The following is a 72,089-nucleotide window of genomic DNA, read 5'->3' as shown; positions in this document are numbered from 1 at the left end:
CCTAGTCTAGTTTAAAGGTCATTCTGTTGTCTAAACAAGATACTTACAAAAAAAATAACTTGAAAAACTGATTCTATACCTTTCAAATGAATGGGATTTTCCTTTGTTGTAAATGTAACTGTGATCCATCCACCAAGATATGATATTGTCTAGTGATTTGTCATTGAGTATGTTGCACTAGAAGTTAAGACAATTCATGAATTTCATAATTTCTCATATCTATTTCTCTTTGTACATCAGTGATATTTGCTTTCCCAAATACAACAAGGATTTCTTTGCTTCTTATCACTTACAAATTTGTAGCCACACCATTACCTCCATATTTAGATATTACTGGTTCAGCTACTCTGCAGGATTTTTTGACAATCCAGGATGAAATAATGTAGTTGGCAGAGCTTGAGTTAGTGTTAAACTATTGACAAATTCATGTACCATAGGGTTTCTGTGCTTCAGGCTTACATTTAAGGGCACATTTCGGTGAATGTGTGAATTATAGTGTCTCCTGAAAGGTGAGATTTAACAAATTATGATTTGAACCACACCTCAAATGAAATGGTACCCATTGTGGAGCAATTATGTAGCAGACTAACTATTCCTACTCAATTTTAAAAGTACTAATAAGACAATAACCTTAAAGCTGCATCCACACAGTAGGGAAATATCGTCGATCATTTCTCAAGCACCATATTGAGCTCTGAATCATTATGGCAATGATGCTTTAAATACGAGTGTCTTTCTCTGGTTGGTGGTTTAATCCCTGGGCACTCTGTGGGTTCTGGTTGGTTGCTATTGTTGTTCTTCCTATGGGGTTGCAAACCCCTTCAGCCCTTTCTCTAACTCCTCCATTGGGGATCCCACACTCAGTCCAATGGTTGGCTTTGAGCATTTGCCTCTGTATTTGTCAGGCTCTGGCAGAGCCTCTCAGGAGACAGCTATATCAGGTTCCTGTCAGCAAACACTTCTTGGCATCCACCAAAGTGTCTGGGTTTGGTGACTGTATATTGGATAAACCCCCAGGTGGGGCAGTCTCTGGATGGCCTTTCCTTCAGTCTCTGCTCCACACTTTGTCTCCATATTTCCTCCCATGAGTATTTTGTTACCCATTCTGAGAAGGACTGAAGCATCCACACTTTGGTCTTTCTTCTTGAATTTCATGTGGTCTGTGGATTGTATCTTGGGTATTCTGAGCTTTTGGGCTAATATCCACTTATCACTGAATACATACCACATATGTTCTTTTGTGATTGGGTTACTTTACTCAGGATGATAATTTCTAGTTTCATTGATTTGCCTAAGAATTTCATGAAGTCATTGTCCTTAATGTAGAGTAGTACTCCATTGTATAAATGTACCACATTTTCTGTATCCATTCCTCTGTTGAAGGACATCTTGGTTCTTTCCAGCTTCTGACTATTATGAATAAGGCTGATATGAACATAGTGGAGCATGTGTCCTTGTTATATGTTGAAGCATCTTTTGAGTATATGCCCAGGAGTGGTATAGTTGAGTCCTCAGATAGAAAGTATTATGTCCAATTTTTCTGAGGACAATTGTACCAGCTTGCAATCTCACCAACAATTAAGGAGTGTTCCTCTTTCTTCACAACCTTGCCAGTATCTGTTGTCACCTGAGTTTTTGATCCCATGGCTCCAGCCTCATATATAGCAGAGGGGAATGTGTAGGGGAGTGTCTCAATGGGGAGATGGGAGTGGGTGGGTGGGCAAGGAACATGTTCATAGAAGCAGTGGGAGGGGTTGTGGCATAGGGCGTCTCCGGGGGGGAAACCAGCAAAGGGAATAACATTTGAAATGTAAATAAAGAAAATATCCAATATAAAAAGAAAAGTCATAATTAAAAGATAAGTACATACCAAATAAACAGAAACATAAAAAGAAGAAAGAATTGAATGATGACTCAACATATCTTAATATTAAACTTAGTGGAATTTAAGTATCCAATACATTAAATGATTTTTTAAATGACATTTTATAATGATAAAGTATATGTACTGTATGTGCTCTCAAACTTGTAATCTCAGCATTTGGCAGAAAGGCAGGAATATCAGTACAAATTTGAAATAGTCTGCTATATAGAAAATTCCAGGCTAAACAAGGAAATATAGTGAGATCATAGCTTATAAAGTAAAAAAGCAAAAGCATTCTCTGTAAATTAGTGTTTGAAAAATATTAATTTATATTATTCAGGATATGCCCTGGAAATGTAGCAATAAATGATTCTGTTATTATATAAAGAAAAAAGAAAAAATAAAGAAAGAAAAGAGTGTCTCCATCCCTTTCCTGGTGACAAACTGGAGAGAAGGAATATATAAATGAGTGCCACAGAGCACACGAAATTAAAGACTAAAATACCATGATAGACTTTGAGTCCACTAAGGACAGGAAATGTATCTTGTTTATCATCTCATTTTTCATCTGACAAAACATTTCAGGATTCACATGAAAATTTCAATAAATTGCATGAAATTCATCTAGAGCAGACCACCTTTTTTATTGTAGACAAAGCTTTGAGTTGTTTATAAGCAATGTGTAGCAAAATGCTTTAGGCTTCTGAATATGAAACAGGCACATTGCAGTTATACCAATCATGACACTGTGTATTGGCAGCATATTGTTTGTGGTGTTGCAGACTGACCCAGGACATGCAAGAGCTTTACTACTGAGCTATATCACCAGTGTTTAGCCTACTTTATACTAATTTCCTATGAACAACTACGTATCAAAAGGCTGAAGACTGACACTCCAACTTCCTGACTTACTGGGGCTGTATAAGTAAGCAGCTGTCTCTACAGTTTGTCTCAGGTCTGGAAGCTGTGTTAGGCTTCCTATATTTTCAGATAATGTTGGTCATTCTTGGATTTCTGACAGGGTTGAAAACTGGTAGTCTCGTAGCCAACCCAAGCTGTTTAGCATTGAGAAAGATGATATATATTTGAGAGGATGGTTTTCAGATGGCAAACAATCTAAAGCCAGAACATAGAGCAGGTGTACAATTATAAGTCTTTTAAGTTAGGATAGATTACAGAATGTTCTGTTTTATTGACAAAAATGATGAGCTGGGTGTTAAGTCTGTCTTGTACTTTATAAATTACAAAATGGTAATAGCTGTATTAAATTTATATTTGAGAGAAAAGTTGTTTTTCTTTTTTAAAATCTGGACAGAAAGGGTGAAATGTAGCCAAATTTCCACCAATATTGATACAACACAACAAGAAGCCTGTGATTGGAAAGGGAAAAGGGAGGTGAAGCTAAGAGTTTCAGAAGCAGAGACAGGGACAGGTAAGAAGGAAGGAAAATGGAGAAAGAGAAAGGCAATCCAGATTCCATGTGGCTTTAAATAGCCATAGGTAGCTATGAATATATTAAAAGGATAGAATAATTGAGATAACTTGTCTAATCTAGGTGGACAGCTTGTATCATTATCAATTGGCTTTGAAATTATTGTGTGGACATCTTGTGAACCGAGAATTTATTGATATACAAATCTGACTGATAATTATAAGCATCTAGAGTTTTGATTTACCTGGTTAAGGGGATTTTTGACAACTAGCTGCAGGGTATGGTAGATAGTTGAGAAGGTACAAGGGCCTCTGAGGCAGGCAAACCAGAGCTGGGAAGATCACTGCCTGGGGCTAGCCTAGAGTGAGCAAGACTGCCAGGGCAGAGAGTAGCTGGGTATGGTGTGGGATGGTACAATTTTTTAAATATTTCTCACAACACAATTACATACTACCTACCACAGTAAAAGTTCTATGAGGAATGGGAGGACCACCATTTGCCATGTTCCTTTTGTTTCCATAATACCTAGTTGGGTATTAATGTATCCCTTCATCTATACCTTTTGCCTATAACTTCATAACCCTCATTGTAAGTCACTGCCCCATGGTTTTCTTTTGCTGATGAAATGCTCTTATGTGACCACTAACAACCAGGTGACATAATTAATAATAAGCTATTTTGAAATGGCCCCTGTGAACATTAAGCCAAATATCTTCAGTGTACCCTCAGATATATATATATATATATATACATACTGGATAAGGGTCAAAAGCAGCCATATTCTTTGCCAAAATGTCACAAGAATGTTCTGTAGACTACTTAGGAATATTCTTCCACTCTGAAACATCTGGAAGTATGTTTCCATAGTCCCAGTTACATTCAGCATCACTGATTTCTATGCTCCTACAAGGATTGCCTTTGCCTTTAAGTCCCACTTAAAGCGTTCAACTACTTTTTTAGCACAAAGTCCCAAATTATTCCATATTCCTCCAAGCAATGTCACAGTCAGTCCTGTTACATCAACACACCACTCCTTGTCATATCTACTGACCAAAGCTTATAAATAAGAACATTTAATTGGGGACTTGTTTGCAGTATCAAAAGGTTAGTCCATGATTTATCATGGCAGGAAACAGACAGGCATGACACTGGAACAGTAGCTGAGAACTGTACACCCTGAACTGCTGGCAGTAGACTGGGAGACACTGGGTCTTGCATGGGGTATTGAAACCTCAAAGCCTACCCACCCCCAGGACACACCTACTCCAACAATGCCTTACCTATTCCAAAAAGGCCACACCTCCTAATCCTCCCTAAACAGTTCTCACTGGGTGTGGGACCATGAAAAGCAGCCTGTTTTCTGGTTGAGCTAGGTTAAAACCCCGGAGACACAGCAGATAACTCTGCAAGGCACCGAAGGAAGTTTGCCAATCTCCCAGACACTAGGCTCCTGACACAAGGCCTCAGCTCCATAATTCTGCAGCCATCAGTCATGTAGGGCAATGCCTCAAGCTCCTGGTATTCTGTCTGGACTCTACCCCCACAGTTACCTGGCAACAGCCAGGTAGGCCTAGCCCACTATAAAAGAGACTGTTTGCCCCCTCCTCCCTCTTTTACTCCCTCACTCTCTGACTCTCTTACACTTGCCTCTCTTACTCTCCCTCTCTCTCTGCATTCACCCCCCAACGTGGCCATGGCCAGCCTCTACTTCCCTATTCTCTCCCTCTCTCTGTCTTTGTACAATAAACGCCTCTTCTCATCAGGATCCAATCCACTGTGCTGGGGCAATGGAGCAGGTCTTCCTCTAAAGAGCTGCATGTCTAACCTCCCAGAGGGGACTCCCTGCACTCTCAGCCATGGCCACCAGCCAAACCAAGAGACCCACCAACCAAGCCTAGGACACTCTCCTCCCCATCTTTTCCCTTTGGCCCCAAGCTAGAGCCAGCCCTTGGACCCACACTCTGTTCTCAGCTCTTCTGTGGCATCCAGCAGTGTCTGTGGTGTCCAAGAGTTAGAACTTGAGGTCTCTGGCCTCCGTGCAGGCCTGGGGACCCCAGAGCCAGCTCTTCCGTGGCAGCCAGCAGTCTCTGTGGTGCCTGAGAGAATGAGCCAACTCCAGCAGTACGAGAGGACCTCAGACTGCGCCTCCCCACCCCCAGAGTGGGGTCCCTCAGCTCATAGCCCAACATCTGCCCAGTAGCAATGTGGGGTGCTAGCAGTCAAACTTCCTGTATCTGCCTCCATGAGCAGCGTTAGTCCTGTGGCAGGCCAGATGCGGGCCACCAATTTAACCCACAACTGGGGACCAAGCATTCAAACAAATGAGCCTGTGGGGGCCATTTTCATTCAAACTACCACAAAAATTATCTATAGTGTTTTTCTTAAAATTTTATTGATTCATTGTGAATTTCACATCATGCACTCCAATCCCACCCATCTCCTGGTCCTTCCATATCCATCCTCCACCCTTGCAACTTGCCCCTCAAAAGAAAGAAAGAAAGAAAGAAACAAACAAACAAAAAACATGTCTCCATGGAATCTGTAGTAGTGTGTCACACAGTTTCCCTTTTGCCCAGACAACTTTACTTGCAAATGTTCATTGCAATGACTCATTGGTCTGGCTTGAGGCCTTTGTCTTCTGCTACACTATCAATACTGGATCCTCCCAAGGACTCCTCTCCAATATCCTGCTTATTACCCTGTGTCATAGAGAGCCTGAAGGTTTGGTTCTGCAGGACCAGCCCCTTTTATGCACACCAGCAGTTCATAGATAAGGTAGATGTTGGGGTGGACCAACTCAAAGCTCTAGATCTGAGCCTTGGTGGTAGTCATGCCACTGGGGTCAGCCCTCCTGCTTTGCTCAGATAATGGGATGGGTGGGGCCAGTTCTCCTGCCTACAGCAGCTGGCAAGGAGCAGAAACTCCTGCACTCAAACCATCAGACCCAGTGGTCCAGCACTGACCCAGCAAGGGGTGGAGCCATCTCTCCCAAGGTCTTGCCCTAGGGGCCAGCTCACATGTACACATTCCTCGGGTTGAGGGGAGAGGTGCTCTCCAAAGTGCTGCAGGCTGGGAGGGGTACTCTGTGCAGCCCTTGGACATCAACATGGCCCCAGATGGCAGCCCAGACCAGGGATGCCCACATGTCCTTTGGTGATAACATGGGCCATGGACATTGACACAGACCACTGTTGTTGCAAGGCTATGGAACTAGATATGGTCCACAGAGGCACCACAGGCCAGGAAATTACCATGGGCCTTGGGTGGCAATGCAGGCTACTCACATCAGGGTGACCCTCACCACCTTTACATCTCTAGTTCCTCCTCTCTTCATAGTGTACAAACCACTCTTTTCTTTCTCTCCCATCTTTTTACCACATATTTACTCATTGTACTGGCACCTGCCCACCTGCCTTGATCATATGGAAGCTGGCCCCTGGGTGTCTTCTGTCTGCCCATGCTGTGTGGCAGTGGGTGGGCCTTTCTATAGTTTTTATATTTAATTATCTTGTTCTCTCATCTTCTATTAGAGAAGCCAAAATACTACCTAAGTGGTTAGAGCACTAAAGTGAAGAAAAACAGTAACAGTGAAATCTCTGAATTAACTAGTTAGGAACTTTGGTTTTCTAATTATTTGTCTCCTGTGAATACACAAATTTCTAAAACACTATTTCTTTAGCTGATATTACCTTAGCTTAAAAATGACATACATGGTGGACATGACCAAAACGTTGGCATTTAGTCTTTTTTCATGATTACTATCATGGATATACACCATTTATTAGGCACCCAATCCACAAGCCCCATTTCTTGAGGAATAGACCATTTTATTAGTAGATGAAAAGGTCTATTCCCTTTGATCCTTGTTAGCTGGAGCAAGAGCACAAACAGACATTGTCCTTTGGCATCACTTTAGTGTACCTCCTCTGTCTTATTTAACGTATCAATCCTTCCCATGAGTTCTATAAAGCATTTCATGCATTTTCTCTAATTTTTCTTTGGTTTTGTGGTACTGAGGATCAAATCTGAGTCCTTGCTTATTTTAGGCAAGTGATCTATCACCAAGCAATTCCCTAACATTGGTTTTTGATTGTTTACTCTGAGACAGGAGGTGACTAGTTTCCCACATGGATCTTGAATGTAATACCCTTCTGCTTTAGCCTTGTGAAGTATTTGGGATTACAGGTCGATACCACCAGGCCTGGCTATATATTATGTTGTGATAAAGTTAATCAGAGTCAGGTTCTGTTAATTGCAGAACCTGTCTGATGAAACAAGTAATGTGCAGTACAATAGAGCACGCATTAACCTGCCATCCATACTAGTGACTGTTTGCCAGGCTTCCACCAAGGGGATTAATTAAGCTGAAAGGTGTGCAGCTGCCTTTCCCCTGTAGTTATTTGTGGTATAAGAGCTCTTCATTTAGGCAACTCGAGTAGAAGCAAGCCATGCTATATTTTAGTGGGTATATAACTTAGAGAAGTTATTAAGACTGACACACATGAGGTAGATACTTTTCTAACTGGCTTTTATGAATTTTAACTACAGTTTGACCAAATGTTTCCCCATCTCTCTTACTGAGTAAATGGAAACTGCTTCCTTCCTTCCTTCCTTCCTTCCTTCCTTCCTTCCTTCCTCTTTCCTTCACTTCTTCCTTCTTTTTGAGAACTCCATACATGCTCACTGCATCTACCTCCCTCTCTCCCCTCCATCTCCCCTCAACTCCTGTCATGTCCCCCTCCCAAATGATCTCTTCTTTAATAACAAAGGCATACGACTCATCAAAATTAAAAACAAACGTTCAACCCCAAATGATACATCTTGCAACATAACCCATATACCTAAGCCTCAGAGGACATTGAATAAAAGATGTTGAAAAGATTTTAAAAGTCAACAGACCAGGAAATGTGCTGCTAAGATACTGCCCCCTACACATGACAGGGAAAATGCACCCATGAAAACTCAACAATATAGTTGAGAACAAGGATAGCATAATGGCAACCTCTGCTGGCATGCCAGTGTTGACGGGAAATTCCACATGATTTTGCCCCATAGATGAAGAGCTATAGCTAGTCAGTGATTGCTGAAAGAGGGGAATTCAGTCTTCTCTAAGAATGAGACTAATATTTCCTATCTGCTCCTCTGAATGGTTAAATTTGCTTCCTAAACTCTTAGGCAGCTTTATATAAAAAGAGCTACTGAAATTATCCTTTGATCCAGCAAGAAAGTATGAGATAATGATTATATTTTAATACCTGGGCTTCTAGTAGGAGACTGACCAGATTTGGTTCCCTTGGGGTGTTTAGCAGAAAATAGGCCTGTTGCTGGCCTTTGGTTACTTTGTAGGTTTTTATTTTCTTCCACCCTTCCCCTCCCCTTTTCCATCCCTAATGCCACATAGGGCAGAAAAAAGGAGAGAGGGGAAAGGGGGCGATGTTATGTTAGATGACTTCCTGATGATTAGGGGCATCGAGTTCCTTGTGGCAAGTTTGATCTTTGCTGTCAGGACAGCTAATTTCTTGTTGCTGTTGTTTTTTTCTTTGTGCATGACCAACAGAAATCAATCAAAACCCCACTAACCACCACAAGCCTTTATTGGGCCTCTAGCATTTATATACCCTCTGAAAAGTCCCCAGCATTCCAAATGTCACACACTCTCAGAAACTACCTGCATTTGCAAAATCACAGCCCTGCTATGCAAATCAAGGCAAATCATAGTCAGCTGCTGTGGAGAGTCTGATGCAGTCCTATGTCCTACACCTGGGATTAAAACAAAACCATATTCCTATAATACTTTTGTGCTCTTTAAAGGAACCAAAATTCCAAAATTGTTATCCCACAGGTCTGTTTTCTTTTCTTGTGACAAAAGCATAAGAGACCACATTTGATCTTTGAGAAAAACAAGTAAGGGAAATTCCACTCTACAGATCTATTCATTTCCCTTTAACTTTCAGAGATTGTCTTCCAACTCTAAATTTGCATTGTGTGGCAACTATATAAAAGACTTCATCTGTTCCAAGTCAAATCCATAAAACAGTAAATGAGTAGGAAAAAAATCAATATTTGATTGAAATCCTTTTCTTAGATAAATGTTAACACATTGAATATTTACATGTGCTTGTGCATGTATAAACGTATATATGTGCTTTTCCATTTAAGTCACAATTTTTAAAGTAATGAATAAAATAAAATTTATTAGCTGATTAAAAACAACTTTAAGAAATAAAAATATGGAGCAAAACCTACAAAAGTATCAATTTTATTGATACTTTCTGTTTCTTCCTTTCAAATTACACTTATCAACTTTTCTTATTTCTTTTTTTTTAATTCGATATTTTCTTTAATTATATTTCAAATGTTATCCCCTTTCCCGGTTTCCCCCAAGAAATCTCCTATCCCATCCCCTCCCCCTGCTTCTATGAGGGTGTTCCCCCACCCACCCACCCACTCCAGCCTTCCCCCCTCGAATTCCCCTACAGTGGGGCATCAAGCCTTCACAAGACCAAGGGCCTCTCCTCCCATTGATGCCCAACAAGGCCATCCTCTGCTACATATACAGCTGGAGTCATGGGTCCCTCCATGTGTAGTTTTTGATTGGTGGTTTAGTCTCTGAGAGCTCTGGGGGTACTGGTTAATTCATATTGTTTTTTTTTTTTATGGCGTTGCAGATTCCTTCAGCTCCTTCAGCCCTTTCTCTAACTCCTCCACTGGGGACCCCGTGATCAGTCCAATGGTTGGCTGCAAGCATCTGCCTCTGTATTTGTTAAGCTCTGGCAGAGCCTCTCAAGAGACAGCTATATCAGGCTCCTGTCACTTCTTGGCATCTACAATCGTGTCTGGGTTTGGTGACTGTATTTTGGTTGGATCCCCAGGCGGGCCAGTCTCTGGATGGTCTTTCCTTCTGTCTCTGCTCCACACTTATGCTCTGTAACTCCTCCCATTGGTATCTTGTTCCCTCTTCTAAGAAGGACTGAAGTATCCACACTTTGGTCTTCCTTCTTCTTGAGCTTCATGTGGTCTGTGAATTGTATCTTGGGTATTCTGAGCTTCTGGGCTAATATCCACTTATCAGTGAGTGCATTACATGTGAGGTCTTTTGTGATTGGGTTACCTCACTCAGGATGATATCCTCCAGATCCATCCATTTGCCTAAGAATTTCATAAATTTATTGTTTTTAATAGCTGAGTAGTACTCCATTATGTAAATGTACCACATTTTCTGTATCCATTCCTCTGTTGAAGGATATCTGGGTTGTTTCCAGCTTCTTGCTATTATGAATAAGGCTGATATGAACATAGTGGAGCATTTTTCCTTGTTATATGTTGGACCATCTTTTGGGTATATGGTATAGCTGGGTTCTCAGGTAATACTATGTCCATTTTTCTGAGGAACCATCAAACTGATTTCCAGAGTGGTTGTACCAACATGCAATTTCACCAACAATTGAGGAGTGTTCCTCTTTTTCCTCATCCTTGCCAGTATCTGCTGTTACCTGAGTTTTTGATCTTAGCCATTCTGACTGGTGTGAGGTGGAATCTCAGGGTTGTTTTGATTTGCATTTCCCTGATGACTAAGGATGTTGAACATTTCCTTAGGTGCTTCTCGAACATTCAATATTCCTCAGTTGAGAATTCTTTTTTTTTTTCCTTTTAGAATTCTTTATTTAGCTCTATACTCCATTTTAATAGGATTATTTGATTGTCTGGTTTCTAATTTCTTGAGTTTTTTGTATATATTAGAAATTAGAACTCTATCAAATGTAGGATTGGTAAAGATCTTTTCCCAATATGTTGGTTGTTGTTTCGTCCTATTGACAGTGTCCTTTGCTTTACAGAAGCTTTGCAGTTTTGTGAGGTCCCATTTGTCAATTCTTGATCTTAGAACATAAGCCATTGGTGTTCTGTTCAGGAAATTTCCCCCCGTGCCCATGTGTTGGAGGCTCTTCCCCAGTTTCTCTTCTATTAGATTCAGTGTATCTGGTTTTATGTGGAGGTCCTTGATCCATTTGGACTTGAGCTTTGTATAAGGAGATAAGAATGTAGCCATTATTATTAGGTAGGTCTACTAGGATTTCACTCCTTCAGTTTCCATTATCTTTTAATGATTTTATTTCTGTAGTTTAGATTTGGGGGTTTTGAAACATGGTTTTATGGAACCCAGGCTGGCCTCAAACTTGCTATGAACAGATTTTTTTCTTTTATCACCCTACTTGGGGACTGTTGAGGTAAACATCTTCGTGACTGTTGCCAAATTTGAAGAGTTCTTTTTACCACTATTTCATTTATAAAATTTTCTTCTGTATTAGTCACTTTCCTTTTTATAGTTTTGGACTTTATTTTATAGACATGAAAACTTTGCCTGCAAGTATATCTATGCATCACATGTGTGCCTCTTGCCCTTGGCAGCCAAAAGAGTGTATCAGATCCTTTGGAACTAGAGTGACAGATGGTTGTGAGCCACTGTGTAAATTCTGGGAACTGACTTTGAGCCCTGTTCAGGAGCAACAAGTGCTCTTAACTTCTGAGCAATTTCTCCAACCCCCCCCCCATCAGTTGCTTTCCTTGCTGTGATAAAAATATTTCAAAGGAGCAGCTTAAGGAAGAAACAGTTTAGGTTGACTTACAATTTGAGGCTAAAGCCAATCATATCAGGGAAGTCATGGCAGCAGGAGCTTGAAGCATCACAACTGCATCCAGGAATCAGAGAACAATGCATGTTGATATTCATCTCCATTTGCCTTTTCTAGTCAGTGTAAGACCCCACTCACAGAATGTAACTGATAGTTTTCATATAAATGTATATAGTAAATTAATTATGGAGGCTTTTTTTCTAGCTGGTTCCCAATAAATAATACAGACTAAGATTTAGTTCAAGCTTTATTTTACTACCTGGCCAATCTATCTTAACCCCCTACACTAATCTGGGTACTTTGGAGCCAAAGTTCCAATACTATTTACATTTAAGACTTTCCATGCTCATCTGGCCGGATCAGCACCGGGGTAGCTAGAGCGCAGGGTTGGCTGACACCCGCCAGCTACCCACGACCCCCGCCAAAGGATTTTGAGACTGCTGGTGAGTGGAACACAGCTTCTGCTCCAGTCCAATCACGCGGGAACTGAGACTGCTTTGGTTGGGGAGGGAGAAATCCGGCCTACATAGGGCCACAAGCCTATTCCGGTCAGAAAAGCACCAAGGTAGCTAGGGCACAGGGTCAGCTGACACTCGCCAGCTACCCACAACACCCACCACAGGATCTTAAGACTTCTGGTGAGTGGAACACAGCTTCTGCTCCAATCCAATTGCGTGCGGGACCTGAGACTGCATTAGTTAGGGAAGCAGAAACCGGCCTGAGTAGGGCCACAGGCCTCATCCAGCTGGATCAGCACCGGGGTAGCTAGAGCGCAAGGTCAGCTGACAACCGCCAGCTACCCACGACCCCCGCCACAGGATTTTGAGACTGCTGGTGAGTGGAACACAGCTTCTGCTCCAATCTTTAAACAGTGACAACGATAACAACTAACCCCAGAGATTACCAGATGGCGAAAGGTAAACGTAATAATCTTACTAACAGAAACCAAGACCACTCACCATCATCAGAACCCAGCACTCCCACTTTGCCCAGTCCAGGGCACCCCAACACACCGGAAAAGCTGGACACCGATCTAAAAGAATATCTCCTGATGATGGTAGAGGACTTCAAGAAGGACTTTAATAACACACTTAAAGAAATACAAAGGAACACTGGTAAACAGGTAGAAGACAGTAAAGAGGAAGCACAAAAATCCCTTAAAGAATTGCAGGAGAACACTGTTAAAGAGTTACAAATCCTTAAAGAAAAACAGGATAACATAATCAAACAGGTAGAAGTCCTTAATGAAAAACAGGAAAACACATCCAATCAGATGATGGAAATGAACAAAACCATACTAGACCTAAAAAGGGAAGTAGACACAATAAAGAAAACCCAAAATGAGGCAACACTGGAGATAGAAACCCTAGGAAAGAAATCTGGAACCATAGATACCAGCATCAGCAACAGAATACAAGAGATGGAAGAGAGAATCTCAGGTGCAGAAGATTCCATAGAGAACATCGGCACAACAATCAAGGAAAATGTAAAATGCAAAAAGATCCTAACTCAAAACATCCAAGAAATACAGGACACAATGAGAAGACCAAACCTACAGATAATAGGAGTGGATGAGAATGAAGATTTTCAACTCAAAGGACCAGCAAACATCTTCAACAAAATTATAGAAGAAAACTTCCCAAATCTAAAGAAAGAGATGCCCATGAACATACAAGAAGCCTACAGAACTCCAAATAGACTGGACCAGAAAAGAAATACCTCCCGACACATAATAATCAGAACAACAAATGCTCTAAATAAAGATAGAATACTAAAAGCAGTAAGAGAAAAAGGCCAAGTAACATATAAAGGCAAGCCTATCAGAATTACACCAGATTTTTCACCAGAGACTATGAAAGCCAGAAGATCCTGGACGGATGTTATACAGACACTAAAAGAACACAAATTCCAGCCCAGGCTACTATACCCAGCCAAACTCTCAATTAACATAGATGGAGAAACCAAAGTATTCCACGACAAAACCAAATTCACACATTATCTCTCCACGAATCCAGCCCTTCAAAGGATAATAACAGAAAAAAACCAATACAAGGACAGGAACCACGCCCTAGAAACAACAAGAAGGTAATCCCTCAACAAACCTAAAAGAAGACAGCCACAAGAACAGAATGCCAACTTTAACAACAAAAATAACAGGAAACAACAATTACTTTTCCTTAATATCTCTTAATATCAATGGACTCAACTCCCCGATAAAAAGACATAGACTAAAAAACTGGCTACACAAACAAGACCCAACATTTTGCTGTTTACAGGAAACTCATCTCAGAGAAAAAGATAGACACTACCTCAGAATGAAAGGCTGGAAAACAATTTTCCAAGCAAATGGTATGAAGAAACAAGCTGGAGTAGCCATTCTAATATCTGATAAGATTGACTTCCAACCCAAAGTCATTCAAAAAGACAGAGAGGGACACTTCATACTCATAAAAGGTAAAATCCTCCAAGAGGAACTATCAATCCTGAATATCTATGCTCCAAATACAAAGGCAGCCACATTCATTAAAGAAACTTTAGTAAATCTCAAAGCACACATTGCACCTCATACAATAATACTGGGAGACTTCAACACACCACTTTCACCAATGGACAGATCATGGAAACAGAAACTAAACAGGGACACAGAGAAACTAAGAGAAATTATGAATCAAATGGATCTGGCAGATATCTACAGAACATTCTATCCTAAAACAAAAGGATATACCTTCTTCTCAGCACCTCATGGTACCTTCTCCAAAATTGACCACATAATTGGTCACAAAACAGGCCTCAACAGATACAAAAATATTGAAATGGTCCCATGCATCCTATCAGATCACCATGGACTAAGGCTGATCTTCAATAACAAAATAAATAATAGAAAGCCAACCTTCACATGGAAACTGAACAACACTCTTCTCAATGATACCTTGGTCAAGGAAGGAATAAAGAAAGAAATTAAGGACTTTTTAGAGTTCAATGAAAATGAAGCCACAACATACCCAAACTTATGGGATGCAATGAAAGCATTTCTAAGAGGAAAACTCATAGCTCTGAGTGCCTCCAAAAGGAAACTAGAGAGAGCACACATTAGCAGCTTGACAACATACCTAAAAGCACTAGAACAAAAGGAAGCAAATTCACCCAAGAGGAGTAGACGGCAGGAAATAATCAAACTCATGGGCGAAATCAACCAAGTGGAAACAAGAAAAACTATTCAAAGGATCAACCAATCAAGGAGCTGGTTCTTTGAGAAAATCAACAAGATAGATAAACCCTTAGCCAGACTCACTAGAGGGCACAGGGAAAGCATCCTAATTAACAAAATCAGAAATGAAAAAGGAGACATAACAACAGATCCTGAAGACATCCAAAACACCATCAGATCCTTCTACCAAAGGCTATACTCAACAAAACTGGAGAACCTGGATGAAATGGAGAAGTTCCTAGACAGATACCAGGTACCAAAGTTGAATCAAGATCAGGTTAATGATCTAAACAGCCCTATATCCCCCAAAGAAATAGAAGCAGTCATTAATAGTCTCCCAACTAAAAAAAGCCCAGGACCAGATGGGTTTAGTGCAGAGTTCTATCAGACCTTCAAAGAAGATCTAATCCCAGTTCTTCACAAACTATTCCACAAAATAGAAACAGAAGGTACTCTACCCAACTCATTCTATGAAGCCACAATTACTCTGATACCTAAACCACAAAAAGACCCAACAAAGATAGAAAACTTCAGACCAATATCCCTTATGAATATTGATGCAAAAATCATCAATAAAGCTCTTGCTAACCGAATCCAAGAACACATCAAAACAATCATCCATCCTGACCAAGTAGGTTTCATCCCAGGGATGCAGGGATGGTTCAATATACGGAAATCCATCAACGTAATCCAGTATATAAACAAACTCAAAGACAAAAACCACATGGTCATCTCGTTAGATGCGGAAAAAGCATTTGACAAGATCCAACACCCATTCATGATAAAAGTCTTGGAAAGATCAGGAATTCAAGGCCCATACCTAAACATGATAAAAGCAATCTACAGCAAACCAGTAGCCAACATCAAAGTAAAGGGTCAGAAGCTTGAAGCAATCCCTCTAAAATCAGGGACTAGACAAGGCTGTCCACTTTCTCCATACCTATTCAACATTGTACTTGAAGTCCTAGCCAGAGCAATTCGACAACAAAAGGAGATCAAAGGGATACAAATTGGAAAAGATGAAGTCAAAATATCACTTTTGGCAGATGATATGATAGTATATATAAGTGACCCTAAAAATTCCACCAGAGAACTCCTAAGCCTGATAAACAGCTTCGGTGAAGTAGCTGGATATAAAATTAACTCAAACAAATCAATGGCCTTTCTCTACACAAAGAATAAACAGGCTGAGAAAGAAATTAGGGAAACAACACCCTTCTCAATAGTCACAAATAATATAAAATATCTTGGCGTGACTCTAACTAAGGAAGTGAAAGATCTGTATAATAAAAACTTCAAGTCTCTGAAGAAAGAAATTCTAGAAGATCTCAGAAGATGGAAAGATCTCCCATGCTCATGGATTGGCAGGATCAACATTGTAAAAATGGCTATCTTGCCAAAAGCAATCTACAGATGCAATGCAATCCCCATCAAAATTCCAAATCAATTCTTCAACGAATTAGAAAGTGCAATCTGAAAATTCATCTGGAATAACAAAAAACCTAGGATAGCAAAAACTCTTCTCAAGGATAAAAGAACCTCTGCTGGAATCACCATGCTGGACCTAAAGCTCTACTACAGAGCAATTGTGATAAAAACTGCATGGTACTGGTATAGTGACAGACAAATAGACAAATGGAATAGAATTGAAGACCCAGAAATGAACCCACATACCTACGGTCACTTGATCTTCGACAAGGGAGCTAAAAACATCCAGTGGAAGAAAGACAGCATTTTCAACAAATGGTGCTGGCACAACTGGTTGTTAACATGTAGAAGAATGCGAATTGATCCATTCCTATCTCCTTGTACTAAGGTCAAGTCTAAGTGGATCAAGGAACTTCACATAAAACCAGATACACTGAAACTTATAGAGGAGAAAGTGGGGAAAAGCCTTGAAGATATGGGCACAGGGGAAAAATTCCTGAATAGAACAGTAATGGCTTGTGCTGTAAGATCGAGAATTGACAAGTGGGACCTCATGAAACTACAAAGCTTCTGCAAGGCTAAAGACACCATCAATAAGACAAAAAAACCACCAACAGATTGGGAAAGGATCTTCACCTATCCTAAATCAGATAAGGGACTAATATCCAATATATATAAAGAACTCAAGAAGGTGGACCAGAAAGTCAAATAACCCCATTAAAAATGGGGCTCAGAACTGAACAAAGAATTCTCACCTGAGGAATACCGAATGGCAGAGAAGCACCTGAAAAAATGTTCAACATCCTTAATCATCAGGGAAATGCAAATCAAAACAACCCTGAGATTCCACCTCACACCAGTCAGAATGGCTAAGATCAAAAATTCAGGTGACAGCAGATGCTGGCGAGGATGTGGAGAAAGAGGAACACTCTTCCATCCAGAAGATGTCCCAACCGGTAAAAAGGACACATGCTCCACTATGTTCATAGCAGCCCTATTTATAATAGCCAGAAGCTGGAAAGAACCCAGATGTCCCTCAACAGAGGAATGGATACAGAAATTATGGTACATTTACACAATGGAGTACTACTCAGCTATTAAAAAGAATGAATTTATGAAATTCCTAGCCAAATGGATGGACCTGGAGGGCATCATCTTGAGTGAAGTAACACAATCACAAAAGAACTCACACAATATGTATTCACTGATAAGTGGATATTAGCCCAAAACTTAGGATACCCAAGATATAAGATACAATTTACTAAACGCATGAAACTCAAGAAGAATGAAGACCAAAGTGTGGACACTGTGCCCCTTCTTAGAATTGGGAACAAAACACCCAGGGAAGGAGTTACAGAGACAAAGTTCGTAGCTGTGATGAAAGGATGGACCATTTAGAGACTGCCGTATCCAGGGATCCATCCCATAATCAGCTTCTAAACGCTGACACCATTGCATACACTAGCAAGATTTTGCTGAAAGGACCCAAATATAGCTGTCTCTTGTGAGATGATGCCGGGGCTTAGCAAACACAGGAGTGGATGTTCACAGTCAGCTATTGGATGTATCACAGGGCTCCCAATGGAGAAGCTAGAGAAAGTTCCCAAGGAGCTAAAGGGATCTGCAACCCTATTGTTGGAACAACATGATGTACTAACCAGATCCCTGGAGCTCTTGTCTCTAGCTGCATATGTATCGAAAGATGGCCTAGTCGGCCATCACTGGAAAGAGAGGCCCATTGGACTTGCAAACTTTATATGCCCCAATATAGGGGAATGCCAGGGCCAAAAGAATGGGAATGGGTGGGTAGGGAAGTGGGGGGCGCTATGGGGGACTTTTGGGATAGCATTGGAAATGTAATTGAGGAAAATATGTAATAAAAATATTAAAAATTAAAAAAAAAGACCTTCCATGCTTTAACTGAACTGTTATGAATTCCTCTTGTCCCTCCTTCTGGCTCAATCTACCTCCTCTACTCTCTCTCTCCTTTCCCTGACTGTTGGAAATCCTGCCCTATTCTCCATTCTCCCTAGCCATTGGGTAATCAACTTTTGTTGACAAGGCAAAGAATTAATAGTGAGCATTGTTTACACAAACTTTAGACCAGAGACTCAATAACAATTCTGTGTTTGGATTGAAACAAGATACGAGGGCAAATAAACCAGCATTTGAATAACACAAGAATAACAATTATGAAGTGCACAGAAATAGTATGCCTACAATGGAATGGCACCACACACATGTAGACTTCAACACAATGTAGACACTCAGTCCCAGACATGTCTAGAGCTTTATCTCCTAGGCAACTCTTCCTCTGTAATTCCCACTTTGTGTGTGTTTATGTTGTACTACAGGCTCTTCATTTTTCTTCATTCTTTTTTTCTCATTATTCTTCAAAGTAAATAACTTAATGTTACATATATCTTAGTACACTGACTGCCTTTTCTGCTTTTCTGAGATCTTCTAGTACATCTTTATTTCAATTAATATATTCACCAGACCCTGAATTTCTATTTTCAATATTTTTTCTCATAATTGTAGAAACAATTTTCTGATGCACATAATTTCCTTTAATTTTTGTTCATGCTTTCCTTTAACTTCATGAGAATATTTTAATACTATTGACTTAGACCAATATCTGTGATGACTTGGGGGCAGGTTTTGTTAACTTTGTTCCCTATGAATCAGTGATAGTTTATTTTAATCTTTCTGTGTCTTTAAATTGTTTGTGAAAACTAGATATCTTTAATATTACCATGCAATTATTTAGTTTCTCTTCTATCTTCAAGAATTGTGTTGTTACTGTTCTTCTTTTTTTTTTTTAATACTAACTTTCAAAACTGTTTCTGTAAAGATGATATATCTCATGTCTGTTGATGCCATGTGTGCTCTAGTTTACTTTAGCTAAGAAGTTACCTGGTATTTGACAGAGATATCCTTAAATTTCTGTTGTCATTTTTTAAAAAAGAAAAAAAGTAAAAGAGAAAATATAAAGTAATAGACAGGACATGACAGGGAAGGACAGATGGAAAGGAAAGGAAAGGAAAGGAAAGGAAAGGAAAGGAAAGGAAAGGAAAGGAAAGGAAAGGAAAGGAAAGGAAAGGAAAGGAAAGGAAAGGAAAGGAAAAAGGAAGCATTGTGTAGGTCCTTGAAGACTGGTTTTGGGTCCAGGCAGAGTACTCTTTCAACCATCAGCCAGGCATTTCCCAATTTGAAGTTATCCTTTGTTATGTTAAAGGGGATCTCTCCAGATTCTTCCGGTCTTGACCTAGAAGCATCTTGGTTCTTGTGCTTCAGATGAGTCTTGATGGCACAGTAATCGGTCAGTGTTTAATTAGAGTAAGCAAAAAAAAAAAAAAAAAAAAAAAAAAAAGCAAGCATATACATCCTTTAGAAATGAGTGGGCTGAACCCAACAGAAAAGGCTTTGCCCCTGGCAGACAAGGAGCTTATATTTCTTTTCCTCTGTTAGTCCCTCCTTTTTTCCTTCCTCCATGGTGTCTACTTCCAGGAGAATGGAATACCTTTCTGAGAAGCCAATTTTTACCAAAAATTCATTCTAAGTGGATATATAAGATGCAGAAATATGCATAAATATTGAAGTTAAAAAAAAGATGACTATGGCAAAGGGCAACAGCATTATCTACATGTTTGTGTGTTTAAAAAGTTGCTGAAGCTAGTGTGAATGGTCCACCTGCAGTGAGAATGTACCATCACCACCTATTATTGGTCCTTATGTCCTGCTTGTGAGGGCCTGAGCTGGCCCACCTGGAATTACTAGCACTACCTATCCTGTTTTGGGGGTCTCATTGATCAGTCCATCCCAGAGATGCCTTTCTACCTACTACCACCTTCATTTTCTGCTTGATCTGGGCTTAGAAATCAGTCAGACATGAGCCCTTGTGATCTTCTTAGGTCTTTCCTGGACATGCACCCAGTCCCAGATTCCTGTGAGGCCTTCTAGGCCTGCTCCACCCAGTTGTTAGTTTTGGCTTTCATAATGTTACATATAAACCCAAGTTTATATGCTAAGAGGACTTGGAGCTCAAAGTTCTAGCTCGAAGAGCTGTCAGCATTGGTCTCTTCTTGGTTAGAGATAGATCCACTGTCAGCTGCAGCATGCTCACTCAAGTTCTTCGTTTCTCTTCCTCTATTTGTCAGGGAACTGGAGGTTGAACTAAGACTTTACACATGCTAATTAAACCCTAAAACACTTATCAGGAAGCATAAGTCTGCCAAGTAGGCAAAATGACTCCAGGGCAACAACTGCTCAGAACAACACTGGTGTGCTTAAGAAAGAATTCTGGCAATATCTTTGTATGTCACTCTCCCATCTTTGACCAGATTTTCAGTCTTCTGTCGCTGATCAAATTGTTCAAAGTGTTGTCAGGGTCTGAAAGAGATTAAAGGATGACAGTATGTATGTTAAATTCCTAAGTGTAAGGTGTATATAAGCTAGGAACCTCTTCTATTCAGGGTTGACTGTTATTTGAGCATTAGCCCCAGTATGCCAGGCACTTTAGTAAAGAGCTTTTCCTTCAGCTCCTAGTATGCAGAGTGATTTCTCACAGAGGAGGCATATTATTTCTACCACACTACCAACACCTATAGGGATTGTCTCAACGAAAACCATCTTTTCCAGGGGTGGTGTCCCCCATTGAGCATCTCACACTCAGAAGGCTGAAACAGTGGGGGGGGGGAGCATTGTGAATTTCAGGATTGTTTGGCTAGAGTTACAAGACCTTGTCTCATACCAAACCAAGGAGCTAAAATCCTGACTCATACTTCCCAAGACCAGTGTCAGATCTTTCCTCTTAATTGCTGAGCACTTGGTCTTGCTGTATGATAATTCATTTTCTTCTGTGGCCTACTCCTATTTTCTTAGCTTTTATTTCCTTCTATAGACATTTACCTCCAAGAACTCTCCCTAATAAAGCTGCATACCAATCTCTCCTTGAGAGTCTGCTTCCTAGGCAACCCAGAGTAACTAGGATGCCTAAATGTCTAGGTAGATAAGACCGAAGAATTCAAACACTGTCAGTGTATCTCTCTTCAAATCTCCTCATCCCTTCTTAGTTGCTAATTCAGATTTTATTTGTGTTGGTATACTTATTTTTAATGCATATGCCATGTTTTTTAATTTAAAATTTAAAATTCTGATTTATTCTCCAACTCACCCCATTCCCCTCTCTCTCAAATATACAAGCTCTTAGTCTATAATTCATATTGTTACATATATACATATATTATATAAAACCTACTGAGTCCACTTAATGATGTTCATCTGTACATGTGTTTAAGATTGACTATTTGGGATTGAATAACCTATATAGGTTCTTTTGGGGAGGGAGAGTGATTTTTTTTCCTCTTGCTCTGTAGCCATTGATGACTTATAACTCTTCATCCAGGGGCAGAGCCTTGTGAAATTTCCACCATCGATGATGGTGTGCTGAATGGTGTTATCCTTATATGAGTCTTATTTAGGCAACCACATTGTTGAGATTTTATGTGTAACCTCCCCCAGCCTGAAGCAGGCTAAGTCAGACCTTGATCTTGCTGCTACTAAGGAGATTACTAGGGTGGAGCCTTCCTGCCTAGATCACACTATTGTTCAGCCACTGCCACTGTTCCCCTTCAAGATACTGCTACTTGCTGGGAGGCTTCTGAGCTATTCCGGAGACTATACCCTATCCTGCACATCACCTCTACAGCTGGTTCCAGGCTCCAAGGATGAATTGGCGGGAATGGGCCTCCCCCCCCCCCTTTATAAGCGCATTTGCCATTAAACATTTGAGCTTTGATCAGGAAACTTGACTTAGCTCCATTTTTTCTCTCAACTGCCTAGTTCTCTCTCTTTCAGCTCCAGTCTGCCTCCCAGGTGTACCCCGTTTCTTGTGAGCCACAGGTCAACTTCCAACAGTCTGGCATCCAAACGTGGGGCCTGAGGAATGGCAGAAAAATGCTGGAGGAACGCTGCTTGGTATGGAGCTCCACGGGAAGAAAAAGAAAAGGATTGTACCGGGGCACAGTGAAGCAACAGGTAAAGTGTTGCTGGAGGTGTGGAAAGATACAGGCTAAGCTTGAATCAGTGCTAACCCAGCGCTGGATTCACTTCCCCTGCTTCAGGTGAGAGGAAAAGGGTTTAAAAAATAATGAAACAGGCGATTGTCTGCAGTTGAGAACTGTATCAGACTAGAGGAATAGGGCTTAAAATGATGGAACAAAATATATAGAGGAAAATGGATTTTGAAATTCTCCCAGAGGCAGAGAAAAATTCAGGGGAAAGTCTGCCTTTTTCTATCTGGCTCCTACAGCAGAAGTTCTCTGCCCTCTTTGTGTTGTCTAATGTCTAGTCTAATGTCTGGTGCAACAGTCCGTTCACGTGTCAATCCATGTGTGTTTGTGTCTAGTTGTCTGAATGACTGAATGTTCTGTGTTTCATGTTGGAAAATAAAGATGGCTAAGACTTTATCTGCTGGTTCAGCAAAGCTGAGAGTGGCCACATGCTTTAGCCAGGATCAGGCACAGCAGGAGGGCTCCTGATGGAAAAACAGTTTTTTTTTTTTTTTTAGAAAGGGAGTTTACAACCTCTTATTTTTAAGGCAAATAGGCTGGTAGTGTAAGACCCCCTTTCGGGGACCCCACTCTAGCCTCGGGAGTGAGAGAGCACCCAAAGAAACACGAGAATCCATCTTGCTGTAATCACATGAGGCAGTTTAATGACAGAGCTCTGGACTGACTTGCATCTCACACGGGAGATAACAGATGTTGGCCATGAGGCTCAGAAGCTAGGGGTTTTTATGGGGTAAGGGGCTTAGGGGTGTGGAATTCAGCATAGCGACACACTATTGGCTTATTCAAACATCAGCAGAAAAATTACATGTATGTGCAGGGTATCAGAGTTCTGTGAGTTGTTGACTCAGTTCAGATAGCCCTGTTATGTCCTCACATTCCCCTTTATCTTATGATCAAGCTGTTCCCAGGAATGGTTTAACTATGGGGCATACCCGGGTTTGTTTTTCTTTATTTTTCAGCCCTAGGCAGCCTCTAGGCTCACAAACAACCAGCAAATTCTGAGTACTTTATATGACTTATAGGTCTTGAAATTTCATCTTTCTTTCAGTAGTTGTTCCTTCTTAAGAAAATTCTCTGCAATCTTGATTATTGCATTTAGCTAATGACAAGGTGCTTTTTGTCTTATAATTATAGCTAGAAAATTTGTAATTCTTTGATTGGTCTAAATTCATAAGACTCATGTAGCCGCTTCATTTGTTTTTTACTGGTCTTAGAGGTGTAATATGCTCTGTGTGTATTCATCACAAGAGTATTAGCTTATAACTTATGGGGTATGATCAAAAAGGTGTAACACTGGTTACTATAAAGTTAGCTTTAAATTGGAAACTCAGGTTTGGAGTCTTTCCAACACATGGCATAAGGCAGGCCAAGAGGCTGGGCCTCTAAGGATACTTCTAGTTGAGATAATATTTAATGTGATTCTTATCCTAGAAAGTAGAATTAAAGATAAGATTTAAAGCAATGTCTCTTTAATGAAGCATTAACACTTGCACTGTCATGCATTCATAGGTATAAATTGGCAGCCAAATTTTGCAACGTGATAGTGAAATTTTGATGTTTATTCTAAGGTGATAAATTGTTTTGAAATTGGGTTTTGCTTTCCCAAAGTTGTAGTTATAGTCTAATATTGCAATACTTAAAAATACTTAAAAATTCTGAAATCTGTTCTCAGGGCAAGAGGAACAAGCTCAGAGCAGCGTCTGCAGGGCTTGTGTGACTTTCTTTTGTCTTGCAAACATTGCCTAAGGAAGCTCTCAAAACTTGCCTCTCCTTGCCTTCAGGGAAAATTCCTTTTAGCTAAAAGAGCACTGTTGCAGATCTATCCAGATGTTGTTCTAAATAAAGTTTAAATTCAAAGTTTATAAAAGGTCAATCAGGCTGTAGAATTTATCAGGACATTGCGATTTGACTTGCCTACTTCATGTAAAATTATCATAGATTTAAGATTTTGTTTTTTCCTTTGCATCTGGAAAATTGTAAAGAGTTTTCTTCTAGTGAGCTTGTAATCACTGGAAAATTTTGCTACTGAGTATGGCTAATATAGCCTTACCTCATGTAAGAAAAATTCTTAGTGTCTCTGCTTCAATACAAGAAGCTAAGAGTTTGAATCTTTCAGTGTATATTTTTTCCTAAGTGGGAAGTATTTTATTAGCTAATGCCTCTCAAGGGAAGTTTACTTTAAATCCCTGCTCTCACACAAGGAGCTTTTAAATTCTGGGGAGTAGCTGTTGCTCCAGAAAAGATTCAGAGGCAATATCTTTTGAATACTTAGAGTTTTAGTTATACTATAAAATTGTAGTATAGAAAATCTAAGAACGAAAAATTGATTTGCTTCAAATTTTATTTTCAAAAGCTTTCAGGAGATGTTAATTGGCTAAGACCTCACCTTAAACTCACCACAGGAGAACTTAAGCCTTTGTTAGGTGCTATTAAGTGAGACACAAATTAACTGGCAAAGAACAAAAGGCTTTGCAGAAATTAAAGAAAGCCATTGCCCCCATGAGCATTCGCCTGTCCCTGCAGGGGGTGGCTGTATTTTTCCTGCTAGGACTCAGGGTGCTCTGCCACCCTCGCTTGGGCTTCCTGGCCTACAACAGATTGGGCCGCTTCAGCCTCTTTGGCCTGGGAGGAAGGCTGGAGGCAGGCGAGGCCGAGGTGGCGTTCACCTCAAACCACAGTTTTAACATCCTATTAAGGCTGCTGTGGTGCTAATAAAGAATTGTAAGATAAATTTGTATATTTTAGAAAACCTATAACAAAAATCGTGTCTTAAGAACCTGACAAAAGCCGGGCGTGGTGGCGCATGCCTTTAATCCCAGCACTCGGGAGGCAGAGGCAGGCGGATTTCTGAGTTCGAGGCCAGCCTGGTCTACAAAGTGAGTTCCAGGACAGCCAAGGCTACACAGAGAAACCCTGTCTCGAAAAACCAAAAAACAAACAAAAAACAAACAAAAAAAGAACCTGACAAAGTGTCTGTTCCTTGTTCAAAACAGCAGTTAATTTGGTTATTACAGAATATTAATATTTGATCTATTACAAACCATCATTTTAAATAAAAATGACAATCATTATCCCAAAGATAAGCTAAAAATTGTTTTTATGCATGCTTCTGTATCTTCTATAAATTCATGCATGCATGGTTCCCAATTACTGTGTTTAAAAACAGCCCTTTTATGGGAGAAAAGTATGTGTGAATTGGATCACACACTTATTCTTTTGAGTTTTCTCCTGCTTCAGCACAGATAATTAAATTATGTGCTGTAGATGGTGTTTTAAAATGTTGAATAATAAAGCTTTAATTTGTATCTTTATATATATCAGAGCTTACATTTGCTTAAAATTGTTCATCCCTCAGATGCTATTAATTCTAAAGTTTGCAATTGCTTATGCAACTCATAGAAAAAAATACTGTTCCTTTAAGAAGACTGTTTTTGAACAGTTAAGAATTTGTCTTGGGTTGCCTGGAAATGACCCCCAGGATTCGCTTTTATGTTATAGAGATTTACATAAAGCTTTAGCTGATAAAGGATTACAGATAGCTCCTAAAAAGATACAAACTCAGGATCCCTATAATTATTTGGGTTTTAGACTTACTAATCAAGCTGTTTTTCCCCAGAAGATAGTTATTCGCAGAGACAACTTAAGGAATTTGAATGATTTTCAAAAATTGTTAGGTGATATTAATTGGCTTCGCCCATATTTAAAGCTTACTACAGGGGAGTTGAAACCTTTATTTGATATTCTTAAAGGGAGTTCTAATCCTACCTCCCCTAGATCTTTAACCTCAGAAGGATTGCTGGCCTTACAACAGGTATTGAAGAACAATTTGTCACTTATATAGATCACTCTTTGCCTTTACATCTGTTAATTTTTAATACGATTCATATGCCTACGGGATTTTTATGGCAAAAGTCTCCTCTAATGTGGATATATTCGAGGATTTCTCCTAAACATAATATCTTGCCATATTATGAAGCAGTAGCTTAGATGATTATCATTGGAAGGAAGCAGGCACTAAGTTATTTTGGCAAAGAGCCAGATATTATTGTTCAGCCTTACAGCATAGGTCAAGACACTTGGCTGAAACAGCACAGTACAGATTGGTTGCTTGCTCAAATAGGGTTTAAAGGAACTATAGATAGCCACTACCCTCAAGATAGGTTGATAAAATTTTTAAATGTATATGAGGTAATATTTTCTAATATGACCTCTTTACAACCCTTACACAATGCTGTTCTGGTGTTTACTAATGGCTCCTCTAAAAAGCGAGCTGGATATCAAATAAATAATCAACAGGTAATCATAAAGACTCCTGGCCTCTCAGCTCAATTAGCAGAATTAACAGCAGTACTGAATGTCTTTAAGTCTGTGAATGATGATTTTAATATTTTTACTGATAGTTTATATGTTGCGCAATCAGTACCCTTATTGGAGACCTGTGATATGTTTAACCCTAATACGCCAGCAGGATGCTTGTTTTCACAATTGCAAAACATCATTCTTGCCTGAAAACACCCGTTCTATATTGATCACATATGATCTCATTCTGGTCTTCCTGGACCTTTAGCTGAAGGCAATGATTGCATCTACAGAGCTCTAATAGGAGAGGCCTTAATTTCAGATCCCGTTGCTTTGGCCAAACGTGATCATGTAAAGTTTCATCTCTCTAGCCATACCTTAAGGCTCCGACATAAGATCACTAAGGAGCAGGCAAGAATGATTGTAAAACAATGTCTTAAATGTATTACATTATCTCCAGTGCCACATTTAGGAGTTAATCCATGAGGTCTTATACCTAGTCATATTTGGCAAATGGATGTAACTCATTATGCAGAATTTGGAAAATTAAAATATATACATGCTTGTATTGACATTTGTTCAGGATTTCTTTTTGCTTTTCTGCATACAGGAGAGGCCTCTAAACATGTAATTGATCATTGCCTACAAGCCTTTAATGCCATGGGATTGCCTAAACTTATTAAGACAGATAATGGGCCAAACTATTCTAGCAAAAATTTTACTTCATTTTTTAAAGAATTTGGCATCAGACTGAAATTCCTTATAACCCCATGGGACAAGGAATAGTTGACCATGCTCATCACACTTTAAAAAAATTGGCTTTTAAAAACAAAACAGGGGCAGTTATATCCCCCAAGGTCACCAAAGGCACATTTTGCTTTTGCTTTATTAGTTCTAAATTTTTTGCAAACTTATGTTAAAGGTCAGTCTGCAGCAGATCACTACTGGCATCCAGTTACTTCTAGTTCTTATGCCATGGTAAAGTGGTGGGACCCATTAACTAATGAATGAAAGGGTCCAGACCCGGTCCTAATCTAGGGAAGGGGCTCAGTCTGTGTTTTTTCACAAAATGAAGATGGAGCGAGATGGCTGCCTAAAAGATAAGTTCGTCAACTGAACATAGATCCTGAATCTTCCAGTAAGTATGGCTCTGACCTTGATTATAGCTAAAAATCCTCTTTAGCCGAAAAGTTAATTTGGAGCACAGCCTCCTCTCCTAGAAAGTTACAGCCTTTCTGTGATTCTCAAAGTCACCTCCCCCACACCAGGAGCTCTAAGTCTAAGCTTGATTGTTGCTAATTTTTTTTTTTAAGTTAATGGTCTTTTTATTGGAAAAAAAAATAAAAGACTAGCATTTACAACTTGGAATGGACGTAAATTATCATTTCCTGAACAGCAATGTTGACGGTGTGCTCAAGTCCACAGACACAGCCTACTCTGCTGGCTCCGAGTCATGGTTCACCAGGTTCTAAAACAGTCCAAAGGTGCTCCCTTAGGAGACATTTCTTAGTAAAATGTGTGGGATTTGGTGACAGCCTTGCTGTTCAGTCACTCCAATGCAATGCGCACAGCAATGAACCATCGCACTCGGGCTCGCCACCAGGGTGTCACTGTCACCATGGGACTGGGGCACTTGATGAGGACTGTCCTACTTCTGGGGCTGTGTCTCAGAGTTTAGCCTTCACCCATTCTCTGCACATCAATCATCCTGAGGTAAACCAATTTTAAATGTTTGCTTGCAGTAAACTGGCTGCTGACAATTTATCTGAACAGATTGAACTAGAAGCCATCTGAGATTTTGAATTTGTTTTTTCCATTTTTCAGTTTTAATACAAATGCCTGACTGTGCTCAATCATCAAGCTGCATGCATGAGAAACTGGCCAGCCCAAACAGTGTATTAATCATTAGCAAATGGAACTTTAAGGAGTCCACTAAGTGCTTCCTTATAAGGTAGTACGAGTATTTATACTGTAAAACTGATGTAGGGCTTGACTTTAGGGGCAGGACCACCGACCAATACATGCAGACTTTGTGTGTGGACAGAAGGTGCTTCTGACATTCAGCTTCGCTAGATACAAACAGAGTGAAGAAATGAACTTTTTCTTTTTTTTTTTTCTTTTTTTGTAAGAGGTAAGTAAAAGATTTCAATTTGATTCTTCTAGAGGGGGAAAGTAGTTGAAAGTAGGTCTTCATTTTGCAGTCATCATCTGTACGAATTCTTCATAGTTGACTTGTCCGTCTCCATCAATATCTGCTTCTCTGATCATTTCATCTACTTCTTCATCTGTTAGCTTCTCTCCTAAGTTTGTCATGACGTGGCGCAGTTCTGCTGCACTGATGTAACCGTTTCCATCCTTATCAAAGACTCGGAATGCCTCGCGGATCTCTTCTTCGCTATCTGTGTCTTTCATTTTTCTAGCCATCATAGTCAAGAACTCTGGGAAGTCAATGGTGCCATTCCCATCAGCATCCACTTCATTGATCATATCCTGCAGCTCGGCTTCTGTTGGGTTCTGACCCAGTGACCGCATGACAGTCCCCAGTTCCTTGGTTGTGATGGTGCCGTCACCATCTTTATCGAATAGGGAGAAAGCTTCCTTGAATTCAGCAATCTGCTCTTCAGTCAGCTGATCAGCCATGGTGCGAGCGAAGGAAGGAAGAACGGAGCAGGCGAGGGTGGCTGCACCAGCGCAGGGGCTGTGACCGCCGAGTTGCCTCCGCTGCTGCTGCTAACGCGCTACCTGCGTTGTGCGCTGAGCCTCAGCCGCCGCCCGACTTCGAGTAACGGCACCACGGACACGAGACTCCCAGCACCACTGCCGTGTGTTGCTAATTTTCGATTGAGTGGAGTACCTGGACTTCCCCAAAGAAGCTTTTGTACTGTTGCTTTTCACTGTCTTGACTTTTTTTTCAAGCAAGTCAGTCAACGCCCTTCAGCCTGAATGCAGCAGGTATGCAGCCTCACCTCCAACAGCGCAGGTGGCAGTTATTAATCTTCATGAGGAATCATTCTAAGTACATATTGTGGCTTTGGTCTGAATTGGGAAAAAGTTGTGCTAATGAGGGCCGGACAGTCAAAGACAGGCACCCAGATCTCAGAAGTATACCAATCTAAGACAGAGGTACATGCCAAAAGGCTGTGGCTGTTGATAACACACCACAGAGCCATGTTTTGTGTGAAATATAACACAAACAAGCTGCACGTAGCCTCCAAGACAGAATTGGATGGTTCGGGAAGATCTAAGATTTCCTAAGACAGACACAGCCAGCCACCATAACTCCAGGCAGGAAGAGCATAAATAAATTTTATGCCTCAGTCCAGCTTTTTTTTTTTAAATATTAATAACGGGGTAAATTGTAACCTCCCCTAGCCTGAAGCAGGCTAAGTCAGACCTTGACCTTGCTGCTACTAAGGAGATTACTAGGGTGGAGCCTTCCTGCCTAGATCGCTCTATTGTTCAGCCACTGCCACTGTTCCCCTTCAAGATACTGCTACCTGCTGGGAGGCCACTGAGCTATTCTGGAGACTATACCCTATCCTGCACATCACCTCTACAGTTGGTTCCAGGCTCCAAGGACGAATTGGCGTGAATGTGCCCCCCCCAACCCCCACTTTCTAAGTGCATTTGCCATTAAACATTTGAGCGTTGATCAGGAAACTTGACTTAGCTCAATTTTTCTCTTAACTGCCTAGTTCTCTCTCTTTCAGCTCCAGTCTGCCTCCTAGGTGTACCCTGTTTCTTGTGAGCTGCAGGTCAGCTTCCAACAATGCATATGGCATCCTTGTCAGGTCTAGAAGATGCTATATAGCATCAGTCATCCCAGTCTTACTCCTTACAATCTTTGTGCCCCATCTTCTTTCATGTTCTCCAAGCTTTAGGTGTAGGGGTTGCATGGTAGATATACAAGGTTAGGACATGTCACTTTTGATAATTGGGTTTTGTCAACTTGATAGAAACTAGAGTCATCTGAGAAGAAGGAACCCTACTTGAGGGACTGCCACTAACAGCCTGGCCTGTGGAAATGGCTCTGTGACAGTTTTTGATTAATGGTTGATGAATGAGGGCCCGAATCACTCTGGGTGATGATACTTGGTGGGTGGTCCTGAGTAAACAGTGGAGGAACAAGCCAGTAAGTAGCACTCCTCAATGGCCTCTGTTTCAGTTCCCGTCTCCAGGTTCCTGCCTTAAACTTCAGCACTAACTTCCTTCAGTGATAGATATGATCTGTGAGTTGTGAAATGCAATAAATCTATGTTGCTTTTAGTCATAGTGTTTATCACAGCAACAGAAATCAAACAAGAACAGCACACGGTCACTTGTTCTCTGAGCTTTGACTAGTTGTGGATCTCTGGAGTAGCTGATGTAGCAAAAATGAAGCTACTTTGGAGAGGGAAGAGAGCTGCACTTATCTGGGTATAAGGATAAGTGATTAGAATAGAGTTAGAAATGTATTGGGTTGGGAAAGTGGCAGTATTGGGTTGTCCTCTAGAGCCCGTGATTGCCCCAGTCACAATTAGTTGGCTAAGTTCATGTACCAGACACAAATTCCTTCCTAATAAAGGTTTCTTTAGTGTAATTAGACAGCTTTCAGTTACCTCAAAGATAAAAGTGCCACAATTGTACCATTCAGAATATTTTGCCTGGACAGTCATTGCTGTGGTCTGTAACCTTTACATCTGGGTAGGACTTCTGATTGCTTTTTAACCTCAGTAGTTTCATAGCATCTTCTGATACTGTAAGAGCTAGGCATTAGAGAGGAGGCTTCCTAGTCAGCTCTAGCTCAATTCCTCCACAACATGGTATAATTCTAATTCTGATTTTTAGCACATGATAGGAGAGACAGACTGTGGCCACACCAGGCATACATCACTGACAAAGAGGAAGAGAAAATGGTTTTATTTTTGTTCCTCTGAAGTAAAAAGTCTACCACAGGATGCAAAAACACTGATTGGTTTTGTTTCCATCAAGAGACCCCAAGTGAAGTCTAAAGGGACTTCTCAGTAGTAATCCTTAGGCAAGGAATGTGGGACCACATCACCTATAGATGCTGATTTTGTCAGAACATGACAATTCTGGAAAATCTACCATACACAAGCTAGCTACAGAAGAAGGAAAATGCACTTTGATCAGCACCAGTAAGAAAATTCATTGGGACTTTTGATGTAGTTACACATCTCCTATTCTGTAGCAATTTCCATTCTTGAAATTGTGGGAATTCTAATTTGCAAACTGAGCTATCAAGACAGAAAGACAGAATCATATTCAGGAAGTGAAATCAGAGACTATTCTGAAACTTGGGACTTCCTTTCTTCCTTGTTTCTAGGGCTTGTGAGTTCATGCTTAAGTTTTCCATAGTCTAACCGAATGTCAACAGTTTCAAGACACAATGGAAACTTAAGGGATTGACAAGATGATCCCTTAGCTAATACTGAGGTTTAATGTCTTCTCATTCTCCTTGTGTAGTCAGTGCTACACAGCTAATCCTATTGCTCCTTTCATGCCCTTGCCACCCGTGTTTCTAAGAGCAGCATACACTATAGCTTTCTTAAAGTCTCTTCGTAGGGCAATTAGTTTCTATGGGAGAAATATTTTACTTTTCATTGCAGGTGATCTTCTCATCTGTGAACCTGATTAAAAGGCTCTTAAGACTCTCAGAAAGGCTCCTCCTGAGTGCTGTGGCAACTTTCAGAAAGAGGAAAAACAATAGAAAGGAACAGCTGCTTATCCGTGGAAAAATACTTCCTTCACCTACTTTCCTTCTGAACTTTTTGAGGGAAGGAGAGGGAGGGAGGAATGTTCAAGAAACATGTTTATGAGAAGTAGAAAATACTGTTTCTTCATATGTGAACATTCATGGTACTCTCTTTTCTTCTACAGGTTTAGCTATAGCACAGGTTTCAGAAAGCTGATCAAAAATGGTGGGGGAAACGACTTAGCTAGAACAAGAGAAGGTGAACCATTAGGTAGAGAAAGAGAAAAGAGAGGAACCATTAGGTAGAGAAGAGAAGACCTTGTTGAATTTTGAAAAGCTTAAAGTCATTCTTAAGAAAGAGTCTGAGAGTGGAGAAGATAAATAGAATTTATCATGTTTATGGTGTTCTATTGTTCTTGAGGCACATAGGACTCTTTAGTTATATGAAATGATAAGAACTTGTTCAGGAGCCGTGTCCAGGGTATGCTAATAAACCTAGCAGTTGGCCTTCCTGGAGGTGTTTTTGCATGGTCTGAGATGAGTGAGCTCAATGGCAAGGTTCAAAGAGACTTTTTATCTCAGGACTGCTTCTTGCTACTGATATGCCCTTCCTGTCATTATAAAATTAATATAACAATCCCTGGGCATTAGGCCACCCATCAGATTTCCTGAAGATCAACATAAAGATGAAATTTTATGAATTAATGCTGTTTAGATGAATTAATCGTTCTATAGAATTCCTGATTTGTTCAATTAATTTTAGGAAGAAAAATTTAATAGATGGTTCTAGTTGGTTTGTTAGAAAGATGTAATAAAATTAGAATCAAGAATAGTACGTGCCCACTCCTCACAATAGTAAGTAAAGACTGCATAATAAGAAATACAATGAGCTTTTATAATTATACTAAAAAGAGATATAGGCTTGGAACAAATTTGTATTCAAATTAAAAACATTTAGGTCCAAGGATATAGCCATGTGTGTGTACTATGATAAAGTAAGGTCATGTAAAAACTTTTTTTTTAACGTATAATGAGCATATTAGAATGAAACACTGCTTTGAACTTAATATCCACCTCCTTCTGTAACTCCCATTTTATGTAACATTTTATTTCTTAGGTAATTTTCCAAAGAACTTTTTGTCTAAGAAGGTATAAAAAGGCCAGAAGAAAGAAATAAAGTTGTTGGTTGGTTGGTTTGACTTGGAGGACTCTGACCCATCCATCCATCCATCCATCCATCCATCCATCCATCCATCCATCTATCCATCCATCCATATTGTCCATATCATTCGTATGTTTATGTCTGTTTGTCTATATGTATGTGTGTAGGTATGTAAGTGTACATGAATACTTGTGGAGTGTATGAAATAGTTGGTTGGGCCCAACATAAATGTGAATGTGTTAATGTGTGAATGAAAATGTATGAATATCTGGCATATCTGCCAGTATAAAGCATGTTAATTCTTTCCTTTTCCTTCCTCTCTAGTTCATAGAGTCAACCAGCCTAGCCAGAGAGGCTCTGGCTGCTTTGCAAGAGAAGAAAGCAAAAGCAATAAATCCTTATTAATTAATTATTATTAATTATAATTACTTAATTATAATTATAAAATAATATATAATACAAATATTTATAAATAGAAACAATTATTTAATTATAATATATAATTATTATAATTGTTTATTATTATTAATTATTATTGACTACTGATATATTGACTACTGACCACTGATAGCAACAAGTGTCAATAGTCCAGAGACCTGCAGCTTCTGGCCTCAGGATAATTTAAAGTCAAGACATGCATATGTTGGTATAGAAAGCAACTTTTACATTTACAAGACCAAGCTCCTGCTGACACTCTTCCCCCTAGGCTGCTTCAGTGAGGACCCAATCCTGGGATAGGTCCCAGGCAAGTACTCATCTAAATTGGCTTGTTTCACAATCGAATTAAAACACAGAAACCACCATATTTCAACAGAGGGACTTTCACACATGGATGATGGAAACGCGGAGAATCCCAACAGGGGACAAAAGTCAACATATAAAAAGAATAACAGCAGGAAGTGGTTACCTCTCAGTCAGAGAGGAACTGGAAGGTGGCTGTCTAATTTGCCACCCCCACTCACCAGCAGGGGCCATCTGGCTGCCTCATGGAGCCCTGCAGTGCTATTGACTAGCAGGTGCTTCTAACACAGAAGGACTGGCTTAACTGAGGGAAGCTGGATGCCCAGCAGTCATGCAGCCACCTGATGAATGCCTCTTCAAGCAAAACTCTGCAGAGAGAAACATTGTAGCTTCTCTTTCAGTCCAGTTTATGGAAGCCAGCCAGAAGCTGTAGATCTAAGCTGGCAGACAAATGTAGTTCTCAATGAAATATGTGTGAAGAGGGCAGTGGACAAACAGATCAGGGAGCAAAAGAGCACAGAACCTTCTCACACTCTGGTTTTTGTAACCCCATTTCTTTGAATCTATTTTGGGGATGAATCGAGGAGGTCAGTTTGCCTTGATGTGGGTTTTATATGTTCTAATTGCAACGGAGAATGTCAGAATACCTTGCTTAACTATCATGCAGTGAAAAAACCTACTAGTTTACTCATTGTCGTCTCAAGCCCAGAGGCTGTCCATGTACTTTGTAGAGAGCAACTGAAAGAGTCTGTGCCTCTTGTTCTTTTGCCATTTTGCCATCTTCCAGTGATCCAATTTGTTTCTTGAACTTCTCTCTTAGATGTAATTACTGTAGAGCCATGCTTGTGCAGTCAGTCAACTTTCATCACACCATCAGGTTGCCTTCATAGCCTTCTGTTTCATGTCTTGAAGCCTGAGTACCTGCCAGGAGGTAGTTGTATTCCATCTGACTTTAGCATCTACCGTACACTGACCATATTTACAAACTTAGTATATAGAAAGTCTGCCTGGGACCATGATTGTTATCTAAACATTTTGGTATTTCCCTTGCAGTAGTCCCATGTGGAGTGATTTAGGGTGGAGGTGACAAATTTAAGCTTGTTTTTTTTTTTTTTTTTTTTTTTTTTTCTGGTATTGTACTTACACGTGATATCAGTTGTTTGGACTTCAAATAAGCAACTGTATTATTCCTTGGCACTGTAACTGGGTCCAAGTAAGTTCACTGTTCTGGGTCTTGGCTTCCTCATTTATAAATGTAATCATAAAATAGAACCTACTCTATAGGAATTGAGTTGTAAGAATCAAATGACTTGATGTATATGTGTGTATGGTTATGTTTCTGTATATGTGTATATATATATGTATATATATATATATATATATATATATATATATATATGCACTAACATGATACCATTTTAGGTACCTATATCCATTTTAGGATATAAAATTGGCATCTGATAATCATCCTTTAACTAACATCTATTACTCCTTCTTAACTTTACCCAATGAGAATCAATACTATTGCAAGAGCCTGTGAGAAGAACATGTGTTTTATCTAGCTAGTTGGATAACTTGAAAAGTCTAACTACATAACTAATTATTATAAAGAAAAAAGTCACTGTCTAAAATACATCCACAAACTACACAGATAATCTTACGAATAATAAAACAAATTTTAAAACCTGACAAATTGTCTCTGAGTTGTAGCAGTAGCTTTCATTTTCCAGTGTATTTACTTGGGACTGAATCACAAGATCTTTTTCTCTTTCTGTAGTTTTTGTGTGGTTTGAAGATTTAAATTTGTTATGGGAGCAGCCTTTCAGTTGGCCAATGATTAGCTAATTTCTGATAATAGAAAAGGAAACCTATTGCCCCAAAGCTGCTGTTTTCATTTCCTCATGAGAAGAAGAAGCACAGTAGAGAAGAGAGGCAGAGCCAGCGCTTAACCTTTGCTAACATGGGGAACTGGGCTGTGAATGAAGGACTCTCCATCTTTGTCATTGTAAGTACCAAACCAGGTAACATACATTTTTTGATATGTTGGAGTTCTCTTGGAATCTGAACTAGAGCAATGGCTTTTATTATTGTTGTTTGTGTAAGAAGTATACTTAGTCTGGGAACAAGCATCTACTTGCAGGTAGATTCAGTTAATTTTCCCATCCCAGGCTTCTTAATCCCAGCATGCCTTTAACCCCAGAACTTGGGAGGCAGAGGCAGGCAGATTTCTGAGTTCACGGCCAGCCTGGTCTACAGAGTGAGTTCCAGGACAGCTAGGGCTACACAGAGAAACCCTGTCTTGAAAAAACAAAACAAAACAAAAAAGTTAAAGATAAAAAATATGCATCAGCAGCTCTTATTTTCAGTTTATTTCTGAGTTCCTAAGACTATGAAGTTAGCCAGCATTTACCAGAGTGCATAAAAGATACTTCATACTAAAGATTCTAATTGTGAGAAGATTTTTCAATTACTCAAGGGTAAGTTTCTTCACTTTTTATGTTAACTGTTTTAAATGGTCAATTAAAACTCTACTGTTTTCTGAATAACATTTATTCTTATGGATTTTGTAGATAGGAAAGTTGGCTCTATTTCAGTCATAACACTAAAACAAAGTTCTCAAGTTTCTTTTTAAAACAAGCACATTTTTTTTTCTGTGCAGTCCAAACTGGAGTAACTTGTGAATTTTACAACAAATGGAGGTAAAAGAATTGAAATAAACTATCTCGCCTCATACCTATGAAGTATGTGTATTATATGTACTTTATACACATATAAAGTATATAATATGCAACCATATATAAGAAGCAATTTTAGAAGGTTCTAATAGCTATTTGATTTCTGTTCTGAACTCTTAGTGTTATCAGCAAAGCAATTATGGATGAGTTGAATAGGAAGAAATGTGTTATCTAAATAGTGTTGGCTAACAGCTCATGAAAAAACACCATGAAGCTGAAGTAGAACACCGAGCAGAATCATTCCTTGATAAGGTTGTTTTTGGGATCAATGTGAACTTAAAACCTAGAGCATTTATTTTATTTTTAAATTCCATGAACCTCACCCCCTTGCCCACACTCAATATTCCCTCCTTTAAAAATTAAGGAAAACTTATCCAACAGAATGGCAAGCTGTGTGTGCTGCAGGTGACTGTCATCTGTGAGCACAGAGTTCAATTTCCTACAGGTCAGGAGACAAGAACAATACCTTATTTTCATCTGCTCTTTACTCCCCAATCACTGTTACCTGTTTGAAGTTAAGATAAAAAGAAGAGGAAAGAGAAAAGAGACAAGACAGACTGAAATTAATTCAGTATGTTGACCAGGTAGTGAAGCAATCATACAAAACAATGAAGGAAGGTAAAGACAGTTCCCAAAAAGTGTAGAGGCGCTGTAATAGGAAAGAGCTGGCACTGAGCTAGGTGCACCCAGCCCTATGTCAGAGTCTGAACTTGGGGAAGTCCTGGCCTTCATTTGCCTCCAGTCTCATATGGAATCTCCCTCATACAACTTTTCCTGTTTGTGCAGCTCGTGTGGTTGGGGCTGAATGTCTTCCTCTTTATCAACTACTACAAGGTTTATGATGATGGGCCTAAGTATAATTATACTCGAAAACTCCTTGGGGTAAGTATAACTTCTGCCTCAGGCAATCTTGGCCAGCTCACGCTTGCAGTCAGTTGTATTCACACATATTCCTTGTTAAGTCTTTGAGTAAATCTCCTGACCAACTAACACAACACCACCAGCTTTATTCCCCCATTGGAAATTCTTTGGCAAGAGTCCCTTATGGCCTGCTGGTGTAACAAGCTGAAGTATGGCAGAGGATCCTCGCCACATCCCTACCCACCAATATGTGCTGAGCTTAACATTGGAATGTCTAGAATAGAAAGCTTACTGAGAGCCACAGGGGTGGCTCTAGTGTGACAATTGAAATGTTCTGGGTTTTTTGTTTTTTTGTTTTTTGTTTTTTTTTTTTTTGGTAAGTTTGGTGGCACATTTGGGCCACATCATTTGTTACATTAATAATATGTTATAATCATGTGTATAAGTCATACCAAACAATCATGACATTATTAAAATGGTCTCTAATGCATTAATGGTGATCTGTTTTCTCTGTATAATAAATAGGCAACATCTTTAGATATTGCGAAACCGATTTTGCCCAAGTGTTACACCATACCAACTTAAGTTACAGTTAAGGTCTAAATGCTAAAGGAACTTCATTTCAAATCAAAGATCTAGTTTTGGTACTGACCTCATGTTAATGGTATATGGTCTTAAAGCTTTAGGAGGAAGTAAGCCGATGCATGCAACTTACTTTAAAAATGTATCCAATATATAAGAGGTGGGGTGGGGGAGGCTCAAAGGGTAGGAGTTCTTGCCGCATAAGCATAAGGGCAAAACTTTCGATCCCCAGCTTCCATGTAAAAACTCGCATGCTCACATGCACCTATAACTCCACTACTGGGAGAGGAAGGGAGTAGCTGGGTCAGTAGGGTCCCGAGAGCTTGCTGAACACCAGACTAAACAAAAAACAGTGAGCTCCCAGTTCAAGGTGAGACATTGTCTCAAGGGGATAAGACAATGCAAATAAAGGAGACACCTGACATTCTCTGATGGAGAACGGGGTAGAAAGATAGATCTGAGATAAAGTGTACATAAACTGTGGTCTGGGAGGTGAATAAACAAGAAGTCAAAGGAAATGTATCCCACCCACTTCTCAGGTTTGAACTTGAAATGTTGACTTGGGGTAAAAAGGTAGTTTCAAGTTTAAAACAAAACATACAAGTAGCTCCTAAGAGAAACTCCTCCACTGTGAAGGAAATTTCTTTCCTGATCTCTTGGAGAAGCTTTTTAGGGTCCCATGATGAGACTCTGGGGAAGAGGAATACGGGTATTCTGCTCACCAACTTCTCTCTATTGCCTCTCCTCTCTCATATAGTCAGCACTGGCTCTGGCCCGGGCACCTGCAGCCTGCCTGAATTTCAACTGTATGCTGATCCTGCTGCCAGTGTGTCGAAATCTGCTCTCCTTTCTCAGGGGTTCCAGTGCGGTAAGAGCAAACACTCTATCTACTGCTTCCCATTGTTGACCATCACACCAAGTGCTCTTTCCAAGGAAGAGCCAAGCAATGCTCTGTAAAGCTCATCTTGTGTAGAATATTCATGAGCTATGTCACGTCACATGCTGTGATATACATCATGTACATCTGCATCAACATCTACTTATACATATATATATATATATATATATATATATATATATATATATACATACATACATATATTATACTATTTGAGGGCAAAGGTTCCTGGAACATCATTTAACTTGGAAACTTAAAAAAGCCGCTAAACAAACATATACCAACAATAGTAATCAAGTAAATATACATGTGTAGGGGTTTATGAGCCAGACATATGACATTTAGGAACTAAGAGTTCAAGAATGTTTTTAAAATCATGTCAGAGAAAATATATTTTTTTTGTATAACATCTCAAGCAAATTCAATCACTGCACAAAACAATATGCTATAATAAAATATAATTAGGAAGAGTTTTCTCCTATATTGGCACATGCCTATAATTCCAAAAATGAGGAGCCTGAGACAGTCATATCTTATGTTTGGGGCCATCCCAACCTACATAGTGAGTTGTAGGCCAGCTTCAACTACATAGTGAGATCCTGTTTATAAAACAAAAGCAAAAGCAAATCAAAACAAAAAGAAAGAAATGCTAGCTCCATGAGATTAGAGATATCAGAGCTTTCTACGTGCCCAGGGTCCCTTTTGCCTTTATATAAAGACTCTAATGGGCATTAAAGTAGTGCATTGATATACATGAAGTATTTTCAAGCCATAGGATTCTGTATAATTTTGTTTTACTGGTAGCATTATATGAAGATGAAAAATAAGTTAGTGATACTTATTTAGCACACATGTTCAAATAAATATGGCACAGAGCAAAATATGGTGTGTCCCATAAAATAAAGTATTGGAGAGAAGGTATCCTGACAATGGGCAGGTGAGGATTCATCAACACCTAGAATTTGCTGATAAAATAGAAAAGTATTATATATATGGAGAAGATAGCATGGGCGAAAGCATAGAATATGGTGAGAAAATCTGATTCTCAAAAAATGAGAAATAATATAAAACTTTCTCTATCAACCTTTATTGCGCTCTATTTAAATGTATTTATTGGGCAGGCAGTTCAATGGTATAGTGCCTGCCAACCATGCATGAAGCAATGGGTTGAATTGCCAACACCAAAAGAAAAGCAAAGGATATTTAGCCAATGTATGAGTTGATGGCTAGATTGTTTTCCTTTAGCTTCTATGAGCATTTCTGTACTTGGAAAATGAAAATGGACACTCAGCTTCTATCTGGCATGAGAGAAAGAGGGATGCGGCACTCTTTCAATAGGAAGTAATATAGAAAGAGTGCCCAAAAATGGACAGGTTGAACATGTCACTCAAGGCAAGGACATGCAGCATCCTGAGCTTGGTTAGGGTATATTTTTGTGTAACTAGTCTTTAAAACCTAATATCAGCAAGGCATTGCTTCACTTTGGATGCTTTGCTATTCCTGAGAAATATAAGGGTTTAATGCTCCCTGGGGCCTGGCCAGCTACTTCTGCAGAGTTGGTGAGCTCCAGATTCAGTGAGAGTTTTTGCTTCAAAAATAAGATGGAGAACACTAGAGAGACACTTGACATTGACCTCTAGTCACCACACAAACACGTCCACCCACCTCCTCTGTCTTTCTCTTTCCTAAAATTCTACAGTGTGTAAGTTAAAAAATCACATTTAAAGGAAAATGGAAAGCAAATTATTTCTGTGAATGTACAGTAATTTTGGTGGGCAAATGTCTAAGATAAGACTGGGGGAAGAAAGGAAGGATTTTGCTGGGAAAACCAGAAAGTTAAATAAATGTACTGCTAAAGAAGTAACATTGCATTTGACAATTACCAAATATCTGTACTAAATTGCCAGTCACAGGTACAACATAGCCTTTCACTTTGCCTTACTTTCCCTAGTCATAGAAACTTCCCATTAATGTTTCAAATGAGTTTTTATTTAAAAACAGACCACACTCAGCTTGCTTAAAAGGGATGAATGGATAACAATTGAACTTTGATATTACCCACCACTTTATAAAATACCATTTTGTCTTAAACATACTTCTTCAAATCCCTCTCAGGGGTCTCATTTTACATGAAGACTTGGGAAGAAGGGGAGTCTCTCAGTGGTACAGCATTATCCTAGCATGTGGGAGCCCCAGAACCCACCTTCAGCCCTGCAAATCCATCAATAGTAGAACAAAATGTTAGAGTCACTTTGTCCAGCAGCAAGACAACAGGTCAAACAAACTAAACCAAAAGAAGAATGGCGATGAATCCTTTAAGATTCTCTGGAAAAAGCCAGGTCCCTTATCTCTGGAAAATACTGTGATAAAGCTACTTTATTAAGTCATTAATTTAATGTGTCACTCTTGTGCCTTGCAAACCAGGGCAACAGCCAATAATAGTGCTCAATGTTAGCTGTTCATCCTAAGGTTTTCCAAATAATCTACTGAATAGAAGAATCCACAGAGATTAAATCTCACTGGATTGAAAGCCTGACTACCAAGCTACCCATCTTTGAAATAATATAAGAGCCAGATGAAGGCTTGCTAAATGACACCATTGTGCAATATCTTTCTGTTTTTATAGAGACATGATTTGGGTACTTTAAAAAAATCTCCCTATCCCTATGCAAATCCTATTTTTATTTAGAGGAAGTAAAGTGTGAAAAACAGGCAGTGTTTTCACTGAGGTGGTCAGTTAAGAAATCCGTGTTACCCCATAACTCAGAGTTGCATTGCCTTGAATGGTCATGCTCCATGAGCAGCACATATAAAATGTCAGCTTTGGGGCATCTTGTCGCCCACGGGTGAAGACCCTCATGAGGAACTTTAATAGCAGTAGTAAACTGGGGGAAAGCCAAGCTCTGTACCCAGATACATCTTCACACAGAAAAACAATTTCCTCTTTCTTTCTTTCTTTCTTTCTTTCTTTCTTTCTTTCTTTCTTTCTTTCTTTCTTTCTTTCTTTCTTTCTTTCTCTCTTTCTCTCTCTCTCTCTCTCTCTCTCTCTCTCTCTCTCTCTTTCTTTCTTTAAATTAGCACACAAAATAATTTCTCCTTAGGGCATTTTTGTACCTACTTAATTCTGGTTGATGAGTCTCCCTGTGACCTCTTCTCCCTGTATCTCTGCCACCCATCTTCATTTATACTCTCCCTCCCGTCAAATTGCTCCTGGTACCTTCATACCACCACTTCTGTTACCTTTCCCATTTCCCCTCCCTCAAAAGGAACGCTCTGGGCATGACATGCCCTTCTGAGGTTGGCAATCTGAAAGGTGGACTTTGCAAACAAAGTTACTTTTTCTGATTGGGATATAAATGAGTATGTTGTGACTAGAGTTGGAAATTGTAACAGCCACAGCTAACCGAGGCTTCATGGAGCTCATGTCAAGGATGTGAGGTGGGAACACAAGCAGGAGTATTGGGATTCAAAGCCAGCAGGCCATTTTGCTCCCCGAAACTATTTGCTTTTGCATGTGTCAACTAAACATCTTGAACTGTCCCCGTGGCACTGTTTAATATGCATATTTGAACCTGCTAAGTAACCCAGTCTAGAAATGATTGGGCTATAATAACTTAAGAACTTGTTCATGGAACACTGTGCTAACTAAACAGCCATAGAATTCAGTTCAGGTTTAGAGATGGAAAACATGCAGACCCTGGCTTTGAAACTTTCTGCTTATCTGGAGGGAAAAAAAGCTCTCTGGCTGTGTAACCTTACCCTCTTCCAAAACCAAAACAAACCAACTAAACAAACAAACAAACAAACAAACAACAAAACAAAACAAAACCCCCAAAACCCAACCAACCACAAAACCAAACCAACCAAACAAACAAAAAAAACACTGTGAGAAAAGGCTAGGCCTGAGTATGTAGAACCACCTGCTGACCTTTTAATAACCTCAGTTTGATGTGTAGAAACAACTTGTGAACTTGTGACACTTCTATCTTCAGATCAGAATCAAACAGGAAGGTGAAAAGGCCTTTCGTCTTCTACAGTGTTAGGATCAGATGGCCTCTTCATGGCTCTGCCTCTAACCATGTGGCCTCATAGGGAGCCTTGTGCTTTTTTTTGTTTGTTTTTTGTTTTTTTTTTTTTTGTTTTTTTTTGTTTTTGTTTTTGTTTTTGTTTTTTGTCTCTGGGACATTTAACAGGGAAGGAGGCCAAATACTGCACCTTTAAACATAAGTATACTGTCCTGGGTAGGGCTGTCGCTCAACAGTGAAGAGCACGCCAAGAGTCAAAGGCCTTAAGTTCCATCCACAGTGTTGGGGGAAAAAGAGAATGAATAGGCATATCTTTAGTAAAAGATATAGTAATGAATTAAAATTGTTCATCATTGACTAGTGCCCCTTTCGAGGTCTCTCTGTGTCCTGATTACTGGAGGAAGGACGATGGCCACAAGCTTAAGGAGCTTAGAGTCTTGTGGAAGAGATAAAGACTAACTATGGGCTTTCAAAATTATAAGGAGCGGGGCTGGTGAGATGGCTCAGTGGGTAAGAGCACCCGACTGCTCTTCTGAAGGTCCAGAGTTCAAATCCCAGCAACCACATGGTGGCTCACAACCATCCGCAACGAGATCTGGCGCCCTCTTCTGGAGTGTCTGAAGACAGCTACAGTGTACTTACATATAATAAATAAATCTTTAAAAAAAAAAATTATAAGGAGCACTAGACAAAATGGCATTCTTCATATTTATCACATTTTTACTGCCACCGTCTGCAGATATTTCTCATGATCCTTTGCCTGAGTTTTGTAGGCAGAGGTAAGCCTAGCTCTTGGCATTTCACCTAAAATGTTTATAAATACGCAACGCAAGCCCAGTAAGACCAAGCAGACATATGATGGAGTTACAAAAGCCCACAGTATACCCTACTAACTATGTAATTCATTTTACTTCCACTTTTCATTATTTTGAAATTCAGTTTCAATACAGTATAGAAATTTGCAAAGATGTCCCAACAATTGCCCTTGCACTATAATGATAGTTGATTGAAGTTGGGCAAGCCTCTTTGTGACAGTAAGAGAGAAACTTCCTTTTAGGAGTCAGTGGACAATAGCAAATTGATAGATCCCCGAGGAAGCTCTAAGGCCTAATGACAGCTTGGCTATTTGGGAGGTGGATGGCGATAACTCAGAGGTGAGTCAAAGCACACACATGCTATCTGTAGGCTAAGGAGGAACAGAAAGGGCCCTGGCAATCTAAGAGAGAGTAAAGGCCTTCCTTCAGACCCTGCCAGCAGATCACCCTGCTCAATTTTCAGGAAGTGGTGAGGAGATCATTTTCTTGAAAGTTTAGTATCGGCATGCCTTGTTTACCATTCATGACCACATGGGAAAAAAGCACTTAGGGAAAATGAAGGATTGCTGCTCTGGTGGGACCTGTGGCTCAGGCTTATTAATTTTTTTTATTAAAAAATGTGCTTTGTGTATACTAGATCTTAAGTCATAATGGTTATCTCTGAATGGGCACTGTATTACCCAATCAGATCACTCCACTGTTCTGACACTGCATTGATTTTTTTTTTAAGTGTATCTGTCAAAGGCTTGTAAGGGGCATCAACATCTATTATTTCTCAAATTTTATTGATGCTAATGATAGTGATAAAGATAGGACTGAGGTGACGCCATAGGAAGCCTAACAAAACCATACTGATTCTCTTCAAATTTGTTATGATGCTGGAGCTAGTGAATTTCCTCCTCCACCCCTCCTGTAAGAAAATAGAAAAAAGGCAGCAGCGAATGAGGACAGGCTCAGTTATCTGGTTTCCAAGGCAGTGAAAGTGTGGTCTCTTTGTATGACTAAGTAACCATTAAAGAAAACTTTAAAAAATATGTCCCATGTTGCTTTTTGTTCAGGATGCTTGCCCTCTCTAGCTGGAGAGACAGCTAACAGGTAGTTGAGAACTTAGATACACAATGATGCAAAATAGCATATGATTCTAATAAAAAAAAAACTCTCTCAATGAGTACATGCCTCCTAGAAAGAGCTTTGATGATTAAATAGATGAGATAAGGTCCTACAGTTATGTGGTATGCCTGTGAGTCGCCATAGACAGATACATGTAAAGGCAAAATTTACTTTCATATCACTGTTTTTAGCTAACTATACTAATTTTCATCCTGTGATTATTTTTGTTTTGTTTTGAGACAGGGTTACTCTGTATAGCCCTGGCTGTCCTGGAACTCACTCTGTAGACCAGGCTGGCCTCGAACTCAGAGATCTGCCTGCCTCTGCCTCCCAAGTGTTTGGATTAAAGGCGTGCGCCACCACTGCTCACTACCTGGACAGGTCTCATCCTATGATTCTTAAGAGTCCAATACAGTTTACCACTCCAGGAGGGATGCTAATAATTGTAACTTCTGTGCCACAAATTGCCACAAATGCATTAGGTTTAGAACAAGAATCATTTGCAAGCTGAAAGTTGTGTAAAGCAGAGGTCCAGCTTTCTGTGAGACAGAGAAAAATGCAAGCCTTCCGAAAGTCTAGGCTCAGAGTTAAGAGTATCTTTCTAGCATGCACAAGGCCCTGGGTTCCATCAGTTCTGTACAACAAAATGAAACAAACAAACAAAACAACACACCAAAAACACAAAACCTCTTCTAGGCTCCTTAGCAAAAATCTATTCATTATAGTTGCAGGTCTGTGGTCTCTGTTTCCTAGCTAGCAGTCACTCCAAGGCCATTTTCTGATCCCATACTCCTCTTCCCATGTACCTGCCCCCATCTTCCAGACATCAGCAGTAGCTTACATTCTTTTTGTATTTAAAGTCTCTGAATTCCTCTTCTTTGGAACTTCTAGAGTCTATGTGATAGTGTCAGATCATTTGGAGGGGGGGAAACTTCCTCTTTAAGTCAAGTTTGGACTTTACATCTGCAGATTCCACTTTACCACATAGTATAACAAACTACATGTCATCCACACAGGTCCCATCCACACTCAAGGGGAGAAGATTGCAAAGGGTCATTACAACTCCTTCCAGAATTCTGCCTAACAGAAGGACTTTTAAAAACTGGAGGAACGTGGCAGTTAAGAAACAGGAGGCTATTTCCTTAAAACTATAAAAGAGTTTGCTGGTTTGAATGAGCCCACTCTTTTTTTTTTTCCATCTTTCCAGGCCCATAACCATTTTTTTATGACACAACATTTGCTTATCTGATTTTTTATTATTAAAATGTTATTATATATTAAAAACAATACAACCTCTTGGGTATCATTTTCTGCATGTATAAAAGTATTCTCAAGAATCTTTTTTTTTATTACGTATTTTTCTCAATTACATTTCCAATGCTATCCCAAAAGTCCCCCATACCCTCCCCCCCCCAATTCCCTACCCACCCATTCCCATTTTTTTTGGCCCCGGTGTTCCCCTGTACTGGGGCATATAAAGTTTGTGTGTCCAATGGTCCTCTGTTTCCAGTGATGGCCGACTAGGCCATCTTTTGATACATATGCAGCTAGAGTAAAGAGCTCTGGGATACTGGTTAGTTCATAATGTTGTTCCACCTATAGGGTTGCAGATCCCTTTAGCTCCTTGGGTACTTTCTCTAGCTCCTCCACTGGGGGCCCTGTGATCCATCCAATAGCTGACTGTGAGCATCCACTTCTGTGTTTGCTAGGCCCAGGCATTGTCTCACAAGAGACAGCTATATCTGGGTCCTTTCAGCAAAATCTTGCTAGTGTATGCAATGGTGTCAGCGTTTGGAAGCTGATTATGGGGTGGATCCCTGGATACGGCAGTCTCTAGATGGTCCATCCTTTCATCACAGCTCCAAACTTTGTCTCTGTAACTCCTTCCACGGGTGTGTTGTTCCCAATTCTAAGGAAGGGGCACAGTGTCCACACTTTGGTCTTCATTCTTCTTGAGTTTCATGCATTTAGCAAATTGTATCTTATATCTTGGGTATCCTAGGTTTTGGGCTAATATCCACGTATCAGTGAGTACATATTGTGTGAGTTCCTTTTTGATTGTGTTACCTCACTCAGGATGATGCCCTCCAGGTCCATCCATTTGCCTAGGAATTTCATAAATTCATTCTTTTTAATAGCTGAGTAGTACTCCGTTGTGTAAATGTATCACATTTTCTGTATCCATTCCTCTGTTGAGGGGCATCTGGGTTCTTTCCAGCTTCTGGCTATTATAAATAAGGCTGCTATGAACAAAAGGCAATGACTGATATAACAATGACAGCTGAATGATAATGGATCCTTCATTGAGTAATTGCCCCTCTAGTCCCTGTTCTTCTACATTTTCTGACCACTGTCCACTAAGGATCCCAATACTTCAATTATTGAGTCTGATTCTGAGACATTTAGAATACTAATGACGGTGTTCTTGTGTCTGATTTCATGGAAAGGGGCATAGACTTTTGATAGACAAATAATAAACTGGAATCCCAGCCAAAGTGAAGTTTTAATTTTTTTTTTACCTATAACAGAGACAAGAATACATGCATTATTGCATTAAGTGATAGATAAATTATCTGGATCACACAGGCCACTCAATAAAGCTTTTCTCCTTTATCTGGAATCCTTATGGTTTTCCTTTCTAGTACTTTCACTATTCCAAGTGTCATCTTTTATGTAGCCTTCCTGCCTTTCAGGTGTGGTGCACTGAGAAACAATGGAGCAGATACAATTTTCCATACAATCATATTTTTGTACAAAATCAAAATATTTTATTAATAATAAGTAACCTCCTTATTTAAATTGAATGCAATACATAGACCAATGTATTGACAATACTTAAGACTGTTTTAGAAGTTCACCGACATCTTTAAAGAATTTTTATTTTTATTTTTTTTATTTTTTTTGGTGTCAGTACATTTAATTTGGAGCAAAGCAGCTAAAATAAACACATGGCCAGTTGCTCTGAGGTTTTCGTCTTTCTCTGCTTTGAGCATTGACCTTGACTCCAGCTTCAAACCCATGCACACTAACATGTGCAGGCAGGCCAAGTGCATTAGGGTATGGATTCTCTTTCTAGTTTGAATGTCAAGGTATCATATAAATTATAAAATACTGCAGTATTGGTACAAACTATTCTCAGACAGTCTGGATTTAAATCCCATCTGTGACACTCACTGGCTAAGTCACTATGAGGCAAGATAATCAACCATGTTTGTTTCATTAGCTGTTAGATAGCAATCATAATGGCCCCTCCTTAAAAAAAGTAGCATAAGAATTAAGTGATCCAACACATGTAAAAGGCTTAAAGCAGTTCTTTTCACAAGCTCTCATTAACTTTCAGTTATTATTATCATTGATATTAATTATTAATATATGACAATGATCTTCCTTGTAATGTTGCTGACCTAAATGAACATGTGAGCCCATTTCCGCCCCTCCTATAGTGTATATGAGCAACTGTGCAAGGATGTATTCACTTATTCTAGACTTGTTCACTCATCTTTGTCCCAGAATCCAAAGAATGTGACAACAGACTAAGCCTTCATGAAGTTTTAGATACCTTGTTTATTAAATAAATTAATTAAAACTAGAAATATATTTTGTCAAAATTCAAAACTGTAGAGAACAGTGAAAAATGTATTTGCAACAAGGCCTCATGTCACGAGTATGAGAAAAGGAAACAAATGACTTAAGCTGGCTGTTTGAACTGGGAGGGATGACTATCATCCCTTGTCATCAACCAAATGGATGGCAATCTACTCTACTCTTTGTAGAGTGCTTATGAGAATTACATATCAAGTGTCTGGAACAAGGAAAGCGTTCACATGAACAATTTCTACCATTCCTTTTCCTCTCCATCCAAAGTGTTGCTCGACAAGGATTCGAAGACAACTGGACAGGAACCTCACTTTCCATAAGATGGTAGCTTGGATGATAGCACTTCACACCGGTAAGTCTTAGAAGACATTTGAAATACAGAGAGCGATCTTGGTTGCATGTATGCAGGTCCATTAAGTTGTGATCAGATGAGTTAAGGTTAAAGCATTCAAACTCTATTTCCTGATGTTAGGATTCATACCTTGGGTGGAATATTTTTTTAACCATAGGGGCTTCCTATATAAATAAAATATGCCATACAGTCTATCCTCATGTCCTCATTGTTTCCTATTTTAGTAAAAAAAAAAAAGTCTGCTAGTGAACACACAAACATTTTTATTCATTTTACAAATGTTTTGCTACAGATGTGGACTTCATGGATTTTACAATGAACCTGCAGAACTATGAGCCATAATTTGAAAGTATCTTAAGAAAACTCTTATTACATGCATACCTTAGTGATTATTACTATGATAATCATACCATGCTTGCATACAATGTGTATTTATATATAGTGCATTCTATATTATTATCATGATTGTGGTGGGAATGTTGTTGCAGCAAAGAATGTTCCTAGAACTGTTATACAATCTCCATGAATTAACTTATATCATTTATTTGCCAGAAGATAGGCAAGCATAGCAGTGAACAAAAACGCCTTTTACTCTGCCTGTGGGGAGTGTATCTCTTACAGAGGAAAGTGAGCTTAATGTAGAGGCGTTTTACTGACTCCCGATTCTTCTATCAGATTTTGCAGGACTTTGAGTTGTGGTAAATGAAAGCTTTAAAAGAAATGAGTGACAAAATCCTGTTAGAAATTAGCATGCTATACCAGTAAGAAGGCAGACATGTGTGCCACACAGCTTGGAGTTGATCCCTAATTCAGTTTCTACTTGACTTAGGTGACCTTGGGCAAGGTTTTAAAACAAACAATGTCCTAGTTCCCTCATATTTTAGATGAGTTGGCATTAAACATACTTATTTCATTGGTTTAATGGAAGGACTGAATGACTGCAAAGCACAACAGGGCCAGGCCCCTAGGAAGCTCTAGGCCAGTGATAGTGAAATAATGAATGCAATTTCTTTTTTAAAATTAATTAATGTATCCACTTTACATCCCATTATTACCCACCCCTCTCCTCCCAGTCCTCCCTCTCACAGCTCCTCTCCCACTTCCCCTCCCCTTTTCCTTTGAGAAGCAGGAGGCCCCTGCTAGGTATCCCCTCACCCTGGCAAGACTACATACATCCTCTCTCACTGAGGCTAGGGAAGGCAGCCTAGTTAGGCAAGCAATTTCTTTTGAACTTAAGAGCTTCATGCTGATGACCATGAGCTTGTATTATTTCAGTTATACCCACCACTACTCTCTGGAGATGATAAAGCAGACATCATCACATGGGTGCGTTCTCATTTGAGTGCAAACACATTAGGCAAAAAGAGAAGCTGGGAATCTATCACATGTATACTCTTTAAAAAATTGATTGGCTGGCTCTCCTGAAATGTTAGATTAACCCCTTCATTTCACAAATGATGGAACTAATACCAGAAATTCTGTATGGTTTTTCCACAGTAGCACAAGCAGGAAGAAGCTGACCTATTAGACCTGCCATGCTTCTCTGGTTATTGGGCACTGTTTGTTTACTAAATCCCAAGCCCCATCCCTTTGGTTCTCTTTAGAGTCAGAGGCTGTGGCCAGAACCTTCCATTCAACTGATGTGCTTCATCCTTCTCCCCTCTTTGTGTCCCTTCCCTGCCCTCTTCAGCCATCCACACAATTGCACATCTCTTCAACGTTGAGTGGTGTGTGAATGCTAGAGTCGGGATTTCTGACAGGTATTCAGTAGCTCTCTCTGACATCGGTGACAACGCGAATGAAGAGTATCTCAATTTTGCTAGAGAAAAAATCAAGGTAAGCCTCCCTTTTCTGATCAGATGTTTGCTGGGCTATTAAAACAGAGGACTTTGTTTTCCTGAGTGAAAAAATAAATAAACTTATAATTTGTCCATAAAAACCAGCAATGAAAGTTTGAGTTTAGAATATAAGTGTAAAAAAAAAAAAAAGGTCTCCTACCTACCTGGTCTTATCCTCAGAAAGGCGCTCATGCCATTTTTATGAACCCAGTGGCTTAGGGAGACAGTTAAGTTCCCCAGTTGAATTTCAGACACGTTTTCCATGTTTACAAAACAGCTATAAGACAAAGAACATTAATTTTGCCCCAAATTTTACATTCAAACTGACATGAAAAAAGCTGGCATGACTCCTGCTTTTTTTCTGTCATACCATGGATAATTTTTCTTTCCATTCTTCATTGTTTTCCCAATGATGTCTATCGAACATATTAGTTTAACTGACATTGTCATGATCTGTCCGGATTTCCTTGGGTCACGTGTACTGGCCCTGTGCTTCCTCCAGAATGTTTTCCTTTTTATTCACTAATCCCTCTCCTCTTCTAAGGACTGCCTTGAGGCTCCCAGAATCTCTTTGTACAAGGATGAGATCTGAAAGCATCTGGATAATTACTGCTCCCTGAGAAGCCTTTGGCAAATAACCGATGAGTGCGGGCTTTGGCATGCAGCTCCTTTTCCTTTAGTTAGTACCAACTGTGATGTGTAACTTAACTCTCAGATTGATTCCTCTATGTCTGGAGTGGATGACATTTTCTCATCTTTATTCAATAGAATCCTTTGAGATTGGAGACAAAAAAGATGGGGGCAATCTCACGGGGCTTGGGACAGGGCTATCTTCGCCCTGACCCTGTGCATCTCTGTACATCCCAGCCTGCTCTAGAGCACCTGTTCTCTGGGCCTACATTTTTTTTTACCATGTTTATTTTCAGTTTCCTGAAAATAGAAACAATGAGAGACCATCTATAAGGTCAAGTTCAAGCTGTCCCTGTGAGATATTGTGTGTGTTTCCTCTTCTCTGACATGTTCCTCTTCACTGACAAGTTTCTTTTAGAACACCCTCTCTAAGTCATTTGTCCCCAAACTCTCATCTAAGGGTCTACTCATAATGAACCCAGCCTCAGGTGGCAGCTGTAATCAGAATTCATTGGCCAGCTATGTTCTGTAACCTTTCCAAATCAAAGAGATAGAGCAGGAGACACTTTGAAGATATCTTTTACTAAGTCAGTTTCCTGTAGTTCAACTCCACTACAATCATTTGAGTCTTCTTCTTTATCTATTTATCTGTGATTCTCCAATAATGTGAGACAGTTTAAATTTGGAAATCTCAACACCAGATCTGAGAGATGTGACTACAGTCACCAAAGGCACAGAAAATGCCTTATATAAACAGCTTTAAACTGGATGCTCCCACAGTTCTGAGCCTGTGTGTTTCTATTTTCCAGAACCCTGAAGGGGGCCTGTATGTGGCTGTGACTCGGTTGGCTGGGATCACAGGAATTGTCATCACACTGTGTCTCATATTGATTATCACATCTTCTACCAAAACCATTCGGAGGTCTTATTTTGAAGTATTCTGGTACACACACCATCTCTTTGTGATCTTCTTCATTGGCCTTGCCATCCATGGAGCTGAGTGAGTTTTCTAACTCCAATGCCAAATACTTTGTGTTCACTTTCTAGATGTATTGACCAAGGAAAGGCATAGCAGAGAACAGCTGAGGTCAGAAAAAAAATCCCCACAAAAACAGCAATGGTATTTGCTTTCTTGCTGTACCCATCAAATTCATTATGAGCTATTTAAAATAAGCTTGAAATACATACCTCCTGTATAAAATACACTGGCTATGGTTCTTCTCAAGGCCACCATTTGTGTGGATTGTCCACTATATTTCTGCCTGAAGAGAAGAAAGGTAGTCTACTTTCTGCATGGCCATACCTTATTGAAAGCATTGGTTTGGTCTTGCATGCCCACCACATCGCTTACTATGGATAAATCGTGTGTAGGTTAGGCAAAAATCCCAAAGTAGAGGAGTTAGTGATTAATCAGCTGAATCAGTTTCCTGATGTCCAAGTGATTTTTATTTAAGCCAATAATCATTACAAGTTTCCTACTGGGTAAGAGAATCTACCTCAGGAATTAGGGAGGAACGCTAGCTAGAAAAATACAGGGGCATTGCCTTCAAAATTTCAAATATGATAAAAAGTAATTAACTTCTACCAAGCATTATGTCAGGTGCTAAGAACTTGACATTCAATGTTTCTTTTAACCCTCTCATGTGTAGATGTGGAACCAAAAGGTAAAAATGGTAAAATGTGGGCCAAACCACTCCAGGCTGGTGAGTAGCCTAGAGAACAGGTGGTTTCGAGTGGGCTATGGTGAAAACTCTCATAAGGACAAACAGTTCTTGACTTTATGCTCAAAAAAAATCTGCTTTAATATCGTTTCATTTTTCTACTCTTTCCCACCACCTGCCCATACAAGCCAAGGTCAGGAACATTCCATGATGGGTATAGAGTTCCAGGAAGGCAAAGGGAGGAAAGAGAATATGCAAAGCTCAAGCCAGGTAACCTATGGGTGACCAAGTCTGGAGAGTGAAAAGAGGAAGGATGAGGAAAAACAACTGTGGCCAACTTCTCTGTGTGTTCTTCACCTACTTCCTGATTTGCATCTCTGTGAAACTCTTTCTAAGCACTGAGAAGTCTGTAAGAATGGAGGATCTCCCGAGTCTCCTAAAGCAACCGAGTGTCTTTCCCTGTAAGATGCTCACAATCCAGTTCTCTCAGAGAATCCTTCAAAGGAGAAAGAATGTCTTCCCCTGCCCCCTTCACTAGTCCCACTGCTTCCAGTTTAGTCTCCACATGAATCAGGAAATCAAGACCCTTTGTAGTTACTATTTCTCAGACTCCTGCTTTACTGTACTTGATGTGTTTCCAAAGCCATGTCCACTGAGCACTGAATTCACCATTTAATGAAGAAATATACCTGTATTGCAGATGGAATAACTGAAGCAAAACATTTTTAAAAAGTTAATTTTTTACCAAGACTACCAAAGTATGAATGCATAGAATTGAGATTTGAGGTCAAGGCTATCTGGGCCAAAAACACGCTGCTTTGGTACCCTGATGTAAAATTGCAAAAGAATACTTGCTTCTCAAGCTTATTCCAGAGGTTAACTGAGATAATTGGTGGACAGTAGTTTTTCTCATGCCAACTCAAAATAAGTGCTCATATAAGGACAGTCTCTTCAAAGAGACCTAGGAATGGTAAGGAATTAGTTTACACAGTGAGTTCCTAGCCAGCCAGGGCTACTTAATGAGACCCTGTTTTATATAAGGATGGGGGATGGGTCATGGCCTTGAATTAAACCATTCTCAGAACATACTAAATGATGTATTAAATTATAGGTATTCCAATTGAAGTCTAAAAATGGATGTCCATGTCTCATCTATCAATATATTCTGATGACCATGTCATTTGCAGTCTTTAAAATAACTTACTCCATTTTGTACTAACCCAGAATTGCCTAATATTCTAACATCAGCTTACTTGATAATTATTGAGTTAAACTAAATAGGCTCTATGCACTTTGAGTAATATAGTACTGGTGCTCGCTCATATCTGTGAGAATGGTCAAATTTTCCTGGAAAGATATCATTTTGAAAACATTTTTCAGATGTAATCTCATTATGGAGATGAGGCTGCCTTGAAATCCTCCAATTCACATTCTGCCTTAGCGTGTAGGGGTTACAGGTATGCATCATGTCTGGCCTACAGAAGTCAGGGATCTACAAATAAAGCACTCTGCTACCTCAGAACCACTCTGTATGGTTGTTTGTGTTGTTCAGTATCTACTAATGTCTGTCTAAAAGATGAAAGGTAGTCTACTTTCTGCTGGCCACATGACTGGCTTGTAGGAGTATCTTTACAGACAGAGAAACCTTTTCCAATTTTTACAATGTTGCCCCCTGGGTTAACAATCAGACTGTTAGAGATATCATTTTTCTAGGTCCTGTTTTTTTATACACAAAAATGATAATAGAAAAAAAGCACATTCTCTCTTTAACAAGGTACATGTTGGTAACCAAAGACACACTCTATAATGTTACGTGCCAAAGGTCTTTGTACCATCTGCACAGTTTTCTATTTTTCAAGATTACACATTCTCATTTCCTTCCCTGACTTACTTATAAGGGGTGTTACTGGTTAAAAAGCACAGGGCTCCCAAGAAGATATTTGCCATATGTGCACAATCAGTGTTGAGGATATAGGCCATTGTTGGAGTGCTTGCCTAGCATACATGAAGCTGTAGATCCCAAAAGTCTAAAATACTCAAGCAGCTGATTGTCTTGTTACTAAGTGATGTAGATTATTTTTTTAATTTACCAGACGAATTGTACGTGGACAGACTGCGGAGAGTTTGGAAGAGCATAATTTAGATATCTGTGCAGACAAAATCGAAGAATGGGGAAAAATAAAGGAGTGCCCAGTACCAAAGTTCGCTGGAAACCCTCCTATGGTATGTATTTGTATTGCTTCTATTATAATGCTATTACTATTAGTCTCAAGAAACAGGTACAAGTGTTGTCCATTAGGATGTTCTATATACTTTTGTCTACTGGGTGAATTGGCTAGAAGCATTTTTTTCAGTTGAAGTTCTTCTTCTAAGATAACTCTAGCATGTGTCAAGTTGAGAAGAAACAACCAAGCACCACCAAAAGCAAACCAAACCAGGACATGTGGGAAACATGCTCTATTCTCTACCTCAGAGTCCATTGAGATGATGTTATCTTTTACATTTTTGGTACTTGAGATATTAGGTTAGGAATCCAACTGGTCAAACTGGATAGATCTGTTGGGCCTAAATGTTTATAGAGAGCCTACAACTTTATGAAACAATTTCCATATTCTGTCCCAAGACTCAGAGAGAAGTCTTAGAGTTTTCATGTGTGTTTCCTGCAGCAAAAGCATTGCATAGTTCCTAGAATTTACCAGCATATTGAAGACATATGGAGGTCTTGCACAACATTTGTTATCTTGCAAAAGATTAATCTCAGACTCAATGACAGAAAGGAAAATTGCATTGTTTCATTAAAGATATCATGTTGCTGAAATGACACATTCTGAAGCCTTCCTTACTTTGTTGTAGGTTCAGTCCAAGTTCATGTGTTGACACCGAGAGGAACTCTCGTTCTTGCAGGGGGTTCCTCTTAGGAAAGTTTTACACTCCAGATGCAGATTATATATATATAACCCCAATGTGGCTGTTTTATTGGATTAACAGTTCATCTTAACTTTTGATATTTTCATATAGACTCTCTTATAAAAAATTCTTATCAGTAGTAAATGCTTCAGCAAGCTTATAAAGGTTAACCTGGCTTGTAAAATGTTTGCTCCTTCTGAGTCTCTCACGAGCTGTCACCACCCCCTTAACACTTCTCCTTTTTCTATTTGATGTGATTACAGACTTGGAAATGGATAGTGGGTCCCATGTTCCTGTACCTTTGTGAGAGGTTGGTCCGGTTTTGGCGATCTCAGCAAAAGGTGGTCATCACCAAGGTATTCACTGATGTGGAATTCACTTACCACATGGGCAACTCTCCCCGAATTCTCTATACTGTTTCTTTGAAAGGTCACTTAGCCACATTCTTTTTATTAAACTGAAAACAGAGAGAAGTCCTAAATTTAATCAGTTGATTTTAATGCACTTAATGATGAATTAATTAATAAATGAATTAATCTTTAAGAGGGACACTAAAGGTATCACTTTCTAGGATTCTCTCTCTCTGTCTCTCTCTGTCTGTCTGTCTGTCTGTCTGTCTGTCTCTCTCTCTCATACTCACACATTATGTGTTAGTGAGACAAAAATATTTTGTCTAAAAAAAAACCCACCAACAAGTAACCATAGGATGCTGAAACTTTCTAGTTCCTTCTTCTATTCTTTTATGTGATCACTGTATATTAGAGCTGCAGTGTCCGAAGTATCAAGCAGATTAATATATAAGCTACACCATGCATTTCCTCTCCGAACTCCAAGTCTGGAGTGATTTTTTTCTCCATTCTCCCATGCTTTTTTTATCATTACAAACTAAAGAAATTGATATACAATTAGACTCTTCTGATAGATGCATAGGAAGATAGATAAGTGATAGACAGAAGAGTTCCTTGTGTAGTTTCAGTAAACACCCAACAAGATGATTTTGTTAAATAAAATTTAATTCCATTCATTTGAGAAGTTATTTACAAAAAGTGTTATAGTTTATTTTTTTGCAAGACACTAAACTACCCTCTGTCCTCCACACTAGAATAGGTTGCTACCTATGGAGAGTCACAGCAGAGCTAGTCCTGCTGCCACTGGCAGGCTTGCCATGTACAAGTGTGCAGCCCCTCCCTCTTCTTTTATGCTATTTCTACTGTTTTATTTCTTTTAAAGCCTAGTCGTGATTTTTCTTTTCATAAATAAGATATGACCAAACCAGACAAATATTATTTCTAGGGCAAATTTGTTATCTTGTGAAGAAAATAAATGTTCACTTTCTCCTCATGTAAATATAAGAAACAGGGGTTGTCCAACAATATGCCCGTGAGTCTCCTTGTATATCTTATTTAGTTAAATCCTCTTTGTGCTTAACATAAGAAATTGCAACATGTGCAAATTTGTTTTACCACACAAAATTACAACATGGTGAACAAATTTCAACAGACTTTTCTCTATTCAAAATGTTGCTTTCCAATTGCTTGACTCAGAGAAGAGGAAGAGGAAGGTGTTTGCAGCCTTGTCCTATGAGACACATTGAAATCCCAGGTTTTGAAAATGTTTTCCATTTATTTTGGTGGTGCTAGGTGTCAAACTCAGGCATCACATATGCTAAACATCTGATCTGCCAATTAGTTACAGCCTCAGTAGTAACTTGTATTAATAGGAATGACCACACTTCTTCAGTCTACTCTGTTGTTTCAGTTCTCCATAACCTTCGATCCTTTGATGAACTTTGGCTTGTCTGTATTCATCCCTCTGAAATTCTTCTTGATATTGTAGGCATCTTCTCAGGAACAGTATCTGACCTTTGAGTTAGTTTGAAGCTACCATTTTCAGTTAGCTCAGAATTGGCTTGTGTTTATAGGCTACAATGTAGTGTTCTCCCATGTGATACTTGTACAATCAAGTGAAGGAGTAGCACATCTTTCAACTCAAACACGTATGATCTCACTGGTACAAAAAAAGTCAAAGGCTTCTAAAAAGCCTTAAAATAGAAAACATAGTATTCACCATATGTACCATAACTACTGTCTATCAGGACACCAGAACCTATTCATCCTACTTGACTGGAAGTCAATGCCTGAGAGCACCCATTGTCTCCTTCTACTCCATTTAAATAGATTGTCTGTGGTCATTTGTGTATATGGAGGATAAATATGAAAACTGGCTTGGTGAAAGATGAACGGTGCTCTCCCTCAAGTGAGGAGAAATGTAGAAACAATACATGGAATCGGGCTTTATTTAAGTGTGATTCAGAACAACAGCAGAGCATGGCTAGCTTCCCTTTGGGGCTGTTGCAGTCTACCTGGTCAGTGAAAGCTCCACATTTCATCTAGATACCTGTGTCCTCTCCCATGACCTGGGGAGACAGCGTGAACAGGAGAATTTTTTTTTTCTATTTTTGTACCTTCTTTAGCTTGAGAGAGACAGAGAGAGAGATCACAACAGACTGATAGTTTCCATTTCCTGACAAAGACTGTGAAACAGAGAACTGTATGCAAATGCTTCTTAGAAGCTTGTTCTCAGGGGCTGTACTCATAAGGAAAGAAAACCAGATGTGGTAGCACATTCCCATGATCTCAGTAACCAGGAAGTTGAGGTAGGAGAGCAAGAGTTCAAGACCAGCTTAGGCTACATCACAACTTTCTGGCTACCCTGGGCTGCATACAGAAACCATGTCTCAAAACAAACAAGAAAAAGAAAACATTAAAAATATTAAGAAAGAAAGAATGAGGAAGAGAGAAGGACAGGCCTGGGCCACAGTGTGGTTGCAATTGCAGTGTCAGATGATCCTAAAAGGCAGTGTTGGAGTTGTCTCAGGATGAAGGGAGAATACTAGGACTTTGTGTCCATTCCTCAGTCCATGGTTAGCCATCAGCTACAATTGAGGACAAATCCCAAATGACAGATACATTTGCTGATGGACCTTCTGTGTTGGTCCCAAAATAAAAAAGCACAGGTAAGGCATCTTAACTAAATACTTTATCCATATGGACCTCAAAAGTTCAAATGTTTTGTGGACATGCAATTTCCAGGGTTGTGTTTTATTCTACAGGTGGTCACCCACCCTTTCAAAACCATTGAACTTCAGATGAAGAAGAAAGGATTCAAGATGGAGGTGGGACAGTACATTTTTGTCAAGTGCCCCAAGGTGTCCAAGTTAGAATGGCACCCATTCACACTGACCTCTGCTCCTGAGGAAGACTTTTTTAGCATCCATATCCGTATTGTGGGAGACTGGACAGAGGGGCTATTCAATGCTTGTGGCTGCGATAAGCAGGAGTTCCAAGATGCCTGGAAACTACCTAAGTAAGTCTGGGACACATTGCAAATGTGTATGCATTTAGGAGAAATGGCGAAATAGTTGTGATCCCCCCACATCTTACCACATGATTTCTGAGTAACAAAATACAGTGGTTCAAAAAATATATGGGTGTTTCTCCGTGTTCACAGTTGCATGTGGTGTGTTTATATATATGTTTACATATCTTGGGTGAACTATAAAGTATTGAGATAAAATATTAGCAATACCCCCAACTTTCTTTAAATATGTAAAGATTAAGGTCAAATTATCTTAACTTTTTCGGAGAAACAAAAATCATGTCAGGGGTATTCTTAAATTTTAAATGGTATCATTTATTTGAGTAGACTATTTGCTTTGCATCTTTCTCTCCAGTTTCCTAACACAAACAAATGATGTCATTTTAACAATCATGTCAGGGACTCAGTAGAAGCTAAGTAATGCAATTAGGAATTTCAAATGTCGATTGTCCTTCCCAGGGGAAGCAGAAGCAGGAGAATCAGGAGTTCAAAGCTCTCATTGACTAGATAGAAACATGGAAGGATCTCTTAAAAAAAAAAAAACAGTCTGTGAGGGTAGGGGGGTAGTTGCCTAGCATGGGTGAGGCTCTAGGTTCAGTTCCCTTTATTATATTTTTTAATTAGGATAGCCTTAACTCACCATTAAGAAATTATTTTGTGGATTTAGCAATTTCAATTATACAAAGATTATAAATATTTTTGTAATCTCGGTGGTATTTATGCAAATTAATTTTCAAGTAGTAATTTAAATCACCTATTATATTCAATAAAATGGTTATTTAAATTAAAAAAAAAGAAACCAAAACACAAGTATTGTGGACATAGAATTTTCAAAAACAGAATTGTTCTTGGGTTATGTTTTCCTGCTTCTCTCAGGTGTAGAGATAGGAGTGAGTTTACTTGAGATTATTCATTACAACTGGCTGTTGTTTATCTCTATGAAAAATAACATGTTTTTGCTCTATACTGGTTGTCTTCAATGTGAGGCTTGTCCTCCATGTGTGGATTAACCTTGTTACTGTACAATTTATTCATCTTTTTAACCCTCAGAATAAATTGTCTGATACTCTGAATAAAAAAAAAAGAAAGAAAGAAAGAAAGAAAGAAACATGGAGGCTATCCTGGGATACAAGAAATCTCAGTTCAAACAAACAAGCAAGCAAGTAGCCAAGCAAGCAAGCAAGCAAACAAACAAACAAACAAATGCCTTGATCAGTAAGAGCTTGCTGTGCAGACCAACTCAAGGGTTGTCCTGAGTGCAACCCTTGCCCCCCCCCACCAGATCCCATGGTTGAAGGAGAAAAACTCCCAAAAATTGTCCTCTGATATCATGTACTCTTTGGCATATGCATACATACATACAACATCGACAACACCACAAAACAAAAGATCAAATATAATCTTTCATAACAAGAGAGACATGTGAGCCGGAGAAAAGGCTCAGAGCATTAACTGTTCATCCAGAAGACCTGAGTCAAGTCTGAGCACTCACAACTATATGTAACTCCCATTCCAGGGGACCTAACATCTTTTTATAGCCGGCATGTACATGGTACACAGACAGACATGCAGACAAAACACACACATGCACATGATAAAATTAAATAAATCTAAAGAGGCATATGTGTTGTGTATAGAGGGAAAGAAGAGAAAGAAAAAGAAAAAAATTCCGTGGCAACCTAGCAAAGATTTTCATTCATATTAGCTAATTCATAATAGCTAATCATTCATATTCTTACTTTCAACCTCAGTGGTGGCATTAAATGACTTCCATGAAAGCCATTTTGTGGAGATTTCCTATGCATAGAGTCAGCATAGTGCCCATCTCCAACAGTGGGTATTCTGCTGTGCAGATCAATGCATCCATAACCATCCCCTTCCCTTTCCATTCAGGATAGCAGTTGATGGACCCTTTGGTACAGCCAGTGAAGATGTGTTCAGCTATGAGGTGGTGATGTTAGTGGGAGCCGGGATTGGAGTCACGCCCTTTGCCTCCATTCTCAAGTCTGTCTGGTACAAATATTGTGATAATGCCACCAGTCTGAAACTCAAAAAGGTAAGTACCTCTTACTTGTTGGAGTGTCTGGGCTAGCCATCAATCTCTAAAAGGCTTTCAGAGATGAGAAAAATGATGAAAAGGTTTAAGTGACTCCAGAGAGGCAGGCTTGCTTCAAGGGAGTAGAAGGTACAATAGTGTGCACATATATAAACAGACCTGTTAGAAAAAGCAATATGCTGTGTTTGTCTAGCAGTATTATAAATTCATAAAATTTGAGAAAAAGAGGAAGTAGTTACAACCCCAACCCAATAGTTACACTTTAAGTATGCACATGCAAGAGCACATATATATGTGAACACATATGTACACGTGCACACAAACACACACTCAAAGCAGTGCAGAAGGTGGCAACCAAAGCTTCAAGTGTGCTACTCAAGTGCTCTACCCCTGGATTACACCTCCTTCTCCTTGGATATTCTTTTCTAGTTTTCCCTCAGAAATTTATGTATTTTTAGAAATGTATAAATATTAAATACATACAATTTAATACCCCATTTTCCATAATTTTTAAATAGAAAGGAATGCATGACTGGGGATGGAACCCCGGGCCTTCCACCCACTAGTCAAATGCTGAACCACTAAGATACAACTTGACCCTCCTTTCCCTTTTGATATTGGCCCAGGCAGGCCTTTAACTTATGATCCTCTCTCTTCAGTCTCCCAAACAGTTGTGATTCCACACCTGAACCCTTGGCATTACAGGACAGTGGCAGCAGGCCAAACTGAAAACATTTTTTTTCTTGTCAGCCTGCATTATACAATGATACTAACTCTAATTTCAGCTCTTCAATATACTGCTTTTTAGCAGAATAGGGCAAGGGACATGGAACTTTTTACTTGCTTATGGATATCTCCTGGGGATAAGTTTCCAGGGGACTGTTACATGTTACTTGAGGAAAGATGCCTTGTAAACTTTAAATTATTCTAGTAGCTGTTAAGATTGGTTCCGATAGGGCCATCAACCACAGCTTCACATTTCATTCTTTCCTACTGAAGAAGGTATGGGTGATACGACCTTTGCCCCTAGGAACTTGGGAGGGTCTGGCAGTCCCGGGCAGGGAAGCCATCATGTGGGCAGCCACTGTGTTTATTCCTTTGGCCTTTCTCAAAGCAGATACATAGGAAGTCAGGGATTCTGGGAAAGCAACAGCAGCCAGCAGAGAAAAACTAGCAAGCCACAAGGTGGGGGTTGACTACATATTTGTAAGCCTAAATCATCAACATATTGATTTACTTTTAAATATTTATTTTTATTTGTGTGTGTGTGTGCATGTGCACACGTGCGCACACAGACATACCACATATGTAGGGGTGCAACTAGAAATAAAAAGAGTGTATCAGATGCCCTGGAGCAGGAGTAACAGGCAGTTGTGAGCCACTTGACACAGATGCTGGTAACAGAACTCTGATGCCCTGAAAGAACAAAAGCAGTCTTATCCAATGAACCACCTCTCTAGCAGCTCCTGAAAACTATTTCCTGATCTGCTTGCTTGAAGTTCAGAGAACATTTGTGTAAATTAGCCTATGAAGGATATATAGTTTGGTAATATACACTCACAATGCCAGCACTCGAGAAGCAGAAATTGGAGGATCCCGAGTTTAAACTAGGGTCAATCTATATTTAAAGGCCCTGTCTTAAAACAATGACAAACATCTCCAGATTTCTGAAAAACTGTTTCTAGGCATTCTGGGTGTCATGAAAAAGTTTAGAACATTGGAAACCCATTCACTGAAGCTGATATAATCTGACTTGTGGCCTGTCCTCTTTCAGATCTACTTCTATTGGCTGTGCAGGGACACGCATGCCTTTGAGTGGTTTGCAGACCTTCTGCAGCTGCTGGAGACCCAGATGCAGGAAAGGAACAATGCCAACTTCCTCAGCTACAATATCTACCTTACTGGCTGGGATGAATCTCAGGTGAGGACAAGAGTCCAGTTCTCAGGTCTTTTTTAGTATGGCTAGAGCATGCTGGCTTCTCTTTTACTTTTTTGGAAAATTCCATATACTACTCCCAACCAGTGCCCCCCACCCACCGACACACACAAGGACAACTAATGGACTCAAGTGACCAAGCCTGCTCACAGTCACTCAGTATCATCATAAGATATTTAGACCATTGAGACTAGATTCCAAACTAAAGGGCCTATGTTGATATTAGGACATTGTTCCCAACAAAGAGCTGGAATCTCACGTCAGGTGGACAAGACTCATCAAACGTCAATGGGAAGGAAAATCTATCCCCCATATTGTATTTAGTCCTTAATTTATATGTTATGTATGTTTTATGGTGTATTCAGTGCATTTATATCCAGTCAGCTCTCCATATACTTGAGGTTCTGCATCTATAGGTTCCAGCAACCTAATCAAAATATGTGGGGAAAAGGTAATCATGGAATTGCTCCCTAAACAACTAGTTAACAACTAGTTAACAACTAGTTACATAGGTCTTCCATTGCCTGAGGTATCATAGCTAATCTAGATATGGTTCAGAACATGTAAGAGACTTCAGCTCTTATGGATTTGGCTATCAAAGGATTGGGGTCCTATAGTCCTCTGCAGACTGCTTCCTGATCCTGGTATTGTTTTTAGTGTTCCTACAAATATTGTCTAATTTTATGTTCTCAGCACCCCTATGATGAAGTAAGTATTATTCTCTAAATTTTATGGACAAGGAATAAAAGTCTAGAACTGATTACCTTATTTGCATAAAGGCATCCAACAAGTAAACGACAGAGTCCAGATGCACTCAGCACTTTCCAGCAGTCTGTGGCTATTAATAACAAATAAGTCAACATATATGATGAAGAAAGTTGGATATATAGTATATATGCAGATATGTATATGAATATGTGTCCTGAAAAATATTTGGAGACCACTAAAATAAGTCACTTGTCTTCAACTGAATGCAATATAGTCTCTCACCAAGATCATTTAGCAGTTTAAGCACCTTATAATTGACAAGGTTAAGAAATGCTGTATGAAGCCTGATTGGGGCCGATATGGTTAGGTATAAATGTCAGTCTGGGAAGAGAGTCTCAATTAATTAAATATTTATATCGAACTGGCTTAGAGGCATATCTGTCCAGAGCATGCTATTGTCTTAGTTGCTAACTGATGTGGGGAGATCAGTAGGTGGCGCCAGTCCCTGGGGGGGGGGGGACCTTACCTAAATAGGACAGAAGAAAGCTTAGATAGAAGCAGAAAACAAGCTGCATTTGCTTCCTCCTCCTCCTGACTGTGGATATGACTAGCTGTTTCCAGTTCCTGCTATCTTGACTTCTCCACAACGACGGACTGTAACCTGCAATTGTGAGCCAGAAAAACCCCTTTTCTCCTAAAGATTTTATCATAATACTTTGTGACAGAGACAAGGAAGGAAACTAGTACAGGTTCCCTGTAGTATGAATTTGCCTTTCTTAAAGGGTGATATGGCCCTTGGGGGCAAAAGCAAAACTTCACACTTTTGCGTCAACCAGGGAGGAAATAGTTAACTTTCATAATATTTGGTTTAGCCTAGTAGTCAGCTAACATTTGCTCTATGTGACCTTGAGGTCAGGCTATGTCTAAGACAGGGAGGAATAATGACTGCCTGTATTTATGGTCATTGGTTTACCTCTTAGTTTTGTGAGCTTAGGATTAGGAAAGAAGAGTTCATTGAGTGACTGTCATCAGTTTCCCCACTGGTTCATCTTGAACCTTGCCAGGAGTCACAGGCAGCTGCATGGCTGGATCATTTACTGAGAGACTGAGGCTGATTGCTTTTTGATCCAGTAACAGAAGGCCAATTCTTGAAAATGAGCTACAAGCAGTTGGCAATTTCCTGTCATAGCCTTGAAATCCATCTCCTCCTAAATGTTCTAATCCACTGCCTAAACTAACTGGCCCAGCCGTGAAGGTCCTGTAGGCACCTGCCTCTAGGAGCCAAGCTTTTGGTGTATACAAAGAACACATCTCATTCTGGGGACAGTTATTCTTCTCATTTTGTCATTTCATCTTAGTTTGTGTTATAATTCCTTTACCTTTTCATTTAGGCTGGCCTTATTTGGATTGTAAAAGAAGGATTTTCTCTTTAATGCAGTCTTGCTTCAAATGGTCTCTTTCTCAACACCTGAACTTTTATAAAGCTTTTTACAAAGTCACATTCTGTAAAGGGAGTTACTATTGACTATGCCATACATCTCATAAGGAACTGACTTATTGATACCCACATGTCTAGTATATTATCTTGATAGCAGATGGGTACAGAGGACCCTTCCATCCCCTTTCTTCCTGAAGAATATCATCTCCTATCATCATAACGTGTGTATGTCTCTGTGTGTTAAGTACTAAGAGCTTGATTTGTGAAATGTGATATACCATGTCTCTTTTTTTCTGAATGTCTATGTTTTGCTATAGGCCAATCACTTTGCTGTGCACCATGATGAGGAGAAAGATGTGATCACAGGCCTAAAACAGAAGACTCTGTATGGACGGCCCAACTGGGATAACGAGTTCAAGACCATTGCAAGTGAACACCCTAAGTAAGAAGTTCTCCTTTCAAGTGTTCTTGAAGCTTGTGGTCTGCCTAAAGCAGCAGTTCCCGAGCACTGACTGTACTTTGTAGTCTAAAAGTTATCATTAACATTTCCATAATGCTGTGATGGGGTTGAATTCTTATCCAACAGATGTCTGATAGCTCTGACTTTTAGAAATAACCTTTAAGTCATAGCAAAATCACATGGAGAGTAATTCTGTCAAATTCATAGCATTTCTCTTCTTTAGTTGTCCAAATGTCACTATTGTATATATTGATTTTCAATAATGAGTACAGCTTATACTTACTATTAAGACTATTATACCTTCACTTTGAGATCAAATGTCTGAGTCTAAAATCATAAGTTGACAGATGACATGGTGTCTTTCTATTGTCACTACAGTTTTAGCCATCATGAAACCCTGAGGAAATCCCCCTGTCACATAGAACACATGAGAAACTCATTATCTTACTCTCAATATATCTTTTCAAATAGATGTGGCAAACACATTGACTTGCCTTTGAAACGTGATGTGCTCAACAAATATGTCGGGCTGCATGCATAGCTATTCTTAGATGTATGTGGCCCATTGGCCCCAGGTCTGATATGCCTACTTTACTTGAATCATTGCTTTGTACACTTTAATGAGCACATAAATTACCTTGCTATGTTATTACATATAGACATATAAAATTACATTTATTAGGTCTGAGGTGGGGCCCAGAAACCTGCATTACTAAAAACATGAAATTTTTTAAGATGGCATGGGACCGCATTTTAAAAAACAAGGATTTCCACTGTAAGACTTCAGAGGATGAAGCTGCTGTCAGAGTTGAGGGTTGTGTTACTGATTTGAAAATACTAGAAAGATTTGGGGGGCTCGAGTTCAACAGGAAAGTACACTTTAGCTTTGTTTATTAGCCATGTGTCTTAGTCAAGGTTTCTATTCCTGCACAAAACATCATGACCAAGAAGCAAGTTGGGAAGGAAAGGGTTTATTCAGCTTACACTTTCATACTGCTGTTCATCACCAAAGGAAGTCAGGACTGGAACTCAAGCAGGTCAGGAAGCAGGAGCTGATGCAGAGGCCATGGAGGGATGTTACTTACTAGGTTCAGCTTGCTTTCTTATGGAACCTGGGACTACCTGCTCAGGGATGGCACCACCCACAATGGGCTGGGCCCTTCCTCCTTGATCACTAGTTGAGAAAATGCCTTACAGCTGGATCTCATGAAAGCATTTCCTTAAGGGAGGCTCCTTTCTCTGTGATATCTCCAGCTGTTTCTCTGTGACAAAACCAGCCACTACCATGATACCTCTGTGGCAGAAATTTCCAAACCCTTGCTTGGGGTTCATTTTCTGGGGATGTTAAATCCATTTGAGTTTGCCAGCCATTTCTATACTCAGTCGAGCCTGCTCCTTGTGAGTAAATTGAACATTTTTGTCCCTTGTGGAAAATAAATAGGAATAGAGTGGCCTCAACTGAACAGGAAATTTACTACCCTCGCTGTTGCCCAACTCATGTCAAAGACTGAAACTTTCTTTTCTTTCTCCAAAGCACCACAATAGGCGTTTTCCTGTGTGGCCCTGAAGCCTTGGCTAAAACTCTCAGTAAACAGAGCATCTCCAACTCAGAATCCGGCCCGCGTGGAGTCCACTTCATTTTCAACAAGGAAAACTTCTAACTCAGCTCTTTCACCAGGAAACCAGTGTATGCTGCCAAATGTCCCAATAATGCTGGTTGATTGTAGGAGAGAAGGAGGAAAGGAAATCACAATGACACAGGCCCCCTAAAAAGGAATTCCAAAGATCGTTACTAGTCATCCGTCATATTGCATGGAACTTCATGGTTTCAGAGCACTTTTTACAAACATAGTTACGCATTGTTTCACATTTCCCTCTGACATGCCAGAAGAGGGTAAGGCAAAAGCATTTTCTGGGACTCTCTCTAGGATAAACAATAGGATCTCAAATGAGTTCTGCACCTTCCTTCCAATTCAGAAGCTGAAACCACACCTAAGCCATCTGACTCTGGGTGTGGTCACCTTTTCACATTTAATACCAGGTTGTCTCAAGCTTCAGTTTTTATACTATCCACCAACAAAAAAGCAAATCAAAGAATAGCTCGTCATTCTTAGCTGTTGTTTTATCTTTAACCTTAGCATCATGCTAAAGGAAACTTTTTAAATAGAGGAGATAGTGATGCTCATGATGACTTAATACTTCCTAATGACAGTATCGGCACAGAAGTATATTCCAGTTTTACCAGCACAACAGTCTAACTGGGTCAGAGATTATTCCTAGTAAGAAATATTAGACTGATTGGAGTTAAAGTAACACTCTACATTTATCATGGTGTTTGGCAGAATTGGTGTTCAAGGTCAGTTTATTGACTGAATGAATGATTGAACAAACAGATGCAAACAGTCAGAACTATGTCATAATGGAATATATGGCCAGAGACAGAATTACCCTTCTGTTTCTTTTACACACCGAAGTATCCTGATTCCCCTGGGAGTAGAGAGAAAGATATGAACCAGGAGGATGGTCAGGCCATCCTACTGGTATTCATCCAACTGTTATTTGGAGGGAGGAGGGAGGAATTCAGAGACCTATTCTCCTGTGATGATGGGGGCTAACACTTCTAGTTCTAGTCTGTAAGCTGAAAACGAAGAACACATTTATTTACTGACAGAAATGATCTGTTCCAGCCAAACCTTGGGAATTTTGAACTGAATTCTAAGAAATGTATACATGATAATACATATCCTGCTAAGAATCCATTTCTTCTTTGGCTTAAATACCTATACAAATAGATCTTATGTGCATAGACAATAACTTGTTTTTTTTTTAATTGCAGCATTTTCATCACCACTAGTACCAGCATCACCATCTTCCTAAAATAGAAATTTTAGAAACTGTAATCCCCAAATAACTGGGTTAAGAGTAAAATCACATCCGATATTTTATGGGCATCCAGAAGTGCAAGACAGAGTCTAGATGACTGCTAGACTAGTCACATGTGAAAAAGAAAGAGAAAACCCCTCCTCTTTCTGGGAACTAAAAGCATTGTTGACTGCCCGCCCCGCCCCCAGGAATACAAAGACTTATAACTATTCAGCTTTGGTAATGAGAAAGGAAGAGTAGAGAGCAGAGGCCTTGATGAGGAGAAAGTGGTGGAGACAACAGGAGAGAAAGGAAAGCTCGGCACAAGTGAAGTGTCAGATGCAAAGGGTCTCATGGTGGTTAGGATTCGGCCTCCATTGCTACTTGGTATGTATCACATGTAACTAAAGGATACATGCGCTCATCTTGTTTTGACTTCATATAGCATTGCACAGTTTTAGTTCTGATCACAAATTTTGCTATTGTATGGATATTTTGAAGGGACTAGATGAAGGGAGAGCTCAGATTCTCCTTATGTTCCTGCTATGCCCTTGTTCGCTTAGCATCCTTAGAGCACTCAAGGCTGGTTCTGGCAAATAAGGCCTTCCTAGATGTGCACATGGCACCATGAGAATTGTTGCCCTGGGACAAAGGTCCAGACAGACCTTCCTGTTGCACCCTAGGCCATCCATTTGCTTGGTATAATTAATGCGTCCATTTTAACTATTTGTGGCAAAGTTTGATCTCAGTTACAAGGACTCTGAAAACACCGAAAACACCGTTCTAACAAAAGTGATAATGAGTCTGTTTGTTGCTCCAAGAATCTTTCTCCAGTTTTCTGGTTTTTTTTTTTTTTTTTTTTGTCTTTATTTTTCTTGCAGACAATAGATCCAGACCGCAGCCTGGCCCCTCCCCCTCCCCCAGCCCTGCTTCCACACCTCCTCTCCCCCAGATCCATTGCTCCTGTTTCCCTTAAAAACAAACAAACAAACAAACAAACAAAAAAAAACCAAAAAAAAAAAAAACAGACCTCCCAGAGAACACAGCATAACAAGATGTAATAAGAATAGGCACAAACCCTCATATCAAGGCTGGATGAGGCAACCCATGAGGAGAAAAAGAATCCCATAAGCAGGCTAGGGTTGATATCAACATAGTTCCCAAAATACAGATCTATCCTGAGTTATTCTGGTTATGAGATGGAAAATGAGTGCACATGTGCTTCTTGTTTGAGAACTTCCTTCTTTTTGCTCCCAAGCCCCCAGCTCACAGCCACCAGCTGCCAGCTGCCAGCACAGCTCTTTCCGTACTTAGTTCTTAGAATTTAGTAACAGATACTGAGATCTGTCATTAGCAACAAATCTAAAATGAGACAATAAGGCTAGAAATGATTTTTCTTATTTTTTCCCACTTTTGCAATATCATGTTTATGGAATTTGAATATTTGCAGCCATTGTATATGAACAGTCTGGTGGGTGGGAGAAGATGATCTGGAGATAACTTTTAGAAATAGCTATTAAAGCTTGCTTTGATGCTGAAATCAGTGAGCTTTCCCTGTGTCTTTGTTATTGAACTTGTCATTAAAGAGTGAGTCCAACTAGCAAAGATCCTGTATTTTATCAAGAGGGTTGTTCGAAATATGTCCATCAGTTACAACCCTCCCTGTCTAGGTAATGCATGGAGCCATGAGCTCATGTTTTGGACTGAACTGGTTGTTGTTATCACGGATGCAAAGCACATCACCGAAGGCAAATGCTAATAAACAGAAATAGCAAACATTTAATGAATGCCTACTACTTTGCCAAACATTTTACATACACCTCAGCTACTCCCTCAACAACAGCACAATGACATTTTAGTCCTAAGCTTGTTGATCAGAAAACTATCCAAGGAAAGATGATTGATAAGCAAAGGTTCCACAGTTGATGGATGGATATGTCAACATTAAATCCCCATTTTCTAGCAATCAGGCCTATGTTCTTTCCACTAGCAGATTGAATAAGGTTCATGGAACCAAAATATGCATTGAGAATGGTTGGGTAAGGGTGGCAGTAGAGATCAGGTATCTTGGTATGTCACTTTTAAATTCAAATAAAATAGGATGTTGGAGGGAGAAATACATTATAAAAAGGGAAGAGTCGGGTGTTGTGTTTGCATGCGTGCAATAAAGCACTCAAGAGGCTGAGTCAGAATTATAAATTCAAGGCTAAGGTGCTCTGCATATCCAGACTCTGTTTTAACCTCACCCCCCACAAAGATAAAGTTACTTTTCTTGAAAAAAATCACGACTCAATTTAAATGCCCTTTTAATATATTTTTACTTTATTTATAAACATTTATGTCTTTCAGAGAATGACAGCCATTATTTGAAGTGTGTGTGTGTGTGTGTGTGTGTGTGTTTGCGCGTGTGCATGCATGTACACGTGCATGTGTGCATGTGTGATACATCTTCATGAAGAAGAAGTGAAATTATCAAATGACAAGATTTCTCAACGTTAAGTGCTATTCTGCAGAACAAAAAATATGCTGACGGTTCCTGGGCAATCTGACCACTGGAAATTTCTAGAATGTGGAAAATGACCAACCAGTCAAGCATGGCTTGAGATGGTTTCAATGCTATAGCCATGGGTTGTGTTGGTAAATGAGGACATAGTCTGCACAATTCCTGGCAATATATTCGGAACAACCAAGAAAACAGAATATCTCA

The 72,089-nt window shown here is 39.6% G+C and overlaps 2 protein-coding genes across 2 annotated transcripts; one reads left to right on the top strand and one right to left on the bottom strand.

The window, feature by feature from the left end:
- Positions 1-29,033: 29,033 nt before the first annotated feature.
- Positions 29,034-29,758, bottom strand: LOC110286582 (calmodulin-1). Its single transcript, XM_021153033.3, has one exon. It carries the CDS (start codon positions 29,573-29,575, stop codon positions 29,126-29,128), a length of 450 nt encoding a protein of 149 aa, XP_021008692.1. The 5' UTR covers positions 29,576-29,758; the 3' UTR covers positions 29,034-29,125.
- A 6,609-nt stretch (positions 29,759-36,367) lies between these two features.
- Positions 36,368-70,922, top strand: Cybb (cytochrome b-245 beta chain). Its single transcript, XM_021153154.3, has 13 exons — positions 36,368-36,538; positions 38,055-38,150; positions 39,469-39,579; positions 49,424-49,508; positions 51,199-51,344; positions 52,786-52,976; positions 55,731-55,860; positions 56,808-56,900; positions 59,657-59,910; positions 61,816-61,978; positions 63,753-63,899; positions 66,378-66,502; positions 68,055-70,922. Exons 1-13 carry the CDS (start codon positions 36,494-36,496, stop codon positions 68,179-68,181), a joined length of 1,713 nt encoding a protein of 570 aa, XP_021008813.1. The 5' UTR covers positions 36,368-36,493; the 3' UTR covers positions 68,182-70,922.
- Positions 70,923-72,089: the final 1,167 nt, after the last annotated feature.

Source organism: Mus caroli, unplaced genomic scaffold (genome assembly GCF_978045245.1).
Source record: "Mus caroli unplaced genomic scaffold, Mus_caroli_1 scaffold_5, whole genome shotgun sequence".
Lineage (NCBI taxonomy): Eukaryota > Metazoa > Chordata > Mammalia > Rodentia > Muridae > Mus > Mus caroli.
The sequence above is the reverse complement of the archived record's forward strand: the minus strand, read 5'-3'. Positions and strand labels throughout refer to the sequence as shown.

Coding starts and splice junctions, on each gene's coding strand:
- Cybb (XM_021153154.3), top strand. CDS start 36,494: ATGGGGAACTGGGCTGTGAATGAAGGACTCTCCATCTTTGTCATT. Junction 36,539..38,054: donor GACTCTCCATCTTTGTCATT/GTAAGTACCAAA, acceptor CTGTTTGTGCAG/CTCGTGTGGTTGGGGCTGAA. Junction 55,861..56,807: donor TCGCTGGAAACCCTCCTATG/GTATGTATTTGT, acceptor ATGTGATTACAG/ACTTGGAAATGGATAGTGGG.
- LOC110286582 (XM_021153033.3), bottom strand. CDS start 29,575: ATGGCTGATCAGCTGACTGAAGAGCAGATTGCTGAATTCAAGGAAGCT.